The sequence below is a fragment of the Aegilops tauschii genome, chromosome 7, assembly GCF_002575655.3.
Source record: "Aegilops tauschii subsp. strangulata cultivar AL8/78 chromosome 7, Aet v6.0, whole genome shotgun sequence".
Classification (NCBI taxonomy): Eukaryota; Viridiplantae; Streptophyta; class Magnoliopsida; order Poales; family Poaceae; genus Aegilops; species Aegilops tauschii.
Genome location: NC_053041.3, coordinates 16,039,892 through 16,111,980, shown reverse-complemented (window position 1 = coordinate 16,111,980; position 72,089 = coordinate 16,039,892). Strand labels below are relative to the sequence as shown.

General features: G+C 44.7%; 2 protein-coding genes across 5 annotated transcripts; one reads left to right on the top strand and one right to left on the bottom strand.

Annotated features, from left to right (window-relative positions):
• The first annotated feature begins 17,448 nt into the window (after positions 1–17,448).
• Positions 17,449–20,411, top strand: LOC109741300 (uncharacterized). The gene is made up of 2 exons (XM_073504950.1): positions 17,449–17,581; positions 18,899–20,411. Exons 1-2 carry the CDS (start codon positions 17,506–17,508, stop codon positions 20,152–20,154), a joined length of 1,332 nt encoding a protein of 443 aa, XP_073361051.1. The 5' UTR covers positions 17,449–17,505; the 3' UTR covers positions 20,155–20,411.
• A 36,368-nt stretch (positions 20,412–56,779) lies between these two features.
• LOC109785127 (putative acyl-activating enzyme 19) lies at positions 56,780–65,828 on the bottom strand. Of its 4 annotated transcripts, XM_073505850.1 has the most exons (18): positions 65,496–65,828; positions 65,298–65,403; positions 64,978–65,199; positions 64,582–64,775; positions 63,574–63,774; positions 62,027–62,746; positions 61,142–61,866; positions 60,861–60,936; positions 60,695–60,781; positions 60,222–60,265; positions 59,849–59,957; positions 59,702–59,761; positions 59,432–59,516; positions 58,720–58,784; positions 58,307–58,366; positions 58,149–58,193; positions 57,670–57,773; positions 56,780–57,595 (listed from the first exon to the last, which is right to left on the bottom strand). In XM_073505850.1, the coding sequence occupies exons 3-18, from the start codon at positions 65,030–65,032 to the stop codon at positions 57,379–57,381; spliced, it is 2,847 nt and encodes a 948-aa protein (XP_073361951.1). In that variant the 5' UTR covers positions 65,033–65,199; positions 65,298–65,403; positions 65,496–65,828; the 3' UTR covers positions 56,780–57,378. The 4 variants fall into 4 exon arrangements, 3 of the variants coding, with proteins under 3 accessions (XP_073361951.1, XP_020199323.2, XP_073361950.1); XR_012190209.1 differs by having other exon boundaries at positions 57,670–57,837; positions 64,978–65,403; positions 65,496–65,801; XM_020343734.4 differs by having other exon boundaries at positions 64,978–65,403; positions 65,496–65,799.
• Between the last annotated feature and the right edge of the window lie 6,261 nt (positions 65,829–72,089).

Genomic DNA, 72,089 nt, shown 5'->3' with positions numbered 1-72,089 from the left:
TCGGTAAGATCGAGGTAGAAGTAGCCTTTGGAGATGAGTACAACTATAGGGCTGAAAAACTAACCTTTGAGGTGGTTAAGATAAGAAGTCCGTACCATGCTTTATTTGGGCGGCCGGCTTACGCCAAGTTCATGGCACGGCCGTGTTACGTGTATTTGCAGCTCAAGATGCCGGGTCACAATGGGACCATTACGGTTCATGGCAGCAGAAAGATAGCCTTGGAATGTGAGGAAGGTGACGCGGCTTACGCAGAATCTGTTTGTGCAACAGAGGAGTTGAAGTTTTACAAGGACAATGTTGACCCGGCAGATATGACATCTTTGAAAAAGCCAACCATGGAGCACGAGCCGGTAATGAAAGTTAAGTCAGCTGATGAGACTAAACTTGTTGATTTTGTTTTAGGTGACTCATCTCAGCAGTTCAGCATCAGTGCCAATCTGGATCCGAAATAGGAAGGCGCGCTCATCGAGTTCATCCGTGAGAACAGGGATATCTTTGCATGGAAGCCTTCTGACATGCCAGGTGTACTTAGAGAACTCGCTGAGCACACTCTCAATATTGATCCGAAATTTAAGCCGGTCAGGCAATTCCTCCGGCGGTTTAATGAGGAGAGGCGGAAGGCCATTGGTGAGGAGGTAGCCCGGCTCTTGGCGGCTGGGTTTATTGTTGAAGTTTTTCATCCAGAATGGTTAGCTAACCCGGTGCTCGTACTCAAGAAGAACGGCACCTCGCGGATGTGTGTGGACTATACGGATTTAAACAAAGCTTGTCCGGCTGATCCTTTTGCTCTCCCCCGTATTGACCAAATTATTGATGCTACAGCGGATTGTGAGCGCTTAAGCTTTTTGGACGCTTACTCTGGATATCATCAGATTAAAATGGCAGTTAAGGACCAGGAGAAGACGGCGTTCATTGCTCCTTTTGGAGCCTTCTGTTATGTGTCTATGCCCTTTGGACTCAAGAGTGCACAGGCGACTTACCAGCGTTGCGTACAGAATTGTCTCCACAACCAGATTGGGCGCAATGTTCATGCCTATGTGGATGATATCGTGGTCAAATCCAGGGAGAAGGAGACCTTGATAGATGATCTGAGAGAGACCTTTGATAATCTCCGGATCTACAAGATGATGCTTAACCCGGCCAAGTGTGTTTTTGGTGTTCCTGCAGGCAAGCTCTTGGGTTTTCAGGTTTCTCACAGAGGCATTGAAGCTAACCTGGAAAAGATCAAGGCAATCACCTCTCTGGCTAAGCCGGCGTGCATAAACGACGTCCAGCGTCTGGCGGGTCGCATCGCTGCTTTGAGCCGTTTTATAAGCCGCTTGGGTGAAAAGGCCATGCCGCTGTACCAGATGATGAAGAAAACAGATGATTTTATCTGGAATGATGCAGCTGATGCTGCTTTTGAGGATTTGAAGAGACAGCTAGCTGAGCCCCCAGTCCTTGCTGCTCCTGTGGACAAGGAGCCCTTACTGTTGTATGTAGCCGCTAACACACGAGCCGTCAGTGTGGCTATGGTGGTGGAGCGTAAGGAAACGGGTAAGGAGTATCCGGTTCAGCGGCCGGTTTATTACGTCAGTGAAGTACTCATTGAATCCAAACAACGGTATCCACATTGGCAGAAGCTGGTTTATGGGGTATTCATGGCAAGCCGGAAGCTTAAGCATTATTTCCAGGGTCACCCTATCACTATGGTTAGTTCTGCTCCCCTAGGAGATATCATCCAAAACAGAGAAGCCACAGGAAGAGTTGTAAGTGGGCTATAGAACTTGGGCCTCATGGTATAAAGTACGTGTCACGCACTGCTATCAAGTCTCAAGCATTGGTGGATTTCATCAACGATTGGACAGAGCTGCAGGTGCCTGAAGAGAACCAGATAATACATACTGGACTATTCATTTTGACGGGTCCAGGCAGTTGGAGGGCTCGGGGGCTGGAGTTGTATTAGCTTCCCCTCGAGGTGACAAGTTTTGCTATGTGCTACGGTTGATGTTTCCCTGTACTAACAATGCAGCTGAGTACGAGGCCTTGCTCCATGGTCTTCGGATGGCTAAGGAGATGAGCTTAAGCCGGGTAAGGTGCTTTGGCGACTCAGATTTAGTGGCCCAACAAGTGTCAGGCAAGTGGGATTCCAAGGACCCCCTCATGGCGGCTTATCGCCGCGAAGTTGATGCCATTGCTGGACATTTTCAGGGTTACCAAGTAGAGCACATCGATCGCAGGAAGAACGAGGCGGCTGATGCGTTAAGTCGGCTGGGCTCTCAGCGAAAGCCGGTGCCGCCTAATACTTTCTTGGACATTCTGCATAATCCTTCTGTTAAGTTGCCTACAGAGGAAGACTTGGCTGTTCCTGACCCGGAAGCACAGTTGGTGGCGGCTCTCCACATTATCCCAGATTGGACAGTACCATACTTGGCTTACATGACCCAGGGAGAGTTGCCTGAAGATGAAACTTTGGCCAGACAAATAACCCGGCGGTCCAAGTCAATGATAATTATCAATGGCGAGCTGCATCGTCGCAGTGTCACTGGGACTTTCCAGCGTTGTGTTTCCCCTGAGGAAGGTCAAGAAATTTTACGTGAGGTCCACGAGGGGGATTGTGGCCATCATGCCGGCTCAAAATCCCTTGTGGCCAAGGCTTTTCGTCATGGCTTTTATTGGCTGACGGCTCATGCTGATGCAGAGGACTTGGTCAGTAAATGTGACGGTTGTCAGAGGTTTTCACGACGGGCTCATGTGCCGGCTCAAGAGTTGAGGATGATTCCAATCACTTGGCCATTTGCGGTCTGGGGGCTTGATATGGTTGGGCCTTTTAAAAGGTCCAAGGATAAGAAGACCCACCTCTTGGTGGCGGTTGACAAGTTCACAAAGTGGGTTGAGGCAGAGCCAGTTAGTAAGTGTGACGCAGCCACAGCGGTTCAGTTCATGAAAAAGGTGATATTTCGCTTTGGTTTTCCACACAGCATTATAACTGACAATGGTACCAATCTGTCTAAAGGCGCCATGGAGGAGTTTTGTCAACGAGAGCATATCCGACTTGATGTTTCATCGGTGGCTCACCCTCAATCCAATGGTCAAGCTGAGAGAGCCAATCAGGAAATCTTGAAGGGCATCAATCCCCGGCTTTTGGTCCCTTTGCAACGGACGCCGGGTTGTTGGGTGGAGGAGTTACCCTCCGTGTTATGGAGCATCAATACTACTCCTAACAGGTCTACGGGTTACACGCCTTTCTTCATGGTTTATGGCGTGGAGGCGGTCCTCCCTAGCGACATCCGTCATGATTCGCCTCGAGTGGCGGCTTATGTTGAGGCGGATAATGAACAGGCGCGTCAAGATGCTCTTGACTTGTTGGACGAGCAGCGTGATGTGGCAGCAGCTCGCTCAGCGATTTACCAACAAGACCTGCGCCGCTATCACAGCCGCCGGGTTAAGTCCAGAGTCTTCCAGGAAGGTGATCTGGTGCTCCGGCTTATCCAAGATCAAACAGATGCACACAAGTTATCCCCGCCTTGGGAAGGGCCCTTTGTGGTTAGCAAGAACTTGCACAACGGGTCATACTACCTTATTGATGTTCGGGAGCACAAAGATTCACGTAAGTCGGAGGAAGAGACCCGTCGGCCGTGGAACGTAGCTTAGCTTCGGCCTTATTACACTTGAGCCACCGGCTCTCATAATGTACATATTTCTATAAGCCATGTATATATTATGATAAATAATAAAGCAGGACCTCTGTCCTTTTCTCCTCCAAAGGTAAATGTGTTATTTCCATTACAACATTACATGGTCACTTGGAGGTGGATCCGGCTTATGATCGTATTCGAATCTAGCCGTTAACAATATGATCACTTGGGGGCTTCCTGTTCAAACATAGGTCGTATTCGAACCAAAGACAACATAGCTGTCGATACCCACTTGATTGGCAAATTGTCGAGCTCATTGGGGAGTTTTTTCTTGATCATATTTGAATCATAGCTCAACCCCCTTTGGGAACCGACGTGGATCATATTCGAATCAGCATCGTTAAACAACTCTTAAGGTCATTTGGGGGCTTCCTGCTCAAACATGGGTCGTATTCGAACCTAAGAGAACATAGCTGTCGGTACCCTCTTGATCGGCAACGCCAAAGCCACTGGGGGCTATATGATCGCATTCGAATCTTAGCTTAACCCCTTTGGGACGGTTCTCTGGTCGTATTCGAATCAGAAAGCCCCTAAGTTTTTGATTGTTTGGTTTGCAACAAGTTCTTTGGATCATCTCAAAGTGTGCACGGGTGTTTCTTGCTCCGCCGGCTTAACTTTGATTAATAATGTTGATATAAGCATTATAGGTGCTGGTGAACCGGAGTTGAGTTCTCAACCTCATTATTTGGGTTACATGAACCGGAAGTGTACTTGAAGGCTTGCAGGTATGCTATTATGGTTATCTCGAAGATATGATTGAGAGCCGGTCTTTTATGACCTTGGTTCATATTCCGGGTTATAAGTAAAATATGTGACTCTCCATGCGGTAGGCTGCATAGAGACTTGTGGTTTGTTCTTCTATGCAGGACAATTAAGACAGTTCTTTAAGCTTAAGGAAAGTAAAATGATCAAGCATGACCCGGAGGAATATAAAGGAGCAGCTTCAACGGAGTTAAGCGCTGCGCACGTGCACGATGGCACAACAAAATTAAGTGTTCGTCCTACTCTATTACAAGACTCCCCGAGTCCAAAAGGTAAGGCATTGTTTTTAAGGCGTAACTATGAGCCGCCTAAGAAATCAAGGTGCGTGCTGGGTTGAAGCTCCCGACTCATCCCTCTCCGCTCCTCCGGCTGCTTCCATGACCTGGAAGGTTGTTGATTTCCAGTCAATACCACTCAAAGCTTCGAATTGAGCCTCATCATCAATTAACCCGGCCGGGTCAACTTCTGGGGCGAAGGTATGCTTACGAGTCGGAGGGATCAGGCTGACTGCTTCATAGCGTGGAGTTGGGATCCTCTGATTCTCCGCGTCATAACCCGGCTGATACTTGGTGAGATCTGTGTCATTCCCAATCAAGGTGGCCACCGGGCGCACGCTCTCCACACAGGCGGCGAAATCTTTCTGGTCAAAGGGGGTGCCGTCTTCCTTCAGGCTGGGGTATCCAAGAGCGATGTCGGCCGGGTCTAACTCCGGTAGAAACGCCTTGGCCCGGCTCAGAGCAGCTATAGCTCCGGCTCTTGCAGAAGCCCATCTCAGCTCTTGGAAGCGTTGAGGAAGTACGGCAAGCCGCCTGAGTACGTCTGCCAGGTGAGTGGGAACCTCATTGGACAGGGCCACAATGGCTAAAGCACGCTGTGACCCGGTGTAGAGTTGCTCCACCAAGGTGTACACAGCCTTCAGCTTGGTCAGCATGTTCTGATTAAGATTGGAGCTTCTGGGGCCTGTATAACAAAGTCAGGTGAGCTGATAGCACTGGAGGGGCTTATGAGACGTGAATGATGTAAACTTATTTAAAGCTTACAGAGAACTTACCGAAGATTGCGGAGACCATCTGTGATACATGGCGTTTTAAGCCGGAGAGTTCGGCGGTTCTTTCAGTAAGAGCAGCTTCCGCTTGTTCGGCTCGGCTGAGCAACGCAGTCTTCTCATCGGCCCAGGCTTTTCTTTCTGTTTCAAATTTCTTCTTCAGTTTTTCTTGTGCGACAACACTGAACTCAAATTTGGCATTGGCCTTCTGGGTCTCAGTTTCCTGAGTCTTCAGGCGGTTCTTCAGCTCAGAGATTTCCGATTCAAAATTCTTGCAAGCAGCCTGTACAAAGTCCGGGTTACAGTTTGAGTGATTATCATGCAACAGTAAAGTCCCAAGCACTTTGCAAGCAAAGACACTTGGCACTTGGGGGCTAATGTAGGCTGAGAAGCTTTAATTACAGTGTCGGTTCATGCAAATAAGTCCCAAGCACTTTGCAGGCAAAGGTGCTTAGCACTTGGGGGCTAATGGGTAAAGTTGCACAAGTACTTGATTAAAATATAAGGTAAAAGACCGGTTCACCTAGGCTGTTTAACCCGGCCCTTGAGTGTTACCAGGTAAGCCGGTATTAACTCTATAACATATTCTATCATAAGTCATAGCCTTGGGGGCTAGCATGGCAAGGATGACTATGGAGTAAACAGGAAGAGTCGTACCTCAGATTTAATCTGGATTTGCTTCACCATGTCAATCTCCAGGTCCCGGCTGTTGTGCACTTGATTAACATAGCCGGAGACAATATCCCCAATGCTCAAGTTAGCATAATCAGTTATATCAAGCCTGGCCTTGCGGCGCTCTAGTAGTTCTTCTTTGGCAGAGCATCTAGCCAGCACGGTGGGTCTTCCCGGCTCGACAAACTCTGTCCGGGTGATTATAACGTCCGGGTCATCGGCCGGTTGAGCTGAGCTGGGGATCTCCGGGTTATCAGAGCCCGCCATGACTTGTTCTTCAGTTGGAGCGGTGGTTTCAGGAGCTGAGGCAGATGGCGGCTCATGAGCAGAAGCCTTCGGTTCAGTCACGACCGGTTTATTTTTCTTCGCCTTCTTGCTGAGCTTTGCTTGAGCACTGAAAAGACAAAAGGTTAGTGCAAAAGCATGAGTAAGATAAGCACAGAATAAGCTGATCATCATTACCCGAGTGCAGTCTTGAAAGCCGGTAAGTTATATTGCATGGAGTCACCGGAGGAAGGCGAAGTTTCCTGATAGTTTGAATCAGAAGAATTGAGCGGTTGACGAGTGACGCCCGCCAAAGGATGAAAAGGATATAAGTTGGAGATAACCTCGGTCCAGCGCTTCTTTGATGCTTCAGGTAAGCCGGAGGAGAGGTCTGCGTCCTTGTTGGTCCGGGTTTGCCTCCGGCTCTCATGAATCTGTCGCTTCAAAAGAAATTGAGGATCTTGATAAGCTAAAGGATGTGAAAATCTTACTTTCCGGGTTACTCTTCGGACTTTCAGCCTTGGCAAGGGCTCCGAGTCGGAGGAAAGTATAGTTACCTCTTCAATCACCGGGTTACTCGCTCTGGTATCCTCCTGCTGATAATCAGTGTCAATAAGGTGGTTAAAAAACAAACAAAAAACAAAAGAAGAGCCTAAAGAATCAAGGGCTACGTCTGACTCGGAGGTGTCATCCAGCTGAAGCAGATCTGAGGCGCTAGGCTTACTCCCCTTCTTGCGGGGAGCGGCTCTCCTGGCGGCTTTTTTAACCTTCCGGGCCTTCTTAGCAGCCTCGTGGTCATACCTGACGTTGAGAACTTATCATTAGCCTGAAAATACAACAAAGGTTTCTTGAAGTTAAAGATGAAAATTGTTAAAATGGAAAGTAAGGTGCTCAGATCAATAGCTTACCGCCGGAGCCGGGTTAGCTTTGCAGAAGGGACTTAAGCCTGTCCTCCCGCAATCTGCTAAGCTCTCATTCAGAAGGGACTTGGTCATGTCATTAACGACGTCTTCAGGTAAGTCGTTGGGATTGTGCCGAAGAGGATCATCCTTCCGGCCCGTGTAGTCACACATTAAACCGGGGCGGCAGCTTAGAGGAATCACCCGCCAAGCAATCCAGACCCGGACCAGATCAATGCCGTTAAGGCCATTTCCCAAAAGAGCCTTGATCTTGTTGATGGTGGGGATAAGTGGTTGACGCTCAGCTTGAGTTAATTTGTCTGGCAGGGGGTGATTTGACTCCAGATGCAGGGCGCGAAAGCCGGGCAGAGGGTTCTCACCAGCCGGAGAAGTATCTTGGCAGTAGAACCATGTCTGGTTCCAGTCCTTTGGGTGGCTTGGCGGTTCAGCATAAGGAAAGAGGCAATCTCTCCGTCGTTGGATTGAAATTCCGCCAAGCTCCAAGCTAGGCCCGTTGGCACACTCGTTCTGGCGGTTCAGATAAAACAGCTCCCTAAAGAGCAGTAGGCTGGGCTCTTCTCCCAGGTACACCTCACAGAACACTTGGAAATTACAAATGTTCGACACGGAATTGGGTCCAATGTCTTGAGGTCGCAGATCGAAAAAGTGCAGAACGTCTCTAAAGAATTTTGAGCCGGGAGGTGCGAAACCCTGGCTCATGTGATCAGCAAATATCACAACCTCTCCATCTCTTGGTTGAGGTCTTTCTTCGGACGGGTCAGGGGCGCGATAGGACATGACCTCCTTCTTAGGCAGGTAACCCGTCTTCACGAAATCATCTAAAGTATTATCAGTAACGTTGGATCTCACCCAGTTGCACGTAATGGGTGCCTTGGGAGCCTTGGGCGGCATGGTGAAAGACGAAAGCCTATGACAAAAGAAAATGTCCGGTTCAAATATAAGCCGGAGGAACATTTCAGTTCAGTATTCAAGATGGCGGCTTATGAAGGGGCCTAATGGTATATGGCTAATTGTGTCGGGTTATCTAAGCCGCTGGGGATATCATAAGTAATTCAAGTTGTTTAAAAATCTATCATGAATGAGCTGGAGATTTCACAGAGCATGGTTTCTTTTAAGCCGGATATATGAGCCGCCATAGCTAACAGATGCAATTTTTACCTAAGTGTTGCACAAACAAGTTTCACAGATCGCAGTAATTATTTTGGATCAAACGGTCATCTAGAAAGGAAAATTTTTCTAGACCTAAAACTGGCACAGAGAAGTTCATAAGTTCTAATGAGGTCTTTTTGCAAGCAAGAGCGGTCTGCTAGTATTGGAAATGGGTGCGAAACCACTACCGCAGGAGTTCTACCCTGTTTTCCGGATCAAAAGCGGTCGCGGTGGAAGAACTGTGAAGAATTCGAGATGAACTACGAAGAACAGGGGAAGAACGGCAGAACCCTAATGCAAATCTACTATATGGAGTGGCGAGGACTTACTGGCGCTGATGAGATGCGGAGGTTGCCGCCGTTTCTCTGGACCAGTTCAGGGTGATGCAGCGGCCGAGGTTGAGGAAGACCAGGGGCGCGGCGGCGGCGGCGGAGCTCGAGCGCTGGAGCGTCAGAGGAGGAAGACGAGGGAGGAAGAGTGACGAAGACCTATGGGCCGGGCCTATTTATAAGGGCCGGTTGGTTAATGGGCGCGGGAAAAGAGGTGGCGGAAGACATGATTATCTTGCCACAGAAACGCCTCGATTCTCGGGATGATCTTTAAAGATAAGATCCGTTGAGATATGATAGAATAGAAAATGAATTTAATGGAAGATGACATCATGGCGGGTTACCAAGAATCCAGAAGATGATGTCACGGCGGGTTACAACCTTTGCACAAGCAGAAGCCGGAAGATTTTGAAGATTGACGTGAACCGATTCAAATCAATCTGGGGCCTAATGTTGAGGATATAACCATTAGAGTCACCCGCCCAGGAGGGGCCGGGTTACTCATAGTGATCATCACGTGAAGCCCAGTACCAAGCTCGTTGATAGTGCGTCAGTAATGGGCTTAAGACCCGAAGGCGGTTTAAGGCCCGTAGTGATAAACCGCTGTTATGGCAAGACTTGTAGTGTAAGGCAAGAATAGTTAAGAGTCCGAGCCGAACACTGTTATAAGCCGGCCGGGACTCTGAGAGCCGCTGGGCGTCAACCTCTCTATATAAAGGGGCGACCCGGCGGCGGTTCAGGGACAGAAGACAACAGACCGATAGCCAGGCATAGCGATTAAGCTCCCTGGTCATCGAAACCTTAAGTAATACCACATCAACTGGACGTAGGCTTTTACCTTCACCGTAAGGGGCCGAACCAGTATAATCCTCGTGTTCCTTGTCCCGTTTAACCCCTTTAAGCTTCCTAGCTGCGATGGCTCCACGACTAAGTCCTTGCACGAGGACATCTGACGTGACAATTCCGCGACAGGTGGGGGAAGAAAAGTACGACAATTGGGATATTTCACACGAAGCTATATGAGGAGTATATCATTTCTAGCTGAACCTAGAACATTGGGGAGGGAGAAGAAAATGTTTGTATCTTTCCCATTCCTTTCCACCTTGGTTTGTGTATGGTCTAGTTAATGAGCCAGATCCATCTATTGATCATGTCGATCAACACTATAGAATCTTGTGCCACATGATGCAACCCTTTCAGGTGTACTCGAGCATATCCGATTCAGATGGCATGTAATTACCACATGCAACATCAACTTCTACTATATAAGTTTGGGCTTCTTTCAAGAATTCCTCTTGCAACAATAACTCAGCTAAGACCATGGAGATGTTCGTACATTCTTATAGCATATAATATTTTTTTGTTCTTATCATTTCCTGAGTGACTTTCTTTCCTAATTTGTTTGTTTTGACTTTGTTATGCTTGAAAGATAGTTTGTTATCATGCAAAAGCCAGAAAACCTCATGCCTCCACATCTGCTAACGTATCTAGACTACATGATTTGGCAGACCTCCTAACTGATCTATTGCGTTCTATTTTCGCTTGCTTATCCACAGTCCATGCATTCTCACCTTCATCGCAACCTGCCACCCCTGGCATGTTACATCTACTTCATAAAATCAAAACCCATCTTATTCTGATTTATGCCTCTCCTCGTCCAGCCCAGTATCCTTTTCCATGTTCCGCATCCTCCTTCTGCCATTGTTTTGTTAAGCATAAACAATGACTAGAGTGCAATGTGCCAAAGACACTTATTTGAAATCTAAAATTAGAAAAATGCAAAGGCAATTACTTCAATTTAAACACATGTGGGAAAACCACTTATTTGGAAGAATTTTTTGTAAAAAACCCGTTATATAGGTAAATACGGCAAATTTGGCATGCCCACTTGTTGAGTAGTAAAAGCAATATTTTTAGCAAAAGATGAGGGGTGGGAAGAGCAATTGCATATACTGCCATAATATTTTTGAAGTTATTAGAGATTTATTCCTTGATCCATTCAGTTTCTTGATTTAAAATCTTTGTAGGCTCTCTAAACCCCTAGAAATCTTCAGGAAGAAGATTACATCTTGCACTTGGAGGAAGTCATCTAATCTAGAATAATCCAGTAACTCTGCAAGACTTTGATTTCCTTTTCTATGTAATGGAAATTGTGAGCGAGACCTGGTTCGAACAAAGTTTGTTCATACTTCAGTACTGAACTGAACTGAACATTGCTTCTTGTGCCTGAACCGACTACTGAACTGAACTAATATTTCAGTAAGCTGCACAATGCTTGTTCTGAAAGTAACTTTGTTTTTCTTGATGCTACAGCAGATTTGATTTTGTCCTTGTGGTTTCCCTTCTACTCTTTTGGTTTGCTGAAAATTTAGTTTTCCGACCGAGTGACGACAACTCCATAGAAATCTTGTGATAAAGGGGCATTCCTAGTTCTATCAATTTCCCGGAAAAAATTGAGAGAGGGAGAGGGAGAGAGATCCTGCAGTGAGGCAGCCCATTAGTTGTTAGGAATGTTAGTTTAGTTCTTCCATCTTTTCCTTTTTATTTTATTATTAATTTTTATTTACATTTCAAAATATTATGTATGTATACATATTATAAAAAAAATATTGTAAAAAAAATTTATCACAATTTTAATAATGTCCATACAATGTAAAATTTTGTTTGCCGAATTTTTAGAAGAATTCATACCATGAAAAAATGTTCGTATTGTTTTAAAAAATTGTTCATGACATTTAAAAACAATGTTCATTAAATTGTGAAGCATTATTCATGTAATTTGTAAAAAAACAATACCATTCAAATAATTATTCATGAAATTAAAAAGATGATCCGGCGTTTAAAAATATATCTCATGGCATTTACTTAAAAGGTCCATGTAATGAAAAAATATGTTCTGAAACTCTAATAAAAATGAACATAACATATAAAAATGTTTTATGCCATTTAAAAAAATGTTCCAACAGTTACACATTTAAAAAGATTATTCATGACATTTAAAAAAAATGTTAAAATTTTGTATAAAAATGTTCACTTTGTATTAAAATTGTCCAATGTGCATTTTACAAATGCTCAACAATTATTCGGATAAATATTAAACTTGTGTTTAAAATATATTTAATGTGTGCCTATAAAATGGTCAACATGTATACAACATTGTTCAATGTCTTTTCAATAAAATTTTGACATGTATTTCAAAAATTTAAAAAGCAGAAAAAACCAATAGGAAAAGGAAAAATAAGAAAAAAATAAAAGCCAAAAATTCCGATGAAAAACGAATGAGAAAAGTATATAAAAGATGAAGATGAAGAAGAAAAAACCCACATGGAACCTTCCCAAAACCGGCTGAAACAAGGCGGAAGGTTTTGTGAAATGTTCTTTACAAGCTTCCTTAAACCTCTTCCTGGGTCGGTCCACTTCAGATTGTGAGATATAACAGTGCTGAAGACAGACAGAAGAAACCACCTAATCAGGGGGTGCCCTTCGAAGGATCCCATAGTTGGTAGTTTTGGTCCACACTCAAGATGCTGCATGGCGAGCATAGCGAGTGAATGAGGCTCAACCACTAAGGACCTTGTGGGTTTGTTCTAGTTTCTTGGTGTACTAACAAATTGAGGCAATAAAAATTACAATGTACATACCTCGTGAAGTACTAGAAGTGTGATGCCATAGGGAGCACATGCATGCTTCACATATTGTAGCAGTTGTGGTTCACGCACTATAGCATGTGTGCTTCCCGTACTATAGGAGGTGTGTTGCGCGTACTAGGGAGCACAAAGTGCACTGCATGAAGAGCACCAGTGCAATATACTTAAGAGAACAAGTGCAATACGTGGGGAGCACAGGTGCACCGTAGTGGGGAGCATAGAGTGTATTCCTAGGGAACATAAGTGCACTACATAAAACGAAGCACAAAGTGCACTACTATCGGTGTTTTCGTGCCGATAGTACCGTCTAGGGACGATTGATTTGTTTGGGGGGCAACCACACATGGATTAAGATGGTGAGGCAAAAAAAAGAGGATTTACCCAAGTTCGGGCCTTCTAGCTGGAGGTAAGACCCTAATCCAGCCTCTAGTGCGTCTATTGCTCTGCTTTTCACCGAACATTACGAGTCATTGCGCAGTCGAGCAAGGAGGAATGTCGCTAATTATCTTCATCGACATGACGAAAGTAGCGTGCGGCGGAAGTGGCCATACATACTGTGATATTGATTTATTTATCTTAGCGGAGAAGAAGAGGGATTGGGCGCAATGTCGGCCTGGCACATTAAATGATGTCCGACTTGTCCAGGGCTCAGCCCACCTTGGCCTATATATATGTTCTGTCGCTGCTGTTCCTATCAAAAAGAAAACGCAGTGGAGCCTCAGCCGGAGGCCGCCGCCACTTCCGCCGCATCATCACGGTCGCCGTCGTCTCGCCTGCAAGTATGCGCGCCCCGTCCTAATCATCTTCCCTTCTTCTCCTCGTTGCTGTCCATAGCTCAGGCATGGTGTCTCTTATCTGCGTACATAACTAGGGCTACCCTCCCTCTAGGCTAGGACGAGGGTTAGGATTTATAATACCCTAGTTGCTCAGTTTCGTCGATGAGAAGTTATCGACTCCTTAGTCAACTTGCTTCTGGGTACCCTGATCTGAAACAAAGATTAATAATACCCTAGTAGAACACTATGTAGTCCCACTTAATTGTGTCTATGTATTCTCATCCGGTACGGTAGAACACCATGTAATTCCAAAAAAATCTGGACTTGTATTTAATTCCCTTTATGTCTGTTCTCATTGCAAAATAGCACGGTCTTGAGCAGCTTAATTTTCCGACACCTTGCGACGCTCAGTTTTAAAGTTTAGGCCGTTGGCACTCTCAGAAATACGAGTGCATCTGGTTATTGATATCTTACACCCGAGTGTAGCCACACCTTTACGTAGCTGTAACACTTATACTGCATGTTGATCCAGTGTTACCGATAAGTTCTGTATGTTCTAATCCGGCATCTCTCTCTCTCACTTTCTCTCTGTGTGTGCGCTTAGGGCTTTATATCCACACCTCAGTTAGTTTTTTTTTGTGTTGTCCAGTTCATTCTTCTAATGCGTGTCTTTTATTTTATTGTTGTGTTACAGAGGAGCTACAGTTATTTGCAAGAGCAAGACCTGATATATCTGTGCCTCTGCCATGTCCGACAGTTTCCGGTGCTGGGCAGACCTTCCGGACGGACTGCTGGACTCTATCATTGCACGGCTGGGCGCTTCCCGTGATCTTTTTGCCTTCGAAGCCACCTGCCGCTCTTGGCGTGCCGCGTTTTCTTCATGTCCAGCAGGCTTCCCACCTCTCCTTCTCCAGCCTGATGTCTCTTTGTGCTCTTCGTGTCCTCCCACCTTTAGAAAGAGCATGGTGCCCACACGCCCATGTCGTGTCACTGATATAGCCAACCGAGACACCACCCACAAGTTCTTTGAGATTCCCATATTTTGGATTCCCCGTGGAAAGAAAGCCCCGCCAAGTCCTCTGGATTTTTTTTGCTTCATTGAGGCTTCCTACGGTCATGTTATTTTTTCCAACAATAAATCATGTGTAGTATTTGATGTGTTTACAAGCGTTACTACCTCGTCTCCACAACTGCCAGTCTTGGGTGCCAGTGGACCCATCTATGGTGCGCTCACTGCTCCTCTAGCATCACCTAACTCATACCTCATTATCGAAGCTGGGTCACAAAATCTGTTTTGGCATGTTGGTAGCCACTCTTGGGTGGCACATTCTCTTCGTCATGGACCAATCAAGCAAATCGTGGTCTTCCAAGGGCAAGTATTTGGCATGAATTCTGGTCGCAGGCTCTTTAAAGTGCACTTGACACCCCCAAATAAGCATACAAGAACTGCCAGTTATTAAGTCAAGCTTGAGCAGTGAACATCTTTCCGACGCATTCCTGGTGTGTGGCGATATGCTTCTCTTGGTGACCATACGGGGACATACTTTACTACCAAGGAGAACCTTCGAAGTCTTCCACCTTGACCTATCGACTGAGCCCGCATTAGGTGGAGAGGTTATTGCATTGGGCGATATTCATCATCCATGACAAGAGAAGCCAGGCATTGTCTTGCATGAACCCAAAGAAACGGGGAGGGCGGAGCAATTGCATATACTTCTATGACCGCTGGTCTAAACGTGGGATCGCTTTTGAGTTGGGCAAGCCGGGGCAGGGATATGGGTATGTTACCGGTGAGTGGGACAGAAGGGTGCAACCTATGTGGTTTTTCCCCAGCATGTTCTCTCTGCATCGGTGATGATGATCATGTTGTATTGCAAATATATCTTAATTGGAGCAGATTCTGTTATTCCAAGGATGTGTAAGAATCTCTCAACCTTTTGTAACTGTCGTCGATCCATATTAAGATGTTGGCTATGAACCTCGTGCTTCTGCAGCCATCGCAATGGTGTTCATCCTGTGCTATTTTCATGGATGTGCATGTAGTGAATCATTTTTCTGTGCTAAGTTGGTGTTTATCTTTGAGACAACTTGTGTTTTCTCAACCAAGTAGTAGATCTTCCATTCGAGTTGCTCTTCCAATAAGCATGTTGCTATCTGTAGGGATGCTATGTATGTATTTACTGTGTAGTGACACAGCATACTTTATGTAGGCAACTTGTACTGTTGTGGTGACACAACAGTACATTGAGCATACTTTACTTTGTGGCGTGGTTGTGTTTGTGATTATCCGTAATATTTGGTGGTTATAGCTACAAATACTAATATTCCAGTGAGTTACACCTTATATGAATGCATAATCAGCCTGTACTATAAATCAAGGCATCAACATCGTTGCCATCATCATCAATCTGACCCGTACTATAACCAATTTAGTTAGAATCAATACATTTTATTAGGAGAAATAACATCAGCAACCTTTCTTTCTTTTATGGAAAATATAAACATAAGTAACCCGAGAGAGACTTGTGCACAATGACGGCTTATCCGCCATCACCTCTGTTTCCAATTGCTGTCGTCGCCTCTTTTTCCACTCGCTGTCTGCCAAGTATACATAAATATACACCCTTCCTAGCTTGGCCTATCGAATCATGCCTTTTCACCCTCTCCGTCCCTGTACTTCCATGCTTCTCTGAACTAACCAGTCCAAGAACCCTTAGGTGGGTTCGGAAGAGAAACATTAGGCAGCAACAGAACACCAAGCACCAAGCAGAAACATTATACAAGGTGTGTTGATCAGAAAGGCAAGACATGGGATCACAGATGGCGATTGACCCGATTAGGCCAGACCACCCCTTACACATGTTGTCCAACTAAATCGCTGGCTACAGCAACAGAGACAAGTCATCTGTTGAGATATCTTCCGTCTGAAGCCTTCGTGCCATGCCTGAACAATTCAATGTGTATCTCCACTGAGTTCGCAACAGCTTCAATATTTCTTATTTGATCACATGCATTCTTTTTGTTCCTTCCATTCTAACACAGTCGTACTTAAGTGCAACCCGAATGCATTTGTTCACACCATGTTTCACCTGTGCTAGTACAACATCAGTAGGCAATTAGTCTGAGTTCATGGAGTGTTTAAAGGTTTAGGCTGCAGTGGAGCATGGAGGAGGCTGTTTCAGAAGTACTATTGCATTTGGTTATTATTGTTATGCAGGTCACATTAGCAGCAATGTTAGATGTATGAGATGCAAGTGCAATGTTAGATTGTATATTACAGCTAGCATATCAAGAATTTTGTGTTGGTCACTCTATTAGTTTTTTGTATTCTAGTCCATTCTACTAATACATGCCTTTTACGGTTTTACCTCGCGGAGGGTCTGCTGGACTCTATCATTGCTCGACTGGCCCTGATCTCATTCTTTGATCTTGTTGCCTTTTTTGCTACCTGTCACGAAGGAGTACTGTTATGCTCACACTCTGACAGCTCCACCTACATCGCCCAACTCACATCTCCTTGTCACCACTCTGTCCTTCCTATTTGTTTGGCCTGTTGGAAGTGACACTTGGCATCTGTGTTTTGAATTTCGGCCGAGATAAACTGATTTCGGCCGAATTTTGGCCATCTCGGCCTGGGGCAAAAAATACCAGATAGTAAATTCTGGGTGAATGTGTCTTTGCTGTACCCTGCAACAATATCAGTGAGCCATTGTGGTTGACAGGAAGTAATGGCATTGAGTTCATCTGGCTCATGTAATCTAGATAGTGGTCCTTCTGGCGAAAAAAAGGATTTTGGTCAATTTTTGGTCAAATTTAAGTCAAATTTTGGTTAAATTTTGGTCAAATTTCTGCCGAAATTTTTGAAATGGCCGACATTTGGCCATCTTGGCCTGGGGCGAATTTTTTTCCAAACCAAAAGTCAAAACCTTGCTTGGCATGAACACAAGCTTCCTCATGGATGAATACAACAGATGGTACAATTCAACGGTTTGTTCATTGCCATGGACTGCGATAGGATGATCTAAACTTTGCGGTTGGACCCTCGAATGGGCCCGCAGGAGATAGCAACTGAGTGGTGCAGCGAGATGGGCCCTTTCCTAAAAGCGGCACCATCCCACCGTTAGATCTAAAAGTGACACCATCCCGCCGTTCATCCCATGTCGTCATGCCATATAAAATGCTTCCTTCCTTCTCCTTACACCCTAACCCTAACCGATCCTCCTCCTCCGCCACCGCCGCCCCTCCTCCATGGCTGCCTACTTCTATGCCTAGTCCATGTCTCACCATATATCGCTCCTACAACTACATTGAATGTGGCACTACATCGTCACCTCCGCAAGGTCCGCTCTCCCCTCCCCTTCCTCCTTTCTTCCTCTCCCTCTCTCTCACGCATGTGAACGCATTTAAACCCTAGTTATTGTGTTATCCAATTTCATCATATGGCGTGGATGTGTGTTCTGATTAGAATTTCCGCTTGGTTCGTCTCATCACAAGAGCTCGGATCGCGCTGGTAATAGGGTAAGTAAGATGTGTTACTGTCACTAACGAATCGTGTTGATGAGCTAATCTTAGAACAGACAAATTTAGTTGGTTTCAACCTCGTCAATTTCAGTAGAGTGAAAACTACAACAAAATCATCTCTGATTTAATTTGAGTCTGGTGTAAATTGAAACAAGACTCGTCACAACGTAAATAAAAAAGTCCAGTCCATTATTGTGTATTTGGGTATACATTTCTACCACTTCATCTGGGACTGCAAATCCCGACGCCTGTAGTCAGGTGTGACCAATGGACTTTTCCGCTGAACTGTATGTTTTTCTGCAACACTACTAGACTAGCGGGAGAGAAATTAGGAACAATTAAACAAAGGTAGGGTGCCCATGGGCTGCAAGTAGGAAATAAAATATGCACCATAGTAGAGGAGCTCCCTCGTTGACATGATTTATGCTGCAACTATCTGCCATATATTAATGGTTTTACCATCAATTACGGGTTTTACAATTTGGTGAGGAACATGAGCACTTGAACATAGGATAAGATAATAGTAATAGTTTCATTTTGGTAATAATTTATGAAAATAGTGATTTGGAATTGGAAAGAAGCATCAAACATAAATAAATATTCCATTGTCCCAATATTGAGTAGTATTTCCATATTGGTTGTGCATTGTTGTCACTTATGGCGCATTGTCTCTTTTTAAAGGCAATAGGATCCATCACCATTTTATTCTCATGTTCCGAAGATAAATATATGTTCCACAAAGAAGTTTTAACTACCATGACAGATTTGACAAAAGTTTCCTTTTTCACATGTTATTATCTATTTATCTTGCCCCGAACACAAGAATACCGCACTCACAAAAAAATGTTCTGAATGTAGAAGATGCAATCATGGATAAGTCTCAAGTTTTAACTGGAGGGCCTGAGACATTCGCGAAAAGCAAGTCTTTTTTTTGTTGAATTTTATATGCTTATATTAAACATGAGAACCCACCAAAGTGTACTCTGAAAACATTATTTGTCAATACTTATGTATAACAAGTTTATTGATATACATATATTATTCATTAAATCTGAAGATCAAGTTATTATGCGTATACATGGTTATAGCATGCTATTTTTCTGACTTCTTTTCCTTGAATTGTTGTATTTTTGCAGAGTGTTTCATCATGCAAACGCACAGCAAACTGTGTGTCTCCGCACTTACTACTCTATCTGGACTCCAAGAGTGGGCAGACCTCCCAGATGGTTTGTTGCACACTATTCTTCCTCTCTTAGGCTCTGTACGTGATCTTCTTGCCTTTTCTGCAACATGCCGCTCTTGGCATGTTGCATTCTTGTCATACCCATCCAAATCTACCCTCTGCACCATGTTCCCCCCTCTCCTCATCCAAACCAACATCCGTGTTGATGCTCCTCACGTTCCATCTAACGATATTCATTGCAAGTTGCGCACCTGTAAGGTCATTGACCCATCCAACCAAAACATCACTCTTCGCTGCCAGATTGATGAAGAAATTCTACAAAAGATGTATTGTGTTGGCCCTTCCTATGGTCATCTCATCTTCTTTTGCTCCCGTGGATATTGTCTTGTTGTTGACCCTTTCAGTGGTTCCAAAGTTTCACCCCCACGTCTTCCAATCAATGGCTGCGAGCGGGTTAGTCCTACCAAAATACATGCTCAACATTCAGAGATTGCGGAGTTGTACTTCTTCGGTGTTCTAACAGCTCCCATTACATCACCCAATTCACATCTCCTTGTGGGCACTCGATTCTCTCTATTTGATTGGCCAGTTGGAAGTGACTCTTGGTCAGAACTCAAACTTCCTTCTGGTGCACAAATAACTCAAATCGTGGAATTCAAGGGTCAGTTTATTGCCATGGATTATCATAGAAGGATATACTCTTTCGAGTTAGCGCCCCAGCTTGGCCTACAAGAGATAATAACTGAGTGGTCTCCCCACTCGATCAGAACCCCATACCAAACATCATGGCTAGTGGTTTGTGGTGACATGCTCCTCATGTTCATCACGGTTGACCATTGGAGCAGACGTATTAAGGATGGTGGTATTTTGAAAAAGGTTTGTACACTTCACCTCGACATGTCAAGCAAACCTGCAAAATGGGTTGTCAAGAAAAAGTTGGGCAGCTGGGCAGCCTTTGCAGGATGTGATACGAAGAACATGCCATTATCTAATATGAACCCAGAACGATGGGGAGGGAGGAGCAATTCATTGTATTACGCCGAGAGTTCTCCACCTTGGAGAGTACACGAGCTGGACAGCGCACATGATCCTTGGGACGCTTCCATCAGGCAGTGCGTAATATATTGGGGCCACTACATGAAGCCCCTCTGGGTGTATCCAAGCATGCTCTATCCAGATGGGGCCAGTGATCATCGTGTGGAACGATAGCTTTTGTTATCCTTTCGCAACCTGGATAGATCTTGGTAACAGATGTTCATGGTGGAGGTGGTATTAGTTAGTGCTCAGAGATTGTTAGCTGCACTCAAGCCTTCAAAAGTATGTTTTATAAGTGTTGTTTAATGTTGCACAGGATGAATGTGTGAGCCGTTTAGCTAATTATAGCTTCTTGTTTTGCGGCAACTACTAAGTTTTATGGTTCCTTGGTATTCATGCATGTGTTTGATCTATCGCATTTCGCCTTACAAGATGTGCTTTGATCATCTGTTAGAACCTTTGAGATGTGATATTATTATTTCTTTAGTAGTTCAATGCTCTAGCTGGTAATGCACTCCTTCGTTGCCAATTGATACCAGTGGTTTTTGTTCTACTTGTTTGTTCACAACTTCATGCAAAAGAATGTAATTGCATGATGTGGTTGCGATTATCTGTGAGGCTCAGTTATAACTAACTGTTAAGTTAGGTCACATTGGTTGACCTCAAGGAAGGTAACCGTAATTTCTGAAGTCAAACGCCAATGGAAGCAAACCATTACAGGCATGATACCTTGTTCCTTCATTCTGTTGAACAATAAAGATGCCTCTCTTAAGAAATTGAGCGAAATAGCATGAATGAGTAGGGGGAACTTGTAGATGGTATAAAAGTAATCTTCTTTCAATCGCCTACACAAGGTGGAAGAAACTGACAAGCTTTTCCATACAAGTTAAGCATGTTAGTGTATATTTCACGTCGATGGCTAGCCTATAGACCATGTTCAGCACTGAACAAGAAAACTGAAGCTAATGACAATGGTATCAAGTCTCAGCACAAGTGTAAAAAAAAATAACAACAACAATTGCACACTTCCAGCTCCCATAATGTTATGTGTTTTATTAATATTATCTACCTTATCATTATGTTTTCCTGCGTTTAAGGTCCGAGGATTGTCAGATGATATCATTCGACTGTACTTATATATATGGTGTTAGCTGACTAGCCGAGTATAGCAGTAAGTCATGACATGTAACGAACCCGGCTATCGACTGGGATCGTACGGGCGGAATTGGGAAGGAGAAGGGGATGAGAACGAGACTTGTAGAGAAAGTAGATGGGAAGAGAGAGCAGAGGGATGAGAGGAACAAGGCAACACTCAATTCACGCCTCACTGCGGATCTAGATTTGGTGATAAATACACACAGGCACTCCACACTGGATTGGGCCCACACATAGCTCCAGTAGGCACCCAGGCCCAAGGCCCTGCCAAATTACTTACTCGAGTCTCCACTACACACATCAGGGTGCAGGTGTGACATGACATCCTTTGCCCTGGAAGTTTACTCTATCGAAGAGGAAAGGTTGCTTATCTATATCTGACTAGGGCATTGCCTTGATGAAAATTATTGGGTGCGGCAGTGTCAGTTTCAACTTCACCATGGAAGCAGCCATGTATGATGTTCTCTGCCTCCTGAAATTTCCGTGGGAGCAATTTCGTCATCTGAGTATACACGGCAGGAGTTCTGAACGATGACTTGTGGCTTTCTTTTTTACCACCCCTCCCCTCCCCGCGTGCTCCCGTGTGGCGACCGGTGAGGAAACCATAGCCGCCGGCTTCGAGCCTCCCTCGTCCCTTCCCTCCCTCGCCGCCGCCGGACCATGCTGCCGGGCAAAGCCCGCCGGCGCCAGTGGTGGCGGGGCTCTTCTTCATCCCGCTCGGAGGCTGTTGGCGCGGGGCGACGACGTTCGGCAGCGCTTCGCGCTGGTGAGGGGCGCGGAGGCACGGCCGCGGGCCCCGGTGGCGTGGTAGCGAGGGCTTGGTGGCGGCGGGGTGGGCTTCATGGGGCTCCTCGCGCTCGTGGCTGCTGTGGCGGCCAGGTCTGGGCTCGGCCAGATCTGGCGGGGCGACGGGCACAGGAGCTTCTGCTGCTGCGTGCGGCGTGGTGGGCGGGCTCGGGGCGGGCGCGCGAGCTGGTGGTGCGTGCTGGCTGAGCTCCAATTAGGCCTCCCCTGTTCCGCCCCTGGACGACGACGAGCGGCGCGGGGTGGCTCTCTGGTGAGCGCTCTTGGCTGCGGCTGAGGGGTGGCTTTGCACTCCTTGTCGATGGCTGGGCGGGCTGTCGTTGGTTGCCTCGCGTCGAGATGTGTCGGCCGCCACGGTGAGGTGACACGGGGGTGTGTCCGGTGGGGAGTTCTTAGGAGGGATGGGAGGCCCCGATGTCAGGCCACCCGTCGCCGGTGCGGGGGTGCACCGGTCCCGATGCGTCCGCTCCTCCTCTGCCTTTCCTCGGCCGTGTGCCCTCTCGCGAGGTTCGGGCGATGTTCGAGGCAGGGCGGCTGTTGGTTGCTCCATCGGCGGGTGCTGCCAGTCAGGCCAAAGCCAAGGCCTTTGGGCGTTCACGGAGTTGCTTGGATGCAGGGCGGCGGCCCTGGCGGCAAGATACGCGGTGTTCATGAGCAGAGCGCGCGTCTTGCATGCGGTCGGGCAGCCATGGTCACGCGGGTGGCATGGTTGGTGATGTTTGGCGTAGCATGGTGGTTTAGCGGAGGATTAACACCAAAGTGCATAACTTGCCCGGTCTTCTCCGGCCGACGGTGGCGGCGGCCACGGGCGTCGTTTCCTTCATAAAGGCTCCGACATGGTGTTCTCTTCGCTCCACGTTGCTCCGGGTGAAAACTTGATCCTCGGGATCGGGCGGTGGCGACTATCGGTGTCCTGCCCTTCTAGAAGGCACCGCCTTGGAGTCCATGCTTCGTCATTGTCCCGCTTCACTTCTCGGTGGCTAGGTCTCGGGAGGTCCTCGTCGGCCCCAAGTAGTTCCATTTGGCTCATCTGTAGTGTGCTTGGTGGTCGATTGGGTAGTGTTGCGGTGCGCACCATTGTATCTTGCCTTGGGTGTGTGTGTGTAGTGTGAGGTAGTGGCGTGTTGTATCCGGATGTGTTCTTTGGTCATTGCTTTATATATAAAGCGGGGCGAAAGCCTTTTTCGAAGTATACACGGCTCGCAGAATTTACGGCACGAAGATGAGTGTCAAGTATGATAATTGCCACACACTACATCCCTGTTACGCCCTTTGATCAACCATTTTGATATAAAAAATGACACGCCTCCTCAGTTTTGCCGTACTTGCATAAATGCATCAACCATCTCTGCTATGCCCTCCTATCAGAATGCAGAAATGATGCTGGTTCCTTTGGTTGCTGTTACTTTCTACTGGCCATATTGGATAAACAAAGTAGCTGTTGAAGAATTTTCAGGGCTGGCGCACATATATGCACTTAGCAGCAGTGAGTGAAAAATGTATGAGAATGCTCACATCACATCTCTCCATAAGTTTAGGTCCAAAAATTATATACTTGTACAATGATTTTTTCCCTCGGTGGGTAAGGGTAATGGCAAGAGAGGAGAGAGAAGAGACCAAGTGATTTTTTTTCTTGGGCGCCGCTGCATTGTAGAGAGAACGTTCGTTCCCTGCAATTTTCCCTTTTCTTAACGGAGAGAAGAGAGATTGGGCTCATTGACGGCCCAGCCCATCGAAAGATTTCCGATAAGCCATCTACCTATTATATCTTCGGTCGCCGTCGCCCTTTAGTACACAATAGCGGAGTCGGAGGCCCTCGCCATCACCGCCGCCGCGTCGTCGCCGTTAGGTATGCACGCACGCTACGCAGCTCGGCCAAATCCTATTCCCTTCTTCTCCCCGTCCTCCATGGCGTCGCTTATCTGGCTACCCTCCTGCCTGCAAGAACCCTAGGCTAGGAGTAGTCAGTAGTCTGCGTGCTGATTGGCTGCCGGACGATCGCCTGGTCTGAAGTAGAAGATATTTTTTTAGGGGAACCCAAGAGATTACCAATAGCCTAGTCCCTCTTAATCATGTCGATATTTCCTCATGCGGTAGAACATTGTGTAATTCCACTTATTTATGATCTGATTGAGAGAATTGCACGTTCTTATTGCGAGAATTGCACGGTCTGATGGCGAGAATTGCACTTAGTTCCGACAATTGGTTAAGCTTTAGGCTGTAGACAGTCTCAGAACATCTGTTTATAAACATCTCGCATGCAATGACATATGTAGGTTGTGCCGATCCAGTGTTATCGACATCTTGCATTCTTGCTGGTTGGTTTATTGCGCCACTAGAATTCTGTATGTTCTAATCTACTGCGTCTTTTTGCTTATATCTGCAACTCAGTACATTCTTCTAATATATGTTTTGTTTTTCAATGTGTTGCAGAGGTGGACCTACAATTATCTGAAAGATAAAGCGTTGCTATATACTGAGCCATGTCCAACAGATTCCGATGCTGGGCAGACCTTCCGAGTGACCTGCTGGACTCTATCATTTCTCGGCTCGGCTCCTTCCACGATCTTCTTGCCTTTCAAGCCACTTGCCGCTCTTGGCATGCCACATTTTCGTCATGTCCATTCAAATATACCTTGGCAGCATTGTTCCCACCTCTACTTCTTGAACCTGCTGACTCTTCGCGCTCTCCTCATCCTCACTCTATTCGGAATTTCCTAGTGCCGACACGCCCATGCCGCGTCATTGATATAGCCAACCAAGACACCACCTACCAGGGTTTTGGTATTCCCATAGTTTGGACTTCTCATGGAAAGAATGCCCTGCCAAGTTCTCTGGAAAAGTTTTGCTTTAGTGGGGCTTCATATGGTCATCTTATTTTTTCTAGCAATAAATCATGTGTAGTTTTTGATGTGTTCACGGGGGTTACTGCCTCATCTCCACAACTGCCTTTCTCGGTGGGCACTGAGTTCATCTATGGTGCGCTCACTGCTCCTCTAACATCAGCAAATTCATGTCTCATTATCGAAGACGGATCAACAAATCTATTTTGGCGTGTTGGTAGCCATCTTGGGTGGCACATTCTCTTTATCATGGACCAATCAAGCAAGTTGTGGTATTTAAAGGGCAAGTGTTTGGTATGGATTCTGATCGTAGACTCTTCAAAGTACACTTGGCATCCCAGATAAGAATACAAGAACTGCCAGTTCTAGAGTCAAGCATGATCAGTAGACAACATCTTTCTGATGCATGGCTGGTGGCGTGTGGCGATATGCTTCTCTTGGTCGGCTTCCATAGATATATTGTAACACCGGCGAGAACCTTCGAAGTCTTCCGCCTTGACGTATTGACTGAGCCTGCATTATGGCTGAGGGTGGAGAAGTTAGAGAATTGGGCAATATTCATCAGCATGGATAAGAGAAGCCAGGCATTGTCTTGCATGAACCCAAAGAAATGGGGAGGGAGGAGCAACTGCATATACTGCTATGACTGCAAGTCTAAACGTTGGATCACACTTGGGTTGGGCAAGCCACGGCAGGGAGATGGCTCCAATTTCAGTCCAAATGTTTTCGTTTTCATGGACTGCGAAAGCATCCTGCAACCAATGTGGGTTGTCCCCAGCATGTTCTCTCTACATCGGTGATGGTAATGATCATGATGCATTGTTGCTAAATTTTATTTGGAGCAGATTTTTATTGCAAGGATGTGTTTATATCTCCAACCTTGGTAGCCGTGACAATCAAATCTCGTAACTTGGGAAGGAACAAATTATGTTGGCCTTGAGGGATGTTTGACTTACGCATATCATGATGGCTTTGAACTTGATTTCTTGCCTCCTGGTTCTTCATTCATTGTAACCAGTGATGGAGGACCCAGTAGGGCAAGGGTTGGCAGCCCCCCTACCTTGATTTGTCCGGTGCAGGGCGGGGTGCAAGGAGGCGCATCGGCGCGGCAGCATTGCTGGTGGCGAGTGACAAAAGCCCACCCTACCTCAACTTCTGTCCGTCCTCTGCCACTGATTGTAACGTTTCATCATGTGCTATTTTCGCTAATGCACATGTAGTGAATCATTTTCTATGAAACACCCATTAGTTATGCCCAAGGCCAAGTGTGTCATCTCCCGTCATGTGTTGGTTTTTGAATTCCTATTGTTGTTTCCGCTCTAGCTCTGCAAGATAATATTCTGTTGTGTTTCCGTTTTATGTAAACGGAAATGGGGATGCCTTGTTCGAGCAATGTTGCTTTATCTTTGTAACAGCTTTTTATCTCAACCAAGTAGTAGATCAAGCGACCGTGCTTGTTTATCTTTGAGGCAGCTTGTTGTGATTTCAGTAATCGAATTGCACTTTTAGTTTGAGATAGCTTGTTGGTAGTGAATAAAGCTTCCGCAGAAGTAGTGCTGGTTTCTTGTTATTGCTTCTTCTTGGACTGCTGCAACTGAGCTGAAGTCTATGTATCGTGGATGAGGACATGCTGTTACTGGCTGGTTATTATTTGTAGGTTTTGTATTATTCATTTATGTATCGCAAGCAAGAGAACTGGTGTGGTGGCACATAACATACAGTCAGCTTAATTTATTTTTTGCAACTGCATGGTGCTGTAACTATCTATAATGCTTGATGGTTGTAGCTACAGACCAATGAACATTTATATGTTTGAACATTTTGTCTTTCATTGCTTCATTTAATTTATCTTTTTCCCAACAGGCATACATTTCTGTTGCACTGTACAAAAAATGATTTGCATGGGTATGAGTTGTCATGTGGGAGGCTCTCTTTCTCAAGCGAAAGCTTCTAAGGGACAAGGAAGAAGTTTTCACGCCTCAAGGGCCTTAGAGCAAAGGAATTGTCCAATGGACAGCCTGTGGGCTTTGGTGCCCTAACAGATTATGTTGAAAAAAATTCTTTGGCGAACTCTTCAAGTGCAAACAATCAAACTTGGGTGACTACACTTTGAACATAAAAATTTCTCTGAAAATAATGCTTATCACCAATTAGTAACACTAAACTTAATATAAGTTTTCCTTCATATTTTAACAGTTGATTATATTTCTATCTCACTGTACAAAAAGTTCAAACCATAAGTAAGTAAGTACAAATAACTTGCCATAGTTAATACGTCAACTTAAGTATGATGTGGATTGTTAGGAATCTAGACTCTCGCAACTCACGATCACAGAGGAGACGAAGGTTTTGCGCCGCGTGCAAACTTGCGACCTTTTCCCGTTTTCTTTCACTGCTATTTATTTGTTACAGAGAGAAGAGGCAGGTGACGATCCTATCTATGCGCCACGATCCACCAGACTCGTGCCATCCCACGAGAGTTGATCGTGTCTCCTAAGCCACCTGCGAAGCTAACGGCCCACGACATGAAGACGTCGATCTACAGGCCCATGCAAAGCTACTTGCCCGGCACGCACAAGTCGCGGCTCGTGCAAACACGTTTATTTTGGGAAAAAAACTAGCTAAACCCAATGACCAGATTAGCTAACAAATCACCCCCCTAATCTTGGCGTTGGCGAATTATTTCAACCATGCCGATTCTCCTCCTCAGCTCTTGGAAATGAGACGTCCAAGTGGTGTCAGCAAGTTGATCACTGGTCCTGACGTAGTCGATGAAGACGCGCCCCTGTTCCACGCACTCGCGAATGAAATGGTACCTGATTTCAATATGCTTGCTACGGTCGTGGAAGACAGGATTCTTCGCCAGAGAGATCGCCGACTTGTTGTCGACGAGGAGCTTCGGCCGCACAGCTTCCTTGTTCAGCATCTCGCCAAGTAGCCACGCCAGCCAGATGCCCTGGCAAGCAGTGGTGGTGGCGACCATGTACTCGGCCTCGCACGAAGAGATCGCCACCACTCGTTGTTTCTGGGACTGCCAGCTCACCGGGCTCTTGCCGAGGAAGAAGATCACGCCCGTTGTGCTCTTCCTGTCGTCCGTGTCCCCACCGTGATCCGAGTCACTATAGCTGGTTAGCTGCAGTCCTCCATCGCCGCGCTCGTATGCGCAGCCATGATCCAGCGTCCCGGCCACATACCGCAGAAGGTGCTTCACTGCAGCGTAGTGGTCAGACGCGGGTTTCTCCATGAACCTGCTCAAGTACCCAACTGCAAATGATATGTCGGGCCTTGTATGAACCAGATACCGCTGTCCTCCGATGGTGTTGCGGTACTTTGTCTTGTCCACCAGGGTGGCGGTGCTCTCCTTGCTCAGTTTGAGCCGAGCCTCCATCGGCGTGTTGCTGGGATTGCAGTCCTCCATGCCCGCGCGCTCCAGTAGCCGCTTGGCATAGGCCGCCTGCCCAAGCACGATCCGATCGCGCTCCTGGCTCACTTCAATTCTGAGGTAGTAGCTGAGCTTGCCCAGATCGCTCATGCGGAACAGCTTGGTCATCTGCTGCTTGAAGGAGTTAATCTCCGTCGTGGCCACTCCGGTGATGATGAGGTCATCCACGTGACCCCAACGATCAGAAGAGAGCTGCCCGTACCACGCTAATACACGGCATGATCCGAGGGGCAGCGCTCGAAGTTCAGTGCAGAGAGGCTTTCGTCGAGCTTCGCATTCTCGGCCCTCGGTGCTTGCCGAAGCCCGTACAACGCCTTGCGGTGGCGCAGCACCTTGCCTCGTGGCCGGCCACACCATAGCCTGGTGGCTGTTGAAAGTAGACCTCTTCGTGGAGATCGCCGTTCAGAAACGCGGACTTGACGTCCATATGAAGAACTTGCCACCTGTGGTGCGCGACGAGTACGCGCACCGAGTCCATGCGTGCGACTGGCGTGAAGACCTCATCAAAGTCGACGCCCTCCTACTGCACGTAGACTTTCGCCACCAGGCATGCCTTGTGCTTAACATTGGCCCCCCGGGGATCCTTCTTGAGTTTGTAGACCCATTTGAGTCCAATTGTGCGGTGGCCAGCCGGGAGCTCGCTCAGCTCCCAGGTTCCGTTGTCAATGATGCTCTGCATCTCTTCGTCCATAGCTGCACGCCATCCCTGCTCCCTCTCCGCTTCGATGAACGAGGCCGATTCCTCGCCCACGAGCAGGTACAGGTCGCCGTCGCTGTAGATCGCCTCCACCTCCTCTGTCGTGTCCCACACGTTTTCGAGTGTGCGGTACCGACGTGTCGCCTCTGCGCCGGGAGGCGCCTCGGACGCGCCAGTGGGCGGTGAGACGAACTCAACGCCGGTTGGAGTCGAGATCGGCGTTCCATACGCCGGGGAGGTAGGAGAGGGCGCGATGATCGCGCTCTATGGTGTTGACAGCTCGGCGTCGGGCGTCGGGCACCGAGTGGCGCTCGATCGGGGAAGACGCTGGCTCCACCCGCACACTCATCGTGGCCACGGGCTCCAGCTTGACCGTGAAGGACTCGAACACCTCATCACGAGCAGACTAAGCAGCGCTCCAGTCCCACGACGTGTTCTCGTCGAACACAACGTCGTGGGAGACGTGGGCGCGGCCTGACGGAGGGTGGAAGACGCGGTAGGCAGCCGATCCAGGCTCGTACCTGAGAAACACCATGGGCATGCTGCGGTCGTCGAGCTTCTGCATGTTTCGAGCGCGTCACCTTCACGTGAGCTACACATCCGAAGGTGCGGAAGTGCTGCACGTTGGTCCGACGGCCACACCAAGCTTCATATGGTGTCATGCCGGAGACGCTCTTTGTTGTTGCGCGGTTCAGCAGGTACACCGCCGTGGTCACGGCCTCCCCCCAGAAACGTGCTGGGACACCCTTCGCCTTGAGCAGACACCGCGCCATGCCGATGATGGTCTGGTTGCACCGCTCCACCACCCCATTCTGTTGCGTCGTGTAGGGGGCAGTGAGCTGTCGGTGCACGCCCAATTCTGCAAAGAACTCGTCGAGGCTCGAGGAGTTGAACTCACCCCCGCGATTGGTGCGCAGGGCTTCAGGTGGCGACCAGACTCACGTTCTGCCGCCGCCTGGAACTGTCGGAGTGCCGTCTCTGCCTCATCCTTGGTCATGAGCAGGCGTGATACGTCTCCGTCGTATCTACTTTTCCAAACACTTTTACCCTTGTTTTGGACTCTAACTTGCATGATTTGAATGGAACTAACCCGGACTGACGCTGTTTTCAGCAGACTTTCCATGGTGTTATTTATGTGCAAAAACAAAAGTTCTCGGAATGACCTGAAACTCCATGGAACATCTATTTGGAAATAATAAAAAATCCTTGCAAAAGATGAAGACCAGGGGGCCCACACCCTGTCCACGAGGGTGGAGGGCGCGCCTGCCCCCCTAGGGCGCGCCCCCCTACCTCGTGGGCCCCCTGGAGCTCCTCCGACCTCAACTCCAACTCTATATATTTGCTTTCAGGGAGAAAAAAAATCAGAGAGAAGAATTCATCGCGTTTTACGATATGGAGCCGCCGCCAAGCCCTAAAACCTCTCGGGAGGGCTGATCTGGAGTCCGTTCGGGGCTCCGGAGAGGGGGATTCGTCGCCATCGTCATCATCAACCATCCTCCATCACCAATTTCATGATGCTCACCGCCGTGCGTGAGTAATTCCATCGTAGGCTTGCTGGACGGTGATGGGTTGGATGAGATCTTTCATGTAATCGAGTTAGTTTTGTTAGGGTTTGATCCCTAGTATCCACTATGTTCTGAGATTGATGTTGCTATGACTTTGCTATGCTTAATGCTTGTCACTAGGGCCCGAGTGCCATGATTTCATATCTGAACCTATTATGTTTTCATGAATATATGTGAGTTCTTGATCCTATCTTGCAAGTCTATAGTCACCTACTATGTGTTATGATCCGGCAACCCCGAAGTGACAATAATCGGGACCACTCCCGGTGATGACCATAGTTTGAGGAGTTCATGTATTCACTATGTGCTAATGCTTTGTTCCGGTACTCTATTAAAAGGAGGCATTAATATCCCTTAGTTTCCATTAGGACCCCGCTGCCACGGGAGGGTAGGACAAAAGATGTCATGCAAGTTCTTTTCCATAAGCACGTATGACTATATTCGGAATACATGCCTACATTATATTGATGAATTGGAGCTAGTTCTGTGTCACCCTATGTTATGACTGTTACATGATGAACCGCATCCGGCATAATTCTCCGTCACCGATCCAATGCCTACGAGCTTTTCATATATTGTTCTCCGCTTATTTACTTTTCCGTTGCTACTGTTACAATCATTACAAAACCCAAAAATATTACTTTTGTTACCGTTACCACTACTATCATATTACTTTGCTACTAAATACTTTGCTGCAGATATTAAGTTATCCAGGTGTGGTTGAATTGACAACTCAGCTGCTAATACTTGAGAATATTCTTTGGCTCCCCTTGTGTCGAATCAATAAATTTGGGTTGAATACTCTACCCTCGAAAACTATTACGATCCCCTATACTTGTGGGTTATCAAGACTATTTTCTGAAGCCGTCGCCGGGGAGCATAGCTCTATTCTTTGAGTCACTTGGGATTTATATCTGCTGGTCACTATGAAGAACTTGAAAGACGCTAAGACAACAATTTATCCCTCAACTACGAGGGGAGGTAAGGAACTGCCATCTAGCTCTGCACTTGATTCACCTTCTGTTTTGAGTAAGCTTGCGACACCTAAACCTACTTCTGCTATTCATTCTGATATGTCGCATGTTATCGATGATGCCACTTCTGCTATGCATGATACTTATGATGAAACTACTACTATGCTTGATACTACTGTGCCACTTGGTGAATTTCTTGATGAACAACTTGCTAGGGTTAGAGAGAATGAAATTATTGAAACTGATAATATTGATGAAAGTGATGATGAAGACTCTCCCCCTAATAAATATGAATCGCTTGTTATTCCTGAGGGTTGTGTTTTTGAAAAAGAAGCTGCTATAGCTATTTTAGCTTGCAAAGATAGATAGGAGCTCAAGAGGTTATTAGCTAAATGGAAGCAGCAATCTCTTAATGCTAGAATGAAACCTGACCCTGCTTTTGCTACTTCACCTATCTGTGTTACTGATAAGGATTATGAATTCTCCGTTGATCCTGATATAATTACTTTGGTTGAATCTGATCCTTTTCATGGCTATGAATCTGAAACTGTTGTGGCACATCTTACTAAATTAAATGATATAGCCACCCTATTCACTAATGATGAGAAATCTCGCTACCTTTATATCCTTAAAATATTTCCGTTCTCATTAAAGGGTGATGCTAAGATATGGTTTAATTCTCTTGATCCTGGTTGTGTGCGTAGTCCCCAGGATATGATTTATTACTTCTCTGCTAAATATTTCCCCACTCATAAGAAACAAGCTGGTTTAAGGGAAATATATAACTTTGTGCAAATTGAAGAAGAGAGTCTCCCACAAGCTTGGGGGAGGCTTCTCCGATTACTTAATGCTTTGCCTGATCACCCTCTTAAGAAAAATGAAATACTTGATATCTTTTATAATGGACTAACCGATGCTTCCAGAGATTACCTGGATAGTTGTGCCGGTTCTGTTTTCAGGGAAAGAACACCGGATGAAGTTGAAATTCTATTGAATAATATGTTGACAAATGAAAATAATTGGACACTTCCTGAGCCAATTTCTGAGCCTATTCCTAAACCAACTCCGAAGAAAAGAGGTGTTCTATTTCTCAGTCTTGAAGATATGAAAGAGGCAAAGAAATCTATGAAAGAAAAAGGTATTAAAGCTGAAGATGTTAAGAATTTACCTCCTATTGAAGAAATACACGGTCTTAATTTACCACCTGTTGAAGAAACATATGATCTTAATCCATTACCTATTGAAGAAACTCATGGTCTTGATAACCCGACACAGGTAGTAAAGGTAAATTCTCTCTATAGATATGATAAAGCTGAAATCCCTCCTACTAAAATTGCTAGCCAATGCCTGGATGGGTTTGATAACTTTATGGTTAAGCAAGAAGATTTCAATGCTTATTTTGGTAGACAATTAAAACAAAATGCTTATATGATTGAACACTTGGGTGATTACATGTCTAGAGTTAAAGGTGAACTTAAACTCATTACTAAACATGCTTCTATGGTTACCACTCAAGTAGAACAAGTACTTAAAGCTCAAAATGATTTGCTCAATGAAATGAATAGTAAGAAAAATGATTATGCTGTTAAAGTGGCTACTAGAACTGGTAGAATGACTCAGGAACCTTTGTATCCTGAAGGCCACCCCAAGAGAATTGAACAAGATTCTCAGAGAAATAATATTGATGCACCTAGTCCTTCTAAAAAGAAGAAAAAGAAAAATGATAGGACTTTGCATGCTTCTAGTGAACCTATTGCGGAAACACCTAAGAATCCACATGATATTTCTATTTCTGATGCTGAAACACAATCTGGTAATGAAATATGATAAGAGAGACTTTGTTGCTAGGAAACACGGTAAAGAAAGGGAACCATGGGTTCAGAGACCCATGCCTTTTCCTCCCAAACCATCCAAGAAAAAGGATGATGAGGATTTTGAGCGCTTTGCTCAAATGATTAGACCTGTCTTTTTGTGTATGCGATTCACTGATATGCTCAAAATGAATCCTTATGCTAAGTATATGAAAGATACTGTTACAAATAAGAGAAAGATACCGGAAGCTGAAATTTCCACCATGCTTGCTAATTATACTTTTAAGGGTGGAATACCTAAGAAACTTGGAGATCCAGGAGTACCCACTATACCATGCTCCATTAAAAGAAACTATGTTAAAACTGCTTTATGTGATCTTGGAGCCGATGTTAGTGTTAGGCCTCTTTCTTTATATCGTAGACTTGATTTGAATAAGTTGACACCTACTGAAATATCTCTGCAAATGGCTGATAAATCAACTACTATACCTGTCGGTATTTGTGAGGATGTGCCCGTTGTGGTTGCAAACGTTACTATTTTAACGGACTTTGTTATTCTTGATATTCCCGAGGACGATAGTATGTCTATTATTCTTGGAAGACCCTTTTTGAATACTGCAGGGGCTGTTATTGATTGCAACAAAGGCAATGTCACTTTTCATGTTAATGGTAATGAGCATACGGTACACTTTCCGAGGAAACAACCTCAAGTTCATAATATAAATTCTATTGGAAATATTCCATCGATTATTTTTGGAGGTTTTGAATTTCCTCTTCCTACTGTCAAGAAGAAATATGATATTCTTATTATAGGGGATGTGCATATCCCCGTTGAGGTAACATAGTGTTATTCGAAATTTCTCCGGTTCCATGTTATTCGGAATGAGTTTATTAACAAGACTTGATCAACCTTGTTAGTGGATTCCTTTTGATGAGCATGAGATGGATGAAACTAGAAGCACAACCTTCTGTACCCTCTTTCTACTTTCTGTTATTTAGTTGAAATAAAGTAAAATTAGTATTTTTTCTGTCTGTTTCCTGAATTATCCGTGCAATATAAAAATACCCCAAAAATAAAAGTTCTTCAAATGCCCTGAAAATGGAATATGATTTTTTCTAGAATTTTTGAGAATATCTGGCACTGAGAACACAACAGGAGGGGCAAGCACCTGGCCACGAGGGTGGAGGGCGCGCCCTACCCCCCTGGGCATGCCCCCTGCCTCATGGGCCCACGGTGGCCCCCCTCCACTTATTCCTGCACCCACACACTCCTTCTTCCTCCCACAAACACCAATATCCAGCTCAAGCATGAGTTCTAGCTCATTTTGCTGCGATTTTCGATCTCCTTGCTCAAAGCACCTCTCACAAAACTGCTTGGGGGGGATTGTTCCTTGGTATGTGACTCCTCCATTGGTCCAATTAGTTTTTGTTCTAGTGCTTTATTCATTGCAAATTTGTGCTGCTTAGGTGACCATGTTCTTGAGCTTGCATGTCAAATTTATATGGTTCCAAGTAGTTCTAATGCATGATATAGTCTCTAGGCACTTGTAGGAGTAGTTGCTATCAATTTTGTGGAGTTTGGTTCACTTTTATTTGAAGTTACTAAAAATTTCAGAAATTTTTCAGAGGAAGAAATATGCTTAGGAAAATGTTCCAAGGTGGTTCTTCAAGGAAGCAAGGACCCAGGCTTGCAATGCGTGATGCCGACGAGGAGCCACCAAGGGATGCTCCAGTGCGGCCTTGTGAATGGCCCTCAGAAAATTTTATGGATCGAGCAGGAACCAAAGAAGAATTTAACGCATACTTGCGTAACGCTGATCTTGTGAGCTTTGAGCCAGACAAATGCCGCCAGTACCATTATCTCACTAGTACATTTGTGAGGAGGTTTCAATTTTCATCTTCACGTAATTCTCCAATTGTCCTGTTTGATCTCTATGAAAAATCTTATACTATGGACTTAGAGGATTTTACCACTGCTTGCAAACTTCCACAATGGGGTAGTGCTAGTGAACCTCGCAAATCTGAATTTAGAAATTTTCTTGCTAGCATAACTGTGGGGGAATCCAGAGATATAGCACAAGCTACCATAGGGAGCATTCATTTTCCCGCTATACATTATTTTGCTCTCTTCATAGGTAGGTGCATAAATGGTAAAGATAAAGCATGTCACATGTGTGTCCCTGATCTCAGTATTCTTAGGAGTGCTGTGTTAGGAGACCAAACTTATAACTTGGGAGCCATTGTTGCACGTAGGTTGCATCATAATAGATTTAATGGAGATTTCTTTGGAGGAATTTATGCAACCCGCTTAGCTGATTTTCTTGGTGTGGACGTTCGTGAGGATGATATTGAGTTGCCTCCTACTTATTTAGACTATAATGCTATGGTCCACCACCAGATTATCGAGAGGAATGAATCACCTCTCCGGTATCGCTTAATCTTTGACAAATGGCGTGCTGTCTGTATTACTCTCCCTGCTCCTGCATTCTTTGATTATCAGGCAAAAGGAAGATATGTTATTACTAGAGAGGAGGCGGATGAGTACGAGAGGAGGGCGGAGGCAGCTCGCCGCCACGCTGCAGCACAGGAGGCAATAACTGTCGCGGCTTAGTACGACCCTGGCTACAACTATGGATATCCGCCAGGCCATCCGTGGCAATAAACCAACTTAGGCTAAAAGCCTAAGCTTGGGGGAGTACGTATTTCCCACCGACATTACATTTATGTTTACACACACTCATTGCTAGATGTCGATGCTCATACTCTTTCACTGTGATATCCATGCTAGTTTATTTTCTTTTTCCTGCTTTCTTCTTGTGTGTTTGATAAACCTTAAGAAAAACCAAAAAAATTAGTGTAGCTTTTAGTTAGTTTACTTTTCTTGTTGTAGTAGTAATAATTAAAAAGAAAACCCAAAAAGATTTCTTGTTCTTCTTTTGCTTGTTGGGAGCTTTCCCGTGTAAATAGTTTTATTTCTTTTCTTTTCTTTGGGGGTCGATAGGAGAAGACCATGATTAAATTGTTGAAGTGGCTCTTATATGTGTTGATTTAACCAAGAGCCCATATTGCCTTGTCTTCTCCTGTTTATTGAATGCTCGCAGATTCCAGCTTAGTCCAATGCACGTGCACTCTTATTATTTTTACATCGTTCGGTCGTGCAAGTGAAAGGCAATTATGACGATATATGTTGGACTGACTGAGATGAGAAAAGCTGGTATGAACTCGACCTCTCTTGTTTTTGTAAATATGATGAGTTCATCGTTCCTGATTCAGCTTATTATGAATAAACATGTTTGCAATGACAATTAGAGATCATAGTTGCTCGTGCCATGCTTGATTAGCTATGAGTTCTAATGGTTTACCTGGCGCGCCAACATGCTATTAAAATGGTTGTGATGTGGTATAGTGGGGTGGTATCCTCCTTTGAATGATTTAAGTGACTCGACTTGGCACATGTTCACACATGTAGTTGAAACAAATCAACATAGCCTTCACGATATATATGTTCATAGTGGATTATATCCTACTCATGCTTGCACTCAATGTTTATTAATTTTAATGCATGTTCATGACTGTTGTCGCTCTCTAGTTGGTCGCTTCCCAGTCTTTTGCTAGCCTTCACTTGTACTAAGCGGGAATACTGCTTGTGCATCCAATCCCTTAAACCCCAAAGTTATTCCATATGAGTCCACTATACCTTCCTATATGCGGTATCTACCTGTCGTTCCAAGTAAATTTGTATGTGCCAAACTCTAAACCTTCAAATGAAATTCTGTTTTGTATGCTTGAATAGCTCATGTACCAACTAGGGTTGTCCGTATCTTCCATGCTAGTCGGGTTATTCTCAAGAGGAGTGGACTCCGCTCCTCATTCACGAGAAAATGGCTGGTCACCGGGATGCCCCACTAGTAGAAAACTGGGCTTTGGTCACAGGGCAATATTCACATTAGTCCCGGTTCAGTCACGAACCGGGACTAATGTGAGCATTGGTCCCGGTTCGTGCGGCCAGGGGCCTGCCGGGCCTCGTGGGGGCATTGGTCCCGGTTCGTCCGGCCCCTTTGGTCCCGGTTGGTGGGACAAACCGGGACCAATGGGCCTCGCTCCTGGCCCACCACCATTGGTCCCGGTTGGTGGCTTGAACCGGGACCAGAGGCTCACCCTTTAGTCCCGGTTCATACCACAAACCGGGACTAAAGGGTTGGTCCTAGTTGCGGTCAGAGTTTAGTCCCACCTCGCCAACCGAAGGGCGCTCACACCGGTTTATAAGCCCGTCCCTCTCTGCCTTGTTGAGCTCCTCTCAAAGTGAAAATAGATGCCCTTATACAGGGAATTTGACCTAAATTCAGAGTAAATTTCTTTGAATTTCATAGAAATTTATTATGAATTTAGGTTGAATTTTCTCTATAGGCGCATCTATGTTCATTTTTTATAGTAAATAAAATAAATAAAAATAAATAAACCTTAATAAAATAAAATAAAAGAAACTATAGTAAATAAAATAAATAAACCTTAATAAAATAAATAAAAATAGCAGCAGTAAAATAAATAAAAATAGCAGCAGTAAAGTAAATAAAAATAAAATAAATAAAGTAAAATACATAAGTAATTAGAAACAAAATGGAATAAAATAAATAAATTTTTTGTTGTAAGTAGAAACAAAACAAAATAAATAAAGCAAAAGAGAAAACAAAAGACAGGGAAAAAATTATGCCACCTACTGGGCCACCACGGCCTGAATACGACTTGAAACCCATCCATGGGCCAGGATTCAGGCCCGTAGAAGGCCCAGTAGGCCCCACAGGCAAAGAGAACGGTTAGGCCCGAAAGCCTGCAGTTGAGAGGAGCTCGAGAGGGTGGGCGCAGCAGCGCTTATAAACCACTCTCGAGCTCTCTCAACTAGCGAGGTGGGACTAAACTTTGGCCGCGACGCGGGCAGCACATGTCCTTCGGTCCTGGTTGGTGGCACCAACCGGGACTAAAGGTGGGCATGGGTACCGGGTAGTGGCACCAACCGGGAGCAATGCCCCCCCTTTAGTCCCGGTTGGTGGCACCAACCGGGACCAATGAGGTGCCTATATATACCCCTCGCCCGCGAGCAGAGCACTCCAGTGCTCTGTTTTTCTCTGGCCGGCGAGGGGAGGCCTTTGTGGTGCTCTAGCTCACCTCTTATGCACATGAGGTGTTCGATGAAATGCCCGAGCCACAGTAGTTAAGCTTTCTCCTCTCGAAGCTCGACCTCAAAGCTCCATTTTCCTTGAGATTTGTACGGTTTAGCGGAATGCATGCAGATGAACCGGCAATGGATGTACGGTGACAGACACACCTCCGAGTACATTAAGGGCGTGCATGATTTTCTCGAAGTGGCTGAGGCAAACAAGCAGAATGGTTTTATGTGTTGTCCATGCCCTACATGTGGGAATACGAAGTCTTACTCTGACCGGAAAATCCTTCACACCCACCTGCTTTACCAGGGTTTCATGCCACACTATAATGTTTGGACGAGGCACGGAGAAATAGGGGTTATGATGGAAGACGGCGAAGAAGAAGAGGACGATGACAACTATGTGCCCCCTGAATACGGTGATGCTGCAACCGGGGAAGCTGCTGAAGATCAAGAGGAACCAGACGATGTGCCCAATGATGCTGCAACGGGGGAAGCTACTGAAGATCAAGAGGAACCAGTGCCCGATGATGATGATCTCCGCCGGGTCATTGCTGATGCAAGGACGCAATGTGAAAGTCAAAAGGAGAAGCTGAAGTTCGATCGCATGTTAGAGGATCACAAAAAAGGGTTGTACCCCAATTGCGAAGATGGCAACACAAAGCTCGGTACCGTACTGGAATTGCCGCAGTGGAAGGCAGAGAATGTTGTGCCTGACAAAGGATTTGGGAAGCTATTGAAAATATTGAAGAAGAAGCTTCCAAAGGATAACGAAATGCCCGACAGTACATACGCAGCAAAGAAGGTCGTGTGCCCTCTAGGATTGGAGGTGCAGAAGATACATGCATGCCCTAATGACTGCATCCTCTACCGCGGTGCGTACAAGGATCTGAACGCATGCCCGGTATGCGGTGCATTGCGGTATAAGATCAGACGAGATGACCCTGGTGATGTTGACGGCAAGCCCCCCAGGAAGAGGGTTCCTGCGAAGGTGATGTGGTATGCTCCTATAATACCACGGTTGAAACGTCTGTTCAGAAACGAAGAGCATGCCAAGTTGATGCGATGGCACAGTGAGGACCGTAAGAAAGACGGGAAGTTGAGAGCACCCGCTGACGGGTCGCAGTGGAGAAAAATCGAGAGAAAGTACTGGGCTGAGTTTGTAGCTGACCCAAGGAACGTATGGTTTGGTTTAAGCGCGGATGTCATTAATCCTTTCGGGGAGCAGAGCAGCAATCACAGCACCTGGCCCGTGACTCTATGTATGTATAACCTTCCTCCTTGGATGTGCATGAAGCGGAAGTTCATTATGATGCCAGTTCTCATCCAAGGCCCTAAGCAACCCGGCAACGACATTGATGTGTACCTAAGGCCATTAGTTGAAGAACTTTTACAGCTGTGGAATGGAAACGGTGTACGTACGTGGGATGAGCACAAACAGGAGGAATTTAACCTGCACACGTTGCTGTTTGTAACCATCAACGATTGGCCCGCTCTCAGTAACCTTTCAGGACAGACAAACAAGGGATACCACACATGCACGCACTGTTTAGATGACACTGAAAGTATATACCTGGACAAATGCAGGAAGAATGTGTACATGGGTCATCGTCGATTTCTTCCGACCAACCATCAATGTCGAAAGAAAGGCAAGCATTTCAAAGGCGAGGCAGATCACCGGAAGAAGCCCGCCATGCGTACTGGTGATCACGTACTTGCTATGGTCAATGATTTACACGTAATCTTTGGAAAGGGTCCCGGCGGACTAGCTGTTCCGAATGACGCTGAGGGGCACGCACCCATGTGGAAGAAGAAATCTATATTTTGGGACCTACCCTACTGGAAAGAGCTAGAGGTCCGCTCTTCAATCGACGTGATGCACGTGAGGAAGAACCTTTGCGTGAACCTGCTAGGCTTCTTGGGCGTGTATGGGAAGACAAAAGATACACCTGAGGCACGGGAGGACCTGCAACGTTTGCACGAAAAAGACAGCATGCCTCCGAAGCAGTATGAAGGTCCTGCCAGCTACGCTCTTACGAAAGAAGAGAAAGAAATCTTCTTTGAATGCCTGCTCAGTATGAAGGTCCCGACTGGCTTCTCGTTGAATATAAAGGGAATAATAAATATGCAAGAGAAAAAGTTCCAAACCTAAAGTCTCATGACTGCCATGTGATTATGACGCAACTGCTTCCGGTTGCATTGAGGGGGCTTCTACCGGAAAATGTCCGATTAGCCATTGTGAAGCTATGTGCATTCCTCAATGCAATCTCTCAGAAGGTGATCGATCTAGAAATCATACCAAGGCTAAGGAGTGATGTGGCGCAATGTCTTGTCAGTTTCGAGCTGGTGTTCCCACCATCCTTCTTCAATATCATGACGCACGTCCTAGTTCATCTAGTCGACGAGATTGTCATTCTCGGGCCCGTATTTCTACACAATATGTTCCCCTTTGAGAGGTTCATGGGAGTCCTAAAGAAATATGTTCGTAACCGCGCTAGGCCAGAAGGAAGCATCTCCATGGGCCATCAAACAGAGGATGTCATTGGGTTTTGTGTTGACTTCATTCCTGGCCTTAAGAAGATAGGTCTCCCTAAATCGCGGTATGAGGGGAGACTGACTGGAAAAGGCACGCTTGGAGGGGACTCAATAATATGCAGGGACGGATATTCTTGGTCTCAAGCACACTACACAGTTCTACAGAACTCTACCTTGGTGACCCCGTATGTCGATGAACACAAGAACAGTCTGCGCTCCAAACACCCGGAGCAGTGCGACGACTGGATTACATGTGAACACATCAGGACTTTCAGCAGTTGGTTGGAAACACGTCTCAGAGGTGACAACACTGTTTGTGATGAGCTGTACTCGTTGTCCAGGGGACCATCTTTGACTGTATTGACTTACAAAGGATACGAGATAAATGGGAATACATTTTACACGATCGCCCAAGATCAAAAGAGCACCAACCAAAACAGCGGTGTCCGCTTTGATGCAGCAACCGAGAGGGGAAAGGACACATATTTTGGTTACATAGTGGACATATGGGAACTTGACTATGGACATGATTTTAAGGTCCCTTTGTTTAAGTGCAAATGGGTCAATCTGTCAGGCGGTGGGGTACAGGTAGACCCACAGTACGGAATGACAACAGTGGATCTGAACAATCTTGGGTACACTGACGAACTGTTCGTCCTACCCAATGATGTGGCACAGGTTATCTATGTGAAGGACATGTCTACCAGACCGAGAAAAAGAAAAGATAAGGAAGCGAATACATCATACGATGAACCAAAGCGCCACATAGTTCTTTCAGGAAAAAGGGACATCGTGGGAGTGGAGGGCAAGACAGACATGTCTGAAGATTATGAAAAGTTTCATGAAATTCCTCCCTTCAAAGTCAAGGCTGATCCAAGCATCCTGATAAACAATGAAGATTATCCATGGTTACGGCGCAATAAGCAAAGGACACAAGCGAAGAAAAAGTGAAGACTTTCTCTCCACAACTATTATGATGATACCATGCCAACTTTCAACCTTTTTGTAGTTCATTTGAAATGCCTATTGTAACAGATGAGTTTTCGTCCGAAATCTTGATACTTCGAAAGAGATTGTCCATTTTGTACACGAAGTGCATCCAGTTTTTGCCGTAACCCTCTTAACTTTTTAGCACATGCTATGTGGGTGAAATGATGACACCATGCCAACTTTCAACCTTTTCAGAGTTCATTTGTAGTGCTTTTCAATTTCACGGTCATATAGCTCATGAAAATCAGTAAATGCATGAAAAACAACAAATGAAGTCAGAAAGGGTTGAAAATTGATGATGTGGCTTTGAATGGTGCATTTTGAACACACGAAAAGTCTGGAGTTCAAATAAGTTCAAAAAATGAAATCCCTTTGTAACTGATGAGTTTTCGTTCGAAACCCTGATACTTCGGAAGAGATTGTCCATTTTGTACACGAAGTGCATCCAGTTTTTGCCGTAACCCTCTCAACTTTTTAGCACATGCTATGTGGGTGAAATGATTATATCATGCCAACTTTCAACCTTTTCAGAGTTCATTTGTAGTGCTTTTGTCAGGACCGGTTTTTTCGGGATATTAATTTCCCAGAAAACGGCCTTTGTGCTCACCAGCCCTAGGATTACTGTTAGCTGATGAGGCACCAACTTGATAGAAGAATCCCAAGCAAAGTACAAAATATGTAGTACAAGACCATTGTGGCCTCGGGGTGCAACACTTGGTTTCTAGTGGTTGATGGCGGGAGCAGTTTGTGGTTCATCTGCGTCTATGGGACTCCATTTCCCACAAGAACAGCTGACCAGGATAACTCCTATCTTCGCGAGGCTGCTACCACCTTTACATGGGTTCCGGGGCTGTCGTCGCAATGCTCATCTCCAAGCAAGAAATCTGGCCAAGACAATAGCCAGGGACAAGCCAGTGAGTACGTTTGAATGTACTCGCAAACATTAAGAGCACGGGTATAATATAACAAGGGGGTAATCATGCTCCGAAATATTTTATGATGATAACGTCTGTCACAAAATAAACGAAATCCGTGATGCACGCATGCAGGTAAAATATGAGCATGCAATACGGGAGTAGAAATAGAATGCACTGATTGAGTGTCTGGAATGACTCCTCGAAAGGGTGCCAATGAATTAACAATGCCGCAGTCGGGCGTCTGAGCGACACCACATAAAGGGCTTATAAAGAATAATTAAATAACAAGCATGCCGCAGTCGGGCGTCTGAGCGACACCACATAAAGGGGCTTATGAATAATAAATAAATGATAAACATGCCGCAGTCGGGCGTCTGAGCGACGCCACATAAAGGGCTTATAAAGAATAAATAAATAACAAGCATGCCGCAGTCGGGCGTCTGAGCGACGCCACATAAAGGGCTTATAAATAATAAATAAATAACAAGCATGCTGCAGTCGGGCGTCTGAGCGACGCCACATAAAAGGCTTATAAATAAATAAATAAATAACAAGCATGCCGCAGTCGGGCGTCTGAGCGACGCCACATAAAGGGCTTATATAAGAATAATCACAGTGAATATCCAGGAGGTAGAACCGTCCCAGGGATACTCAATAATTCAAATGAAGTAACTGGTTAGTCCACAATAATAATAATCATAATCCTCATGTGCTATAGGTCATAATCAAAGTTCTAGTCTAGCCGTTTCTCCATCCGAAGACCGTCACTATGTTCTAGTCTAGCCGTTTCTCCATCCGAAGACCGTCACTATGTTCTAGTTTAGCCGTTTCTCCATCCGAATACCGTTACTATGATCCAGTTTAGCCGTTTCTCCATCCGAATACCGTTACTATGATCCTGTTTAGCCGTTTCTCCATCCGAATACCGTCACTAGACCCATCTCAGACTGTAGTCCTACCCATGGACATGGCTATCCGAATAGATATATCCTCTGCAGAGGGTGTACTCTTTACCCACGAGTAACGGATTTATTTAGTCCATCGGGGCTAATTCCTCCTACGGCCTTTTAATTGAAAACATGCCTGACCTGCACACACCAACTTAACTTACCTGTGTCTGGAATCACCCACAACACCTGTGAAGCCAAACTCTAAGTGGGGGAGGCTACAACCTCGACGTAGCATGGGATCAAATTTATATCGCGCGCTCTAAGGGGTGCCCCCCTCTCGGTCCCAACCAGAAACACCCATGCCCCCGGACCAAGTGGCATGCCTACCGGATGCATCCGGTATCTTCCACCAAGGCCTCTCTGTACGGTGTGTGCTTTGGTAAGGGGTTGACAACTTACTGAACCGTACCCTACCTACGGCAGGGACAAGTGGTAGTACAAAACAAGGAGGGGAAGTTACTGAACAAGACTCGACCTACGGCCGACTCAGGAGGTCCAAGTATTCTCCGAATGATTAGCATGACAAAAATATTTCCATTAACAGATAAACTCACCACTCATCAAGCCTCACCATGCCATACCGTACATACTCATCTCAACGAGGAACTAGGGACAAGCTCGTGTCTACCCAAGACCACGACTTTCCCGGCTTCCTGCCGGTATGCATGGAAAGCTCGCGAGGATGATTACTATCACCAGCATATCCATTTCTAACAGTAAGGCATCTCAAATATGTACTCATGTGTGTGACTTTATCGTCACATAAAAATAACGTATGCACCAAGTCACGGTGGTGTTGTAACGAATGGATCTATTAGATGCATATATCAGGTTATATTGGCAAAAGATATTGTAAGAGATGTTCATGTCTATGTGTGCGTGATGAATGAGAATGCAATGTTTATATGTGCATCTTGTGTATTTCGTGTGTAATATTATATGCTAGCAGTACTTGTGATACAGCAGGGCAAAAGAAGGTCACTGATGGCACTATGACTAATGCCTTGTTAATAGTTACCACGGACAGGTCAGTCGGTTAGTGGTATATATAGCACATCACTGACCGGCCAAGTAGCCATAAAAGTCATCACTGACCCGGAGGCACTAACGGGCCAGATGCACGTCAGTGATGATATAAATTGTCTGGTCAGTGCTATTCCAATCTATAGCAATGATAAATGCAGAATATTTGTTGTGTCCGCGATGGTGATGATCTTTATATATGGCTACTAAATCTTCTTTGCAGCAAATGTTCTTCTCTAAAGATTTCTAAGAATCTCTAAACTTAGTAATTGTGACTCGATGAATTCGTAACTTTGTCTCATGACAATTTTAATTTGAGCATGATAATTCGGACCCAACTTTATGCCTCTGTCTTTGTACTGCATTGGTCATAATGTTGTTCATCTTTGGTCGAGCACTCGAGCTTTGTGTTGTCTGCCTGCACTTTGTGTGCCTAAACTGAGTATCGAAGCTACAGATAGGGTAATTTCTGTTTCTCTACAATGCTGGGACATTGTAGAGCGAACATTTGTTCTCTTTTCTTTCTTTTCTTTTTTTTGAGAGAGAGAGAGAGAAGAGAGATTGAACTCATTGACGGCCCAGCCCATCTAAAGATCTGGCCAGACCTAAAAAAAAAGTTCGTTCGCCGTTCCCGTTTGGTGCACACACGCATCGCATAGTCGGAGGCCATCGCCATCACCGCCGCCTCGTCGCCGTCGACTCGCCGTCAGGTATGCACGCACGCTACGCAGCTCGGCCAAATCATTATTCCCTCTTCTCCCCGTCCCCGTTCCCGTACGTAATATCATGGCGTCACATATCTGGCTGGGTAACTACGGATACCCTAGGCTGCTGCTGGACGATCTGCGTGTTGACTTGCTGCTGGACGATCGCCTGATCTGAAATCCAGGAGATTTTTTCTTAGGGGAAGCCACGAGATTACCAATACGGTAATCCCACTTAATTATGTCAGATATTTTCTCATGCAGTAGAACATTATCTAATGTACCACTTATTTCTGATATGATTGCGAGAATTGCACGGTCTTGAGCGATTTAATTTGCTCAGACCTTCCGAGTACTACATTCGGTTAAGGTTTAGGCTGGGGCTAGCAGTCTCAGAAATACTGCTGCATCTGGTTATCAATACTATCTCACAATGATATATGTAGTCCGTGTTGTTTAATGTGCCACTAGAATTCTTTATGTTCTAATCCACCGCGTCTCTGTGCTTATACCTGCAACTCTGTTCGTTCTGTTAATATGTGCCTTTTCTTTTTCTTTTGCAGTGTGTTGCAGAGGTGGAGCTGCAAGAGGAACGGTTGCTATATCCGTGTCTGTGCCATGTCCAACAGATCCCGAGGCTGGGCAGACCTTCCGAGTGGCCTGTTGGACTCTTATCATTTCTCGGTTGGGATCCTTCCACGATCTGCTTGCTTTTCAAGCCACTTGCCGCCCTTGGCATGCCGTGTTTTCTTCATGTCCGTTCAAATATAACGTGGCAGCGCTCCCACCTCTACTTCTCCAACATGATGGCTCCGGGTCCCTCAAAAAAAACATGATGGCTCCGGGTGCTCTCCTCATCCACACTCTGTTAGAAATTTCACGGTGACCACACGCCCATGTCGTGTCACGGATATAGCCAACAAAGACACCACCTACCAGGGCTTTCAGATTCCCATAGTTTGGAATTCTCATGGAGAGAACGCCTCGTCAAGTCCTATGGAGAATTTTTACTTCAGTGGGGCTTCATATGGTCATCTTATTTTTTTCCAGCAATAAATCATGTGCAGTTTTTGATGTGTTCACAGGCGTTACTGTCTCATCTCCACAACTGCCAGTCTTGGATGAAGGCACTAGGCCCATCTATGGTGCTCTCACCGCTCCCCTAGTATCAGCTAACTCATATCTCATTATCGAAGTTGGATCACAAAATCTGTTTTGGCATGTTGGTAGACACTCTTGGGTGGCACGTTCTCCTCGTTATGCACCAATAAAGCAAATCATCGTCCTCCAAGGGCAAGTATTTGGCATGGATTCTGATCGGAGGCTATTTAAACTGCAGTTGACGCCCCGGCAGATAAAAATAACAGAACTGCCAGTTAGAGAGTCAAGCATGATCAGTAATCGACATCTTTCCGGCACATGGCTGGTGACGTGTGGCGAAATGCTTCTCTTAGTCGGCTTTCGGGGATCTAGTGCAACACCAGGGGGAAGATTCAAAGTCTTCCGCCTTGACCTATCGACCGACCCTGCATTATGGCTGAAGATGGAGAAGTTAGAGAATTGGGCGATATTCATTAGCAAGGATAAGAGAAGCAGACATTGTCTTGCATGAACCCAGAGAGATGGGGTGGGAGGAGCAACCACATATACTGCTATGACAGCAACTCTAAACGTTGCGTCACAATTGAATTGGGAAATGGCTCCAAATTCAATCCAAATGTGTTTTCTTTGAAAGACTGGGCCGGATGGGTGCAACCTATGTGGGTTGTCCCCAGCATGTTCTCTCTGCAACGGTGATGGTGATTATCATGATACGTTGCTGCTATATTTTATTTGAAGAAGATTCTGTTATTCCAAGGATGTGTACAAATCTGTCCAACCTTTGGTAGTTGTCAATGTAGAATCTCGTAAGCTTATTAATTAGGAACAAATTATGTTGGTCTTGAGAGGTCTTTAATTTCAGCACTATGATGGCTTTGATCTTGATTTTCTTACCTCATGGTTTTGCATTCATTGCAATGTTGTTCATCCTGTGCTATTTTTGCCGATGCTCATGTATTACGTGAAAAGTTGATTTTGCAGCAGACTTGATTTGTCTTTCATGTTATTTTCCTTTTGGATTTTGGGTTTACTGATAATTTGGTTTTACCTCTGAGCCATGACAACCCGATAGAGTTCAAAGTTAAGATTGAACAGGTCGGAGATGTTTAGTGTGGTAACTGTTTTTAGTGCTTGGAGATTGCTAGGAGTAGGCAGGCTTTTGCAGAGTTAAAATTGCAGTGCATGGATACTTTTGACCGAGTGTCTATTGTTGCAGTGCTAGGAGTAGGCACCCCCTCCTTTGAACTTTGAATCATGGATGTACATATTATGTTTATATGAATGATTAATCTGTCGTACTCAAGGCGGCAACATCGTCGTCGTGGTCCATTAGCCTCATATTCACCAGTTTTCTCTACACTGGTAAAAACAATTCTAAGGGAATAATGTTTTCTATGGGGAATAAGGTCAGTAACGGTGATAATGGAAGAGAGATTTGGGCACTGACGGTCTAGCCCAACTAAACAAATCCGACCTGAACAATGACAGATGGGCCCAGCCCACCTTGATAACAATTCTCTCAGTTGCTGCCGCCTATAGGTACCATATAGTTTTAAATAGCACGCTGTAGTGTTTGAAAGGCATCATGATAAACAGATTATGTACAATGTAGCCTCATTTAGTATTAAGCATAGAATGTCGTAACCCGCGACAGCAAAGAAATCGCATCCAATATACAAAGGGCACAGCTCACCATTTCTTTTTTTTCCTTGTCCCCCCCCCCCCCCCCACCACCCTTGTCACGCCCGCTTCGCGATCGGGGGGGGGGGGGGGGGGGGGGGAACCCTAGTGCCATCCTCCCTCCTCATCGCCGCCAAGACGAGCCGCTGGGCAAAGCCGGGCCGGCGACGGTGGGGCTTCCTCACCCCCTGCTCGGTGTCGTCTTGCGCGTGGAGACGGCAGTGGGCGGTGACGGCGCGTTGGCATGGGGTGTGATGGTGTGCTGGCGGGTGTTTGGGCGATGGTGATGCGGTCGTCCAACTCGAGCGTGGTGGACTACGTATGGTGGTGGTCTTCCATGGCACGGCGGCGGCTTTGGATCGGCCTAACCCGGTCACTGGTGGTAGCGGGGGGGGGGGGGGCTTTGGCGCGGCTGGTGGGGCTCCCTCGATGGTGGGATCCATCTCTCTCCTCTTCTCCTGGTGGCTGGGTGGGGCTAGGGGGCGTGGCAGTGGGTGCTTGCTGCGACCGGGTCTCCAGCGAGCTGCTCGGGGTGATGGTTGTGGCATTGCTGGTGTGCAACGGGAGCTGGTGGCGGCAGTGGCCAGGTGGGTCACCGCGTGGGGTGAGCTACTACGACGTGGTGGTGGCTCACGGTGGTGTGCAGGCCGTGGCGCTGCGGCTGGGCGTCTCCGCCATCGTCTCATCTGCATGCGGTTCCTATGGATGCTCCTGGCTTTCTCTGTGGTTGCGGGTTGTGGCCTGTCCGGCTTCTCATGCCGTTGAGCGGGTGGCCGGTTTGTGCCAAGTGCAGATCCAGGCAGGGAGCCTTGGTTGGGCATCATGGGTGACGTTTGGAGAGGTGACGGGAGTGATGGGTGGCGCCGATGTGGTCGGGCCATCCGTCACCGGGAGGGGTGCCGGACATCGACGTAGTCCGTTCCCACCTCACCTATTGTCCTACCTGGGTGCTCCCCGATCGACTTGGCCGTTCTTGTCACTGGCGGCTTTGTAGGCGGTCAGAGGTCGGTTCATCGCCCACAGCCATGGAAGACCTTTGGGGCGTCTTGGTTTCTGAGCGGCGGCTTGGGTGGTGAGAGCCGCGGTGCTCGTGGGCTGAGCCCATGGCTCAGGTGCGGGCGGCTAACGGCCATGGCCGTGTTGGCGGTGTGGTGGATGGCGTTCCATCGTTCTGTGGTGGTGTTCGGCTATGATGCATGTGCCTGGCCACACCAGTACCAAAGGCGGAGTATGCTTGCCGGAGGCGACGCTTGTGGGCATCGTCGGCTTACTGAAGTCTCTGTTGTGGTTGCCCCCTCCCTTCGTTGTGCTCCGGATGAAAATCTGATCTTTTGATCGTGTCCTTCCCGAAGGCACTGTCTTGGAGCGCACAGTTTTGTCGAATCTCAACTTCACCTCTTCGTGATATGTTCATCGGATCGCGTCTTCTCTTTCGCCCTTTAGCACCTATGTATCTGGCCCTGGGTATGTGTGTGGGTTTCGAGTGGTGTGTTCTAGTTTCTATCCGTTCGAATGTTGGTGGTCGTTTCTTTTATATATAAAGTGGGGCGAAAGCCTTTTCTGATAAAGAGAAAATCTACTGGCGGACCTAGAGCATGTCGCCGCCGTCTTCGCCGCATCGTCGCGGTCGCTTTGTCCACCACATTGTCATCATTACCTTGCCCACAACAATTGGCGCATCGCCACTGTTTCCACTTGTCGTCCGTGAGATACATACGTTCCCTAGCTCGCTCTACTAAATCCTCCCTTTTTTCTGCCCATCTTTCCCTACACTTTCACGACTTCTCTCATCTCCCGGTGCAAGAACCATTAGGCGGATTAGGAAGAGAAGCACTGGGAGGCCGCACAACACCAATCGGCACCATAGATTATATTCTCTGGTACCATTATTATGCAAGGCATGTTGATCGTTGTTTCGATCGCTTTTTTTCTTTGCTTAGGCATATTTTTCGTCTTGTATAACTTTGCTCTTTGTCGGTGTCTTTATTTATGTGCGTGTGTTGGTGTTGGTTGTGTGCTCATTGTGTTTATATCCACATGATGCTTCATTTTAAGAGAGGTACATGACACATAGTTACTACCACAAACCCTCAGCCTTGAAGGTGTACTACTCCCGCAATGCCATGGGAGCACCAAGGGGCGATGAAGAGGCCGAAGAAGAAGATTTCCCCTCCAACGGAGTGCCAAATTAGGGCTAAAATGAAGATTGCCTCAGCGGAAGCATAAAAACCCAGGGGCTGTTTTTGAAGTATATATAATCCATCGGGTACCAGAGGTCGAAGGGGGAGCCCTAGGGTGACTAGACACCTGGGGACTTCCTCGTGGCAGGGGGGGGGGGTGGGGGGGGGGGGGGGGCTACATGGGGCGCCTAGGGGCCATAGGGCACACCCGGTTGGCTGGTGGCTTGCTTGGGCCATGTGGCCTCTCATGACTTGAAACTTCTTCTGTATTTTGTTTAATTTTTCTGAACAGTTTATGATGCCTATTTTCTCTGAAAACATAAACACTGACAACAAGCAGAGACTTTGCATTTGATACTTTATGTATGGCAAATAAGAGAACTCTCGTGGTGGTACATAGCGTACAGTCAGCTTAATTTGTTATCTGCAACTATCTGTAATGCTTGGTGGTCATAGCAGATACATATAGAGTTTGAAGTTTGAAGCAGGGATGCACACATAATATTTATATAAATGCTTAATCTGGTGTACTATCTACAAGGCCGCAACACCGTGATCTCATCATCAAACATCCATGTACTATTTCGCAAACAAAAGCATCCATATATTCTAACCAAATTGTTTCTACACTGGTACGAAGTATTCTCATTTTAGTGGTTAGAATCAATAATATTTTTATTTAGGGAATTAAAACCACTAACGGAGAGAAAGGGAGAGGGAGGGAAATAACTTTCCCTGCCCATAGCACATGTTGTAAAAATCAATTTTTATTTTTATTTCCATGATTTATTTGTACTCTTTTTTTCTCCTTTTTATGTTTACTTTCTTTTTAAATCCTATGAGTTTTTTTCAAATGGTGGATATTTTTAAAATTCATGATCATTTTTTAGAATTATGGATGTTCCTTGAACTCATGAAAATATTATAATTCATGAATATTTTTCAAATATTTTATAAATTCAAGGACAAATTTATAAATATGCGAATTTTTAAAGTTCATGAATATTTTTTATATGTGGGAACAATTTCTAATTTATGAATATTTTTAAATTAGCGAATATTTTAATGAATTCGGAAAAAAAACAAGCCAACATTTTTTGATTTCATCATTTTTCAAAATTAAGAAGAAAAACGGGCATCTGAAAAGAAAAAAGATTTTGGTAGCCGGCTTTTTCCCATGAACCAGCAGCAACAGAAGCGAGAGCAAAAGAAAAAGAAGCAAAGCCAGATTTGGGCACGTAGACGGCCGAGCCCAGCCCACGTTGATAACTACTCTCGCTTGCCGTCGCCCGACAGGTAGACAGCGGAGACGAAATCAAACTGGAGGACTCCGCCGCAATCGTCGCCGTCGCCGTCGCCGTCGCATCTCCTCTGTTTCTACTCGCCGTCCGTCAGGTATACATACATATACACCCTCCCTAGCTAGGTCAACCGAATCCTGCCTTTTCTCCCTGTCCCTCTTTGTACTTCCATGGCTTATCTCATGACTCATCTGTGTGGTGTGGATACTTGGGTGCCCTCCTCACCAGGCACCACCAGTGCATGCAAGAACCATAGGAGGCTAGGAGGATTAGGAAAAAGAAACACCAAGCAGCATCACTGTTGTTATCCGGTACTCCCTCCGATCCAAAAAAGTGCCGCAGCTTTGAACTAAGGTCAAATTTAGTTCAAAGCTGCGACATTTATTTTGGATCGGAGGGAGTATCATATTATCCAGGGTGTGTTGTCCTTGCCGATTGGCAAGAGGTCAGATCACCAATGGCGATTGATTAATTCTTACTTTCTTCCTTGGAGATGCAACGATTCAGAGACCATCCTATCACACATGTTGTCCAGCTAAATTGCTGGCTACAGCAACAGAGACTAAGCCATCTGCTCTCGGATCTCTTCCATCTGAAGCCTTCGTGCATTGTTTCCTGAATAATTCGCTGTGTATCTCCACCGAGGGCGCAATCGATCTTCTGCGTTCATTTTGTTCCTTTCAATGCCACCACAGCCATATTAAAGTGCAGCCCCCCCCCCCCCCCCCCCCCCCCCCCCCTTCCAAATGCATTTGTCCAGGCCTTGTTTCACCGGTAGGAGTACAATATCAGTAGGCGATTCGTCCGAGTTCATGGAGTGTTTAAAGGTTTAGTTTGCAGGGGAGGCTGGAGGAGGAGAGGTAGTTTCAGAAGTACTATTGTGTTTGGTTATAATTTTTATATATCCAGGGGACACATTAGCAGCAATGTATTAGATGGAAATCTGATGTTTTCCGAATCTTGCCAGTTTATCGCATCACTGGGATTTTGTATGTTTTAATTGACATGACTCTGTGCCTATTATGTACTGGTCATTCTGTTATATTTTCTGTCATTCAGTCCGTTCTAATATGTGTCTTTGTGTGATCTGTTGCAGGGAAACTGCAATTACTTGCAAGGAAAAGGCCTGCTACATTTTTGTCACCGCTACCATGTACAGATTGCGAGGGTGGCCAGACCTCCCGGAGGGTCTGCGGTACTCTATCGTTGCTCGGCTAGGCCTGGTCTAGTTCTCTGATCTTGTTGCCTTTTCTGCTACCTGTCGCTCTTGGCGTGCCGCTTTCCTCCACCTTGGTGCCGCTCCTCCCACCTCTCCTTCTCCGGCCTGATGTCTCTATGTGCTTTCCTCGTCGTCCTCCCATGCACTAGTACTCCCTCCGTCCGGAAATACTTGTCGGAGGAATAGATGTATCTAGACGTATTTTAGTTCTAGATACATCCGTTTTTTATGCATTTCTCCGACAAGTATTTCCGGACGGAGGGAGTACAAAACAGGGCTTTCGTCACAGGGCAATTTTCACATTAGTCCCCGTTCAGTCACGAACCGGGACTAATGTGAGCATTGGTCCCGGTTCGTGCGGCTAAGGCATTAGTCCCGGTTCACCTGCGCCTTTTAGTCCCGGTTGGTGCCACGAACCGGGACTAAAGGGTGCGATGCCCATTAGTACCGGTTGGTGGCACCAACCGGGACTAAAGGTCTAACCTTTAGTACCGGTTGGTGCCACCAACCGGTACTAATGGGCTTTGAGGCATTAGTCCCGGTTCATGGCACGAACCGGTACTAAAGGGCCCATTTTCAAACTCTACCCCCCCCCCCCCCCCCCCCCGGACCGCCTTTTCAGTTTTAGAAAAAACAAAAGAAATTGATGGAAATGTCAAAAAAATAAAATAAAATAAGTTGCCCATGTGATATGTGGTCTAGTTGTTGGGAAAATTAACAAATATGAATTTTGACTTTATTTGCAAAATCTCTCTGGAATTTCTTAAAATGGGCATAACTTTTGCATACGAACTCAGATGAAAAAGTTTTTTATATGAAAAATCATCTACTCGAAAAGTTACATCCGAATTTAACTGGGGGAACCCCGTTAAACATTTTCAAAATCCTCAAAAACCTAACAGAAAAAAAGATATGGGGCTTTTAAGATCTGGAGAGGCAAAAAAATTCAAAAAAATTCAAATTATGGTCAAACTGTGGTCAAACAATGGTCAAACTAATTATTCTAGAATATTAGTGTTACTAAATAATTGTTTCAGTTTTTTTGAATTTTGGTCAAACTGTGGTCAAACAATGGTCAAACTAATTATTCCAGAAATATTAGTGTTACTAAATAATTATTGTTTTTTAAAACAATAGTTTCAAACTCAAACAGTGAAATGTGTCACTTCATGCTCAAGCTAAATTCTTGAGGGTTAATAGAATTGACATCTTACTATTGTTAGGAAAACAACAAGTGCAGACTTGGAAACGAGGGAGAATAGAACCCGGAAGTTAAGCGTGCTCAGGCTGGAGTAGTGAGAGGATGGGTGACCGTCCGGGAAGTTAGATGATTTGGAATGATGAGGGGTGATTAGAGATTAGAGGATAAATTGAGCAGTGATGAGGGGTGGTGATTAAAGATTCGAGGTTAAAATAATTCAGAAAATTGAAAATAAAAAAATAAAAAAATTCGCAAAAGAAATTTTCAAAAAAAAAATATCATAAAATTTCCTTTAGTCCTAAAGGTGGAGCTCCAGGCTGCGTCCACATGAACGGCCTTTAGTCCCGATTCGTGTAAGAACCGGGACTAAAGGGGGGAAGCATTAGTAACGACCCTTTAGTCCCGGTTCAAAAACCGGGACTAAAGGCCCTTACCAACCGGGACAAAAGTCCCCTTTTCTACTAGTGTGACCAACAACCTGGTACGAACACGGCCATGCCATGCCACTAATATAGCAAACCAAGACACCTACCAGTGCTGTCAGATTCCCTTACATAGTATTTTTGGTGAAAACAATACCCCACCAAGTCCTCTAAAAGGGTTTCGCTTCAGTGGTGCTTCGTATGGTCATCTCATTTTCTCAAGACATAAATCATGCCTCGTTGTTGATGTGTTCACAGGTGTTAGTGTCTCATCCCCAAAACTACCGGTCATTAAGGACATCGGGATCTTCTATGCTGCCCTCACTGCTCCTCTAGCATCACCTAACTCACATGTCATTGTTGATATTGGATCACGCAATTTGTTTTGGCGTGTTGGTAGTCGATATTGGGTGGGACGCTCTCCTGACGATGGACCAATCAAGCAAATTGTGGTCTTCAAAGGGCGTGCTTTTGGCATCGATTCGGATATCAGACTCTTCAAAGTGCAGTTGACACCCCAGATTTGCATACAGGAAATACCTGTAATGGAGTCAAGCATGATTAGGAAATGGCACCATTCCGATAGATGGCTGGTGATTTGCGGCGATATGCTTCTCATGGTGGCCTTGCGAGGACCTATTATAGTAACAGGAGTAACCTTCGAAGTCTTCCGCCTTGACTTATCGACTAAACCTGCACTATGGCTGAAGGTGGAGAAGCTAGAGAATTGGGCAATATTCATCAGCACCGACAAGAGAAGTCAGGCATTGTCTTGCATGAACCCAGAGATATGGGGAGGGAGGAGTAACTGCGTATACTGCTATAACCATGACTCCAAACATTGGGTTGCACTGGAGTTGGGAAAGCCACTACAGGGAAATGGGCCCACCTCCAAATTTAATCCAAACATATTCATATTCATGGGTCGTGATAGCAAGGTGCAACCTATGTGGGTTTTCCCTAGCATGCTCTCGTTCTGTCGGTGATGGTGATGATCTTTATGCATGGCTGCTAAATCTTATTTGGAGTATGTTCTTCTCTAAAGATTTCTAAGAATCTCTAATTTTGCCAGTTGTCAATCAATGAATTCGTAACTTCGGCTCAAGAGATTTTTAATTTGAGCATGATAACTTGAACTCAATTTTGTAGTTCAGTGTAACTACAAAGTATATTTATTTTGTGTGTAATTATAGGCTAATCTATGTTTCTCTGTAACTACAAACTGAACCACGAAGGTTCACATAAGCTCGGAACTAATTATTATTTTGTTGGTTAGCAACATTTGGAAGTTGGATAGAAGGGATGATGTACATTGAAACCTTTTGTGTTCTTTTCTCAATGCTAGATCCCAATGTTAACATTAGTGAGGAATGCGTGAGCTTGATTCATCCCAGGCCTGCACTTATGGAGGCATTTCCATAGCAAGTGTGTCTTTTTTTGTCTTTCATATGCAATGGTACCGTTTATGGTTCATTTGTTTTCATTCTATTGAATGGAATATCTCTCTCTTAACAATTGCATTTCACACATTACTTACATGTTTAGTCTCCTGAACACTAGTGGCTTATAAATCTCTATCGAATGAGGTCTCACAATGGCCGGTTCAATCCAGATTGCATTTCACACATTACTTACATGCCGCACAGTCTCGTGAACACTAGTGGCTTATACATGTCTACTGGATTAGGTCTCGCAAAAGCCGGTCCAATCCAGATTTAGGAGGTATCAGAAATAAAATTGCATTTCACAAATTACTTACATGTTCATAGTCTCCTGAACACTAGTGGCTTGCAGCTGAAAAAAACTCTGGGACCAACATCAGCACACAAATTTGAATAGGCTGTCACCTGCTGGATGTGCTCCAACCCAAGGACAGCGTCATTAAGATGTTCATGGAGGTGGCAACCGATGGGAGATGCATCCCTATCACCGCTCATGGTAGAGTCGACGGCATACTGCCTCTCCAAAAACATTGTGTGTCCTTGGTGTATGACTATGCCGTTAATCATATGTTCTTCCACAAATTCACTTCCTCTACTGGTTAAGATGTTTGGATAATTTATAGGTTACGTAAACTTTGGAATGTTGGAACAATTCAACGGTATATACAAACATTCAAACGAGGAACTTGGAACCGGCTGTATGTTGTTGATCACTGGTCCGGATCAAAACTTGTGGATTTGGTACATTACATATATTTCTACACTGCCTTGATACATCAGCTTATATACAAATGCAACATGTTGCTCTCGACAAACAATTCTGATCTTCCTAACAGAAAAACAATAATCCTGATGCATAAAAATAGACCTATCAGTACGTCGACCAAGCTTGAAGGTGTATTTTCTGCAGCAAAGGAGCGAGGGCTGTTTATAGCTCTGCTTCTGCTTTTGAATCAAGTACACTCGTTGAGCACCAAGGTTGTAATGTCATTGTGATACTGAATATCAAGCACTTAACCAAAGATTTACGGCGTGGAAATCCAACCTTTGGAACCCAAGCACCGGTATCTTCTGCATTTCTTCTTTGTTGATTGTTCAAAACATCAAGCTGCTCGGGACATCACCAATAATTCTTCTATTGGCCACTAAGCAAAACAGTTTGACTGGATGTGTCTAATATCTAAGTACTGTGCATCTCTTGCTGCTGAACCACCGCAGGATGAAGATACGATGCTGAGCAGCTTGGTGTAGCAAGGGAAACTAAATTACGTGCTATTCACTTCAGTTAAATGGATTAGTGATTGAGAGACAATGTAGCCGATCATCTCTGCAGCCAACAAAGATGTGCCCGCCCACCATCAAGGGTGACGAGAAGATGTCCCCAGGAAGATCCATGGCTGCAAACTCTTGCACAGAGTAACCAACTTTCTCCTGCTCAGCATCAGCTCTAATCCCAAGGACACGGACCTTCCCAGAACTTGTGCAGATACAAGCAAATCTGCAAAAAGAACAGCTATAACATTTTCCTGACACCTATTTGCTACAAGACTTTGCTATCAATATGCCAAGTACCTCTCTGGTGATCCAGATGGCGTTGATGCTAACACTTCATCAACAAAAGCAGATGCAGTAATTGGGTCGCCGACGTCATATGACCAAAGAAGATCACCGGATGTCTGTGGTGAAATCATTAATGTTTAAGTACTTAATGTGAAGATAAGCCATGATCTCCTAGTAAACCTAAAATGCAATAAATAAAGTTCAGTTGTTTGACACAAAAAGAACTCGAGAATTACCCGCAGCTGCTAAATTGACATCAGAAAATAAGTAAACACAACAGTGGCAGAGATTCTATGATCATTAACTGTATTTCTGGAAATGACATAAACATTTACAATTGAGTATAATTTAATACTATTACCCAGAACACGAAAGAATTATATGAAATGACCATCATGCAACCAACTGCATGCCGCTCTCCCACTAGTGCCCGTACAAAAGATTATGTCGTCTCAAAAGAGAAATTTGGAAGTTCAGTAAGTAAGACTTACAATATCAAAAGAGTATAAACTTCCATCACGGGAAGATATCAGCACCTGCCATTGACATTATGCAAAAGTTTGGTTCAGTTTACTTTAAACTGGGAACACATCAACTTGTGAACAATTAGGTCATGAGGAAACAGCTGTTTTCAGAATTCTCAAAGTACCTGAGAAGGAAGGGCAGATGACACACATGCACCAGCAAAAATGGGACCACCAACAGTTGCCTGGGTTTTAAAGAAATTAGTTATGCTCTGTGATAAACAATTAAATAATACTAACAAAATTGACAGTATGGAATAATACTAAATAACAACAAGATCAAAACCAAATAAAATCTTAATACACAAGACTTAAAAACAAGGGCGTCTAAAACATAAATTGGCATCCACAAACTACAATTGTTCTCGGAGTACTCTGCTCAATGTTAGTTAGTTCTGTAGGCTGGATAGTTAGATGTCTGGTGTGTCTACCAGACAACTCTAAAAGAATAACTGTTCCTTTGTATATCATTCTGTTGAAGAACTGTAACTTTGTAACAATAGCTTCACAAACACAACAGGGAGAAGAGCTATTCCACCTTCCAGACAACAGTGCCATGTGAGTTCAATGCGATCACCAGACCGTTCACCAAGCAACAAACAACTGCAAAATGAAAGTTAGTAATCAGCATAAATTGGCCTCCTTAAGTGAAAAGTACTGAATGTACATAGCGAATTCCCAGTACATTCCTTATCGAACCCACACATTGGCTGAGATCCATACACATGTTATGTTTAATTGATTTTTATAATATTAAACTTGGGACCTTAAAGCATATGCCACATAGCTAGCCAAAAGTATGCTCGAGAATTGCACGGTTGCACAATTTTCTTGGGGCCTCGGCAACAGTTTCACGTTTAAAAAATGGTTTTGACTGATGCTCAGATGCCGTGCAAGGGAGGAACTTATGGGATTCAGATTTTACTAGGAAACTTGAAAATCTTGGATGACAAAAAATGCATTGCTAAAAAAAATCAACATTTGTGAAATACATATGAAATAGTAGGCAAAAAAAATTCACCATTTGTGAAATACATATTAGAAAATAGGCATTAACTAAATGGTGAAAAGGTGAATTTTCAAAAATTAAATCTGAATGTGGACCAACTCCTAAAATCGACTGGCTCTTGCTACCTTTAATGTTGAATCCTCAGAACTCTTTTTTGTGTCAAGGAAATTTAATCATGAAATATGCATGGACATATTGCAGGACATCTGTGCTCATGCCTCATGGCTAGCTTAAGAATTACCATTTCCACTTTGATGATCAATGGCAAGAGAACTGAAAATTGCTGCCCCAGCTTCATATTGCCAAACTATTCTGAATGATGGAACCTGCTACCAACAAAAGAAACCAGTGAGGACTCTAGATACTCACTCGTTGCTAATTATTTTACTTTCTATTACCAGATTTGCTGCAGACAATTCCCATGGAAACAATGGACAGAACGATAAAAAGAAAAGAAAAACATGCACATTTTCTCCTTTGAAGTTATCACGGGGAATATATCGTAAGTCACCTCAAGGGATATTGCAGTTACAAGGCCACTCGTGCATGCAACATAGATCCTGTCGTGTGCCTGCAAGGAGCAATCCAGATAACACAAGATCAACAGAGCCATTGCACAGATTTAAGGCAGATGCATGCTGTGAATCAGTAAAAATACCATGTCCACAGCAGGAGAACCATAGATGCTTCCACCACAAGATACTTTGTAAGCGCAGCAACGATCTTTGTAATTTAGTGCATATAAATGATGATCATAAGAGCCACACCTGACAACCATACACAGCATATTATTAAAAAAAATAACAGCGGTACAGTCATCTATTGTGCAAACTTGTGTCTCTGTATGATTGATGAAGAGTGAGTAGACAGATCATTGGTTCACTCATTCTAGTCGAAAACACGGCATTTTATTATCGTAATAACAAATGTGCTTTCATCTAAACAGAGAAAATATATATACAGAGAGAACTGTGAAAAGTGGTGGTAGTGTACTATGATGAAGGAACAAAAAAAAGATTATGGAATGGTACCATATTAAACTCCTTGTCCTGTCAACAACTGGTTGCATTTTTACCTGAAGGAAGATTCTTAATTTGGTATATGAAATATCAACAACATTAGATGCTTCTCAATATGTTCCATCATGTACACTGTAACAAAATAATCATCGTTGTAACTTAGTAACTACATCATCAACTTCCATATGCTAGAAATACTACCATCATGGGTCTTTGCATAACTTAAGCGTGACATTTGGCCCCTTTACTATTTCACTTGCAGCAGTTAAAGAACTATAGCCTACTCAACATGAACATACAGTCAGGAAGATTTTCTTAAAATCAAACATCCCAAAGCGGAGATCTATTATAGTTTTAGTTACGTCTAGCACACAAAATAATCAGTCCCTTGTCATTCTTAGTGTTCATCAGAGATGGGATGAAAATACATATGCCATATTTCAAAGTGAGGTTTAAAGATATTTCAAATAATGCAGCAATTGTACCTCTCCATCTGTTTGAACTGTCCAAGATAGTTTACCAGTCAACATATCATGAAAGTAAATTTTCCCTTTATAACATCCAACCACAACCTGTCCAACAGATTAATGATGAGCTAGACGCAAAATGATTGGGCAGTTGCTATGTCAACTAGTTCAATAGTCAGGTCACCTCTGAAAAATCACCAGTAATAGCAGCAGAACACTCCACACGTCCTTCCAATTTGACACTCCACCTCACTGAACCACTGCATAATAAATTGGAAGTAAATTTTAAAAATATTCAGTATGCATATGTCAGATCAGAACTACTATCTCATTGAATCAAATTCAAATTAACCGAATCAATAAGAGCATGAGAGTATATGTGGCGCACCAAACCGAGGATTTAGCATTCAAAGTAATAAGAAAAATAATAGAAACAATGACTAAGAACTAGCAAGCAAAACTCACTTGCAACCATCGATGCAGAGAAATAAATGTGAATGGGACCCAATAAATATGTTTATCATCCCATTGTTCAGGACAAGCAAAGGTGAGGCATCAACACATGAATCCAAAGGAATGTTCCAAAGTTCCTGAAGATAACCTCTTTTGTTGTATGAAACATATGAGCAAACACCTTCAAGTTGCAGCTTCCCTTCATCGTCATGCATAAATCTGTTGCAACGTCCAATAGACCACTTCTTGTGTAAACAAAAGTTCAGGATCCACTGACTCCCCATGACACTGTTTCTGTCCATCAAGCATGTATCCAAGTAGAGATCGTTTACCTGGCATCTGTCATCAGGAGAGAATGGATATTTGTTAAGCTGGCCATCTGTTTCATTTCCATAACTCCCTGCAATTTGATAATGTGCACGCTTTCCATTTATCCGTGCTTTGCCTCCATGATAACCATCATCCGCATTTGCAGCAATCGGGTCAAATAGTCCATGTACGCTTGTAGATACGTCCAGGCCTTTCTTAGGCTGAGGCTCATCAGTAGGAGAAACCAAATTACTATGATCCACAATTAAAGCGTCCAAAAGCTTAGAAGGGGTTGGATAGATATAAAGCAGTCTCATGTCAATCTCCAACTTGTGGGCTGCATGTGCGGCAGAAATTGAGTTACCACCCAAGGTGAAAAAATCATCAAACTCGGAAACTTCATCAACAAGCAGGGCGTCACAAAATGCCTATTGTAGATAGAGACGGCGTCAGTACAACATGAACATAAATGGACACTATCCAAAAAAACAAAAGAAGAAAAAGAACACAAATGCCAGATTAAAAAGAAACAAGAAGTTTTCAGGCAAAAAAAAAAACAAGAGATAACACTTAGAATTAAGAACAAACCTTTTTAATAACTTGTAAATATGGATTAACTAGACCACTTCCAGACTTAATTTGCGCAATTCCACATGGTTCCGATGCACACTCCAAACTTGATAACTTGACATAGTCAACCTTTCCTGAAGAAGTCAAAGGTAAGGACTTCACGTGGAGAAAGAAGCTTGGAATCATAGCTGGTGGAACCTTCTTGATGAGCCAACTTCGAATTGATGCCATGATATCTTGAGAAGAATTTACTTCTCTATACTGCAGGCTGTCTTTCACAATTCCATCCTTATTCTTAAACACCAGGTATGCCTTATAATCTGGAGACCCTTTACTTTGGAAAGTAAGTGCAGCATCACTGACAGCAGGATGTTCCTTTAAGGTGGATTCTACCTCTTCTAGTGAAAAACGCTGCCCATAAATTTTTACGGTGCGGTCCTTTCTCCCAAGGAAAACAAGTTCACCAGCTTTCAACCGTCGAGCGTAGTCACCCGTTTTGTAGTATGTTGAAATTACACTGCCTTCAGTGTGGTTACTGCTCAGAAACTCTGCTAAGTAACCATTGAATAAACATGCTCCACTGACACAAATTTCACCTTCATCTGCTATCCCAGCATGTGTCACAAGAAAAACTTCACAATTTGCAATAGGAAATCCAATCGGTACACTGGTTATTTCTTCACGCTCTAAAATTCCAGGCAGATCTTTGCAATCAAAGAATGTACAATCACCAGAAACCTGAAACACAAGTACAAATATTGAATAAAGATGCATAACAAACACCAACACTTTAATTTCAACCATTCCCTGTGTGGAGTAAACTGAACAAAAGATAGCACAAGAGAAACAATATCAATTTCAAACTCCCGGTGAGATGAAACAATGATGCAACTGAGCTCATAGATTGATGGATATTAGGGAAAGAAGTATGCTATTTCAGTTCTTCTATTTAGCATATTGCACAGATTGTGACACTCTATGTATCTCTTCTGTGTCGTAATTCCAGAGCAATTTAACATCTCAGGATGAAAAAGGGGCACAAATTCAGTTTTAAAGTTCATCTCCGGGCGTAAGTGGTAGTAGGGAACTCGAGCACTTAGTCCTTATTATGGCATACCAACTCATTACAATGATTCCCCTAAATTTATATTTAAGATAGCACAAAAACTGTGGTTAGTAAATGATGTACCAATGGCAGGAGCAAAGCACTCCCTGTCAAGAGCCTAATTTTTTGGGAGGAAATGTACATCCATAGCAGGAGGCCAGGAGCAAAGAACTCCCTGTCGCAAGCCTAATTCTGTATGAAATTTTTAGAAGGTTTTAAACTTATCTGCATAAAGATGGCACAGATAACTCAATTATGTGAATGCAATGAAAATATTTAAACATCCTTTTTATTAGTAGTCAAGTTGGGCAAATTCAGCCGGCTGGCCAGAGTAGTGTAGATTAGCACTGGCATTGTCTAGTGAAATAAATAGGTAAGAGTAAGAATGTATTAGAGAGAAAATAGACTTGATCTCCTCTGAAAAAAAAAAGAGAAAATATTTGGTGGTTAACTTTCTCACCTCTGTTGTTCCATACAAATTTATGATAGTAGTCTCTGGCAGAATTTCACGAACTCTCTTCCACAGCACTAAGGACAGAATCTCCCCACTAAATACCAAGATCTTAAGAGAGTTATATACACATGAAATATTTTTCTCCAGGGTAGGTAGTATTATCTCCATCAGCGACGGAACTATAGTCATCCTTGATATACGATATGCCTGCAGCAACATGAGCCAAATGCAAGCGCAATGAATCATACCAAAAAGAAGAAGGGAGTATAGGTAATGATGGACCAAGAAAATCAGGAATAACATTGTAGGAGCTATTGTTTTGTCAAGCATCTATTCAAGTTAAACAGGAAACAGCCTCAGACTATCCCTTGATCACAATGGCAACAAACTATAAATACTGTTTGCTACCATAATATCTCTGCCAATGATAATGAGAAACGAAATCTTATGCTAACATCCATTAGGAGGTACCCACATTTGGGCACACATGAACATATGACTTGCGTTAGGAAGTCGGAAAGCTCCGTCCATGCTGCTGCGGTTGACCCGCCTTCGTTTTTTTCTTTTTCAGGGCTTGTTGAGCTGTGCCCTCAGCAGAACCTATTTGTACTCTATGTTTGTGTGACTGCGTGTGTGTGTGGGTGAACTTATGTTGTACCGTTTGGCTGTGGTGGTTTGCTTTATTTATAAAGCGGGGCGAAAGCCTTTTTTCGGTTAGGATTTAGGAAGTCGGAAACCCTGACTGTCTAAAGTATGCAAGTTGAATGGAAGCAAGCATGCCAACAAAACGGCATCCTCACTTTTATCCTTTTTTCTCAGTGTTAAATGATAATTCCACAGCATGAAACTGAATACTCGAAATGTAATTTTATTTCTCAGATTCCTAAGCAATACCATTCAAGTAAAAAGCTTTGGAGATTTTGATAAGATACTTTTTGAAAAAAACTAACTGGATCCAAACACATAGTACTTTCACTAGAACAATGGCTAATGCAGATATGAAGGCCAGGTAACCTTAATCAAGTTAGCCAACGATGTTGGATTAGCTCTCCAATCAATGGGGGGAATGACCAGTGTTGTGCTAGTCAACACAGCAGAAAGAAATTCCTGAAGATGGTCAACAAAGCTGACAGATGTCTTAAACAACAGCACATCGTCAGAACACAAAGGATTCCTTCTTTGCATCCACAAAAAGCGATTCAGAAGACCTAGCACACGATAGTAAAAGAAGCATTTCTCAGTAAATTGGTTTCCAAACCAAACCTAAATTCAATGGGAACCACCTAGTATAGTAACCTAGAAGTCTACCAAGAGGCTAGCATCTAGAAACATGCCAATCAATTCCTTTGCCATTCAGAAGCAAAGCAATGCTGATGACATAAGTAATTTCACAACAGTATGAATGTTTACCTTTCTCCATTCCACAAACGCCTTTGGGTCTTCCAGTAGAACCGGACGTGAACATCACATAGCAGAAGTCCCGCAGCCTCTCACGCTCGCACGGCCAAACAAGCTCATCTCCACCTACCCCGGCCTCTACATCATCGGACCCTTGCCGGCATCGGATGTCACCGTTGAATTGCAGAACAGGGCAAGAGCTTCCCTTAAGAACATCGTCTTCATGCGAAACCCCTGCCGATACGACTAGCGCCGCATTAGAGGCAGAGACAGCTGACCGGACCCTGTCCTCCGGCCACGAGGGGTCCAGCGGCAGGAACGCCTCCGCGCACCTTAGCACGGCGAGGACGGCGACGACATACTCCACCGATGGCGAGGCGTACACCCCCACCACCCTAGGCGTCGCGTCGGCGCCTCCCCCGTGTCGATCCAAGCAGCCTAGGGTTCCAAATTCAGAGTCAGATTGGCGGGGGGCGAAATTACAGCGGACAACAAATGTCAGCCGAGCGCATCGCAGCTCACGCACGCACCTGGGGACCCTTCGTCGCCGGGGTGGTCGGTGGAAGGGCGAGGAAGCGCGGCGGCAATGCGGCGGGAGAGCGAGGAGACGGCGGATAGGAGGTCGCCGCAGGCGAAGCGGCGCCTGCCGTCGCCCGCGTGGACGACGGCGAGTCGGGCGGGGTCCCGGCGCGCGGCTCGGTCGAAGGCGTGCGAGATGCAGCACGGCTCATCCGCCTCCGCCGAAGCCGCCGCCGCCGCCGCCATTCCGCCGCCGAGCTCGGCGCGCGCCAGCGGAGAAGGAAATTAAGCGGACACCCTAGCGAAAGCGGAACGTGCAAAATCCGCCTCCGAGCTCAGTTTGCGTACCGTGCGGAGCCGTTTCCCCAACGCCAAGACGCGCAAATCTTCACTTTTTTTGTTTCTTGAACCGGCAAATCTTCAGTTTGTTGCTGTACATGGTTCGAGTCGAAAATACATTTGCACTTCGTATACTCCTATAGGCGAAGGCCATATCTCAGATACCTTTTGTGTTCCAAATTAAGATTTGTACCAAGTCTAAATGGACACATAAAAGATGCTAAACCTAAGTCCGGTGCCAACTATATCGATGGTGATCAGACCAACAAACTGATGACATATTGTTCCATCCAAAGTTGACCTTCAGCAGTTCCATGTTGATGAGCTCATCTACAGGCTTGTGAACATTATATACCTTGCAGATCAGTTGCATATCACCGCAGTCGATTTTGTTGTAAACCATCTTGGACCGGCTGTAGGACTCGCACTTGTAGAACCTCTGGCACTCACACTTCTAGAACCAACTCGGTGCATGGTCCACACATAAATGCCTCTCCTTTTCCCGGTGTCTCTTATTCCTTGATACAACTTTTACATTATATTTGTGTTCATCTACCATCTCTCAAAGACTAGCTCCTCTTTCATCTTCACCTTTCATAAATTCGAATGTGATGGAAGAGTGTTCCAACTAGTAGAACTAGATGTCACTGCTTGAGTCACAGTGGGGACGGTATATATGCACACGCACATACACACACCAAACATCATGATGTTCATGGTTGGAAGTTGTTGGCTCGGTACAATTGTCTATTTATATATGTAAAGGTCTAAATGATATATTTCGTAGCCGTCCTTATTTTTCAAGTTAGACATGATATTTTTCAGCAACCATGAAGTAAAGCCTAAGTAAATATAGTAGTACATGCATCGCGGTTGCTATGCGACCTTTTCCAGGGTGATGGCTAACAAGTTTTGACCGATATTTTTCTTTGAGAGCTCATGTATGGAGTTTGGCATTGTATTGTTCATACAAGTTACGATTAATGTTTGGAGATCTTATCTTCTCTTTTATGTAGGACAATGCGTTTACACAATACTATTAAAATGAGTATTAATCGCATAATTTTGGTGAAATTGTGATGCATAATTCTTTGTAATTCACATATGTAAACTGAAATATCAAGAAAACAATGACTGGGTTTGAACACACTTTAAGTAAGGGGTCTGTCTAGGGCACATTTGTTTAGGGCACATCCAGATGTGCCCTAATTATTGCCAATTTAAGTGACTCAATCATACTATAAAGAAAAAAATAAAAAAAATCGTCTAGACAAATCTTCACGTAGTCAATGACATATGACTTAGATGTGCAATACTTAGTGCACATCTAGATGTGCTTTAGCATAACTGTCAAGAATAACTAGTAAATGCACCTGCAATGTCCATTGATATTTGGTGAAATATTAATTGCACACTAATATTAGCTAAAACAATAATTACATGTTAATTATGGGATTAGAGTTGATATTAACATTTAGTATGACATTAATTGCATGCTAAACATGTTGAGAGCAATCCAAATTGTTGAATCGGGCCGAGATTAGGTAATACTATCTCCATTTCAAAATGTAGTGCCTATTTGTTTTCTAAAAGTCAAACATGTCTTTGTTTGACCAAGTTTAAGGAAAAAATTGTCTACATCCATAATACAAAATTAGTTATTCGATTCACTATTTAGTGTACCTTTATGTTTTATCTATTTAATATTTCAGATGTTGACAGGTTATCCTAAAAACTTGGTATAAAAATATGGTGTGAATGGTACAATAAAAAAGGGACCTTAGGCGATTGTTTTTTTATATTTTTTTCAGTTTCACTACGGATTGAAAACAAGCCCGACATGGCTTCTTCTTACTCCAACCCGCCTGCCTCACCTCCGGCGAGTCCTCATCCGAACCCTCGCCGGGGACGCTGCGTCAACCCCTAACTCGGCCTTATATGCTGCCTCTCTTTCCTACTCAAGCAAGCGAGTAAAAACAAAGCCAGTAAAAACATGAACAGGGTGGGCGAACATCGCTTCTCTTACAAAAAAAAAAATGGACGTTGTCAAAGATACCAGACACATTGGAATTTGGCAGCAACAGAATTTTGTTAGAATAATATGGCACGCCATGCACAAACACATGCGGAGCATAGGCATCTGGGAACACATTTTATCCATACATAATTTCGGACGACGAAATCAAGCGAATAACAATAGTTTTCTTCTAGAGTTGATCAATCACATGGAAGTAGTGGAGAGAATACTAACTCCCGCACGCACGCACCTGGGGGCCATCATTGCCGCGGAGGCCCGGTGCAATGGCGAGGACGCACGGGGACGATGCGACGGGAGACAGAAGGCCGAGAGGTGGTCACCGCAGGCGAAGCATGGACGGCGACGAGTCAGGCAGGGTCCCGGCACGCAGCGCTATCAAACGCGTGCGAGATGCAGCATGGCTCTTCTGCCGCCACAAGCTTCTGGCTCGGCACTCGCCAGCAGAGAAGGAAAGCAAACCAAAACCCAAAATGGAAGCACAGCCGCGGACCTACCTTCGCGGTTTCTCCGGCGCATAGAATACGCCTTCGAGTCTCAGTTTGTGTAACCGTTTTTCCCAGCACCATGGGACGCGCAAATCTTCATTGTGTTACATAGGTTGAGTCGAAATTTGCAAACACATTTGCTCTGTCATCTCTGACTGGACTACAACTAGGCCATCCCAGGTTGTATACTTAGTAAAGGAAGAACTTCTTAGTTCACGCCATGTAACGTGATGTTACCGTATGAATGATCATTCTTGGAAGCCCTAACATGCTCATCCATCAGCCCACTAAAGGATCGTTCAGTCCAAGGACACAAAAATGGTAGGAACATCCATAGATAGCTCCGCAACATGTTGTGTTGTCCCTTTTCTGGCTCCCTTCGTCTATATCTCGTCCAAGACCTCGTTGAACAAGGAGCCTTTACCCCTGGTCGACGACAAGTATGCGACAGTGATCTCGAACATGAGTTCAGGAGCTCACCCTTGTGCCACCCAAAGAAGTCCTTCTATGGGTCGGCGTTTGTGAGGTTACCAACATGCTTGAAAACATGATATGCCTCACTGATCTCTTGCATGTCACCATACGGAGTAGTGGTGTGCACCATCTTGACAAAGATTCTAGATTCACCCTTCCTGAAGCAACTCGATGCATGGTCAGCATAGAAACGTTCTTCCTTTTCCCGGTGTCTCTTATTCCCCAATACAGTTTTTATAGTCTATTTATGTTCAACTCCTATCACTCGACTAAGTCATCTTTTTTCCTCAGCTTTTTCAGTTTTGAATGTTTCAACTATTAGATCAAGTGGATGCTACTGCTTGAGTGATCATGGGTTGCTATATATATGCGTGAGAGCGCGTGCACACACACACACATACCAGATGCCATGATGTTCATGGGTTGGAAGTTGTTGGCCTGTATAATTTTGCATTGATATTATTTAAAGGTCTATGACATGTTTCGTCACCGTCCTTCTTCTTTAAAATTCAAAATAATATTGTGCAGTAACCATGATGTGAAGCCCAAGTAAAGATAGTACATGTAATGTGTTTTCGTGGCACTTTTAAGATAGTTTTGACTGATTTTTTTTTCTTTGAGAGCTCGTGTCTGGAATTTGGCATTGTGTTGCTTTTAAGCTGGAATTAATGTTTGGAGATCTTATCATCTTTTTTACATAAGACAATGTTTTTCATATGAAATGATACTAAAATTGGTTATTGTAATTTAATAATTTGATGCTGTGATGCATAATTCTTTGCCATTCACAGGTCGAACATAAACCAGAATATCAAGCAAAACATTGACTGATATATTGGACGATACGTCTAATTCTAAAACACAATTTAAGAACAATTTAAAGGGTTGATTTTTGCGGACTGCTGATATTTAGGACATTGATTTATTTTCTTCCTAAAATTCAGTAGTTGTTTCTTTTTACTTTCCTCTCTCTTCATAGTTAGGCACCAAGTGCATTCACCGGCAAGGTGATGCTTCCTTGAACGAGTTGCCCTTTCCATATTTTCTCTACCCAACCATGTAACCTAGAAGGAGGTTTCCATCCAGATAAAATTATTATTTTTGCTCTTTTGCATGATTTTTCGGCAGCATTTATTGGGTGCAGTATTGGATGATTGTTTGTATTTCTTATAGCAGAGGTTAGATCCTTAATTATGCATGAAAACAGATGGTACACGACTGTTACACAAAACAGGCGATTATGCAATTCTCCTAGGAGAGCATGCATGGTTAATGATTGGTGTATGAACCGAAGAAAGCAAAGGCCATGAAGAAAGAGGAAGCCTGAAGGGACACGAAGTTGGTGCTCTTGGGTGCCAGCGCACCCTATATGCGCCAAATAATTTAGTAATTCCAAAAAAAGTTAAAAGAATCAAATGTGATCAAGTATTGTACTCGTGTAAAATGTTTGGCCTCCCATGGACTTCAGGGAAAAAAAGAAAAAAATAAATTTATGATGACAATATAGCATGAATAGTACTTGTATGTAGCGTTTTTTTCACGAATCTTTAACCCGCGATATTATGAAAGTCATTCTCCAGCGAATCTTTTTATACGAGTACAATACTTGATCATGTTTGATTCCAAAAAAGTTTCTGAATTTTTGAACTTTTTTTGAATCACTAAATTATTTTTGCATATAGGGTGCTCTGGCACCCGAGAGCACCGAAATTGGTAAAGCTATCTGGATGGCTGATGGCACACATGGGCTTGGTCTCTGAGCTATTCTCAGCTCCTCTTAGATCAGATCAGTGTTGAAGGCCGAGCAGAGCAGCAGCTGCCTCAGCTTCTTCAGTACCAGAACAGCTGTTCAGTCCTGCAGCAAGCAGATCACAGGACAAACGGCTTGAACGTTACCAACGTTTTTTGCCCATCCATCGCCAGGCCTCTATCTCCTTGCTCTTTGGTATTTTGAGACTTCGGCCACATCTTAGCAGCAAACAGAGGTTGTTTGTAGCAGCCACATCTAATATGGATGGACGAGATTCTTAAGCAATTAATTGCCAAGAACGCCATGACAGAAGTAGGGTACTATTGTGGTTCTTGCATCTTCACCAAGGAAGATAGTGGCACCAACAGCCAGTCCGGTCCTGCGAACCCAAGGTAAAGTCCCATGCTTTGTGCATTGCATCCCCGAGGGCAGCGAACAATGGCAATGGCATGGTGAGCATCTTCAGTTTCATGGCCACAAATCTTGCAAATAATCGGCGGCGGTGGCGAGGCGGGTGGGTGATACGAACCTCGATCTAGGATATATGGTTCACTCAATCGCTATGAATCTGGGATACAATATACAGGTAGTAGCAGCAAGAAGGAGATCGGGGAATCGAGAGCCAGGGGGTGGGGGAGGGGAAACGCCCAACGGCGGCCGGTTCAGTCTTCCGTTCTTCGATGCCTCTCTCAGAAATGAAGCGCAATATATATATATGCAGGACACTCTCCCCTTGGGCCTTGTGGGCTGGTCTTGGGCTCCTCGTGGCAAGTTATATTCCCGTGACAGTGGGGTGTGGTCAAATAAATGCCTGTGAGATCCCATCTGTTGGCTCGGGCTGATTAAGGGCGATCCTGGATCGCTTCCCGGCCTTGGCTAACGCGTGAGGGTTGAGAGGGGAGTTAGGGTTCCTTCGCAAGGCCCGATTCTGTTTTTCGAGCCAGGGTTCAAGGAAGATAGATGGCGGCGGATGGATCGAAGTCGGCGGCGTCGGGCTCGGGATCCGCAGCTACAGAAGAGATTGACAAGATGATGGAGGAGCTAGGGCTCCATGATGAGGATCTGGATGATGTGGTTTTTGACGAGAAAGAAGCTCCGGCTGATGCTGCATGTTGGATGGCTGTTGCAAGGGTACACATCGACAAACCCTACAGCCAATACTGGTTCTTCAAAAACATGCGTGCAGCCTGGGATCTAGCGCATGACGTGAAATTTAGGCCTCTCGAAAGCTATCTGTATACGATGCAATTTTTCTGCTTGGGAGACTGGGAGCGCGTGATGAATGAAGGCCCATGGAACTTTCAAGGAAACGCTGTCGTGATTGAGCCGTATGATGGGATTACTCAACCCACAAAGATCCCTTTGTACTTTCTGAACATCTGGGTCCAGATCCACGACGTCCCTGAATTGTATGCTCACCTTGTGCCGGCCCTTGGAGGGAAGATCGGCGAGGTGCTATTCACAGAAACCCACTCGCGGGATTTTGCCTGCAACTTCTTCAGGGTATGGGTGAGGATAG

Excerpts from the sequence above, each read along its gene's own strand:
- LOC109741300 (XM_073504950.1), top strand. The coding sequence starts at position 17,506 with ATGCCTAGTCCATGTCTCACCATATATCGCTCCTACAACTACATTGAA. Across the intron at positions 17,582-18,898 it reads TACATCGTCACCTCCGCAAG|AGTGTTTCATCATGCAAACG; the intron begins GTCCGCTCTCCC and ends GTATTTTTGCAG.
- LOC109785127 (XM_020343734.4), bottom strand. The coding sequence starts at position 65,730 with ATGGCGGCGGCGGCGGCGGCTTCGGCGGAGGCGGATGAGCCGTGCTGC. Across the intron at positions 64,776-64,977 it reads CGTTTGTGGAATGGAGAAAG|GTCTTCTGAATCGCTTTTTG; the intron begins GTAAACATTCAT and ends ATCGTGTGCTAG. Across the intron at positions 63,775-64,581 it reads CGTTGGCTAACTTGATTAAG|GCATATCGTATATCAAGGAT; the intron begins GTTACCTGGCCT and ends ATGTTGCTGCAG.